Raw genomic sequence first — 72089 nt, 5'->3', positions numbered from 1 at the left:
ACATATCAAGCAACAACTGTCACCATTGAATCTAGACTTGCAACTAATTATTTTGCTCACACTTTTTCATTTGTTTTCTTGTTTAATGAAATCAATAAATACTGTTCAATATTTACTTATGAATAGCAAGCGAAAGTTCATGTCATCTTACAGAATGTTATGATTCTTAATTTAGAGCTAGTATATTTTCCTAAGTTTCTATATTCTTTCCGTAAAGTGAAACGGAAGTTTTCAGTACAGAAAGAAATATATTGTGCGTCGTTGCCTTGTAAATTAGGGGTCCCAGGTTCGATACCAGGTGGAGGCACATAGTTGTTGGGATACCACTTTGAACTGTAGGTCGAGTCTCGATTGGCTTTACTGTTCATAAAACAGACTTTAAAACACCAAATCAATCAATATACTGTAAAATCAATAAATGTAAATCATATTCTTAGTTCTTAAATTCTTATTTATATTTTATTGCTCGAACAAATTAACATTGCTCAAACAATTACATTACATTTACATGTAAATGTAACGTAATCGTCTATTTCGGGTGTTATTGTCGATTTTTAGTACCTGAAAAGTTTCAAAAGATGAACAGAATAGTGTGTTAACTAACTGCTACGATCCTAGCTGTAGTTCAATACCAATTCAGGATAACAAAACTGTTGGAAAACAAACTTTGTATCGAAACTTTCCAGGATTTATCCATGCTCTTAAGCCGCGTTTACACCGGGGTTGCTCACACATGTTACCAGCAAATGTCGTTAATATTTCGAAGAACGCTTGTGAATTTCTTATCAACATCTCATGTTTTCAACAGATTTCCCGTGTTGGAAACAGAAATGTTGTTATCCACTAGAAGTCGCTACAGATCAAAGGGCACTTCCCCTACAATTAGCTCCTGTCCGCAGTGAAGGTCTCACCCAGAATCTTCGGTCTTATCTGTTTCGACAAAATGACACATGCTGCCACAGAGAGTACAACGTCCTCCACGGTCGGCATCTGGCAGCCAAAATGTTAACAGAAGTTATTAACAAAAGTAAAGTGAAAGTAGTGTTATGGCTACCAACATTTTGACAACATCTGTTGTTAACCGTGTTGGTAACAAAGAGTTCATAACGTTTGCAGGGAACATTCGGTGTAAATGCGGCCTTATCCATCCCGTCCCCCTTACTTCGTAACGGTAGCCATGTGTCAGGCACTCTTTATTCCTCGAACCCCTACGCATGCAGGATCTTCTGTGGCTAAAATTTATACACGCACGTTGCATAACTGCACTATCGTGGTTTTTGAGAAAGGATTGTTGTAGAAAGGACGTTAAAATTCCCGTGATGAGAGTATTGATCGAGGCAGAAACTGTAGTTGAACCTGATACGCTTTGTTATGGTTAGGCCTAGTGGCCGTAGCGGTTAAAAAGTTGGGTGATTTGTTAATTACAAAGAAAAAATGTTTTTCCTACTTTTGTAAAGCGCCGAGATCATGCTTTTTTACTAGAAAATGTCTGTGTTCCTTGTAACTATTCCTTTCTATTCAAACTTACGTAGTTGTGGAGCAAAAAACTGTGCATGATGACTAATTGCGACTTAAATATAGGGAGAAATGCAGAGCTCATCCTCATATTCGCGATTAGTCAAAAGTGACAGAAAAGAAAAGTGAACTACACCAAAAAATCAATAATGTCCAATTACCATCCTTTTCTTCGTTATTTAGTTAACGATACGATACGCAGTCTCAAGGTCATGTTTAATGATGCCGGGGAAAATATATTCAGCTTCTGAAATGTCACTTAAACACGTGGGTGATAGAATTCAAAACTATACGCTCCCCTATCCCTTCCCCTCACACACATATGCAAGCGCAGACTAATTTATTTGGGAGTGTTAAGGAGTGTTTCAGTAGCCTATCTGGACAATGTTACCTTAATTGTCATACGTTCATTTCCCCCTTTCACAGAAACCATTTTACCTTGTGGTTTATGGGTATGCATAATCACCTTAGCACAGGTTATTATTGCTATTATTGTGACGGTATTTATACTATTTATATGTGCCGCCACTGAAAATCGAGTCCGAGGCATCTTGATTACGGTGACTGCTATATCAGTTTTGCAACCCCCCCCACCACCCCTCGCTGAGGAACTCATTAATGAGGCTATATATAAAACCAGTAGCGTAATTTCTCGTGCAGTTTGTAGTACGCTAAATATTTACACATAAAGAAATCTAATTAGAATTCAGTAACACAATTGTTATGCAAGAAAAGCTGCATGCTATGTCGAATAAATTGAATAAGAAGAATATACAGTCGAAATTATCTTGTACTTCGCCAAAATGTATGTCTTGGAGTCTGACCCTGAACTGTATTTATCAGACTAACGAGTGTCTGGTGCCTTGGTTGTGTCGTCCATATAGGTTTGTGATTGTCACTTCATCAATCTGATCGTATTACCATTCACCCTCATCTTCGCAATTATCGGCAATGAATATTTGAAAGAAGCGCTGATCCAGAAACTGTCTGTTTTCATTTCTTCAGCTTTGGTTTCAAGTTTGGTCCTGAAAATTGGTTAACTCGGATTTGCGACCAGCCAAAGGGATGGCCTTTTTCCTCTGGCCCATTTCTTTCAAGAACTTTAATAAATAGTCGGGCTGTTTGCTTTGCTTTATATCCAGTGTAAGCTTTATATCCAGTGTAAACTTACTTTTCTCGGGGGCCACATATCTTCGCTTACCTAGGAACCTTTGAATCCTTTATTAAATCTGTTTACAATTTTAAATCTCCTCTCCTTGCCTTCTTTCGTTTATATTTGAATTAAACTTTTAAAATAGTTTGAGACCCTCAACATTGACCCATGTACGCAATTGGATCTCCGACGCTGTTTTTTCTTGCTTGTGGGCTAGGGGACGTCAAGGAAGGGGAGGGAGTGGGTGACGCCGTTTTTGGCTGATTCCAGGGTTGTCGCTTGAAAGTACGGAAAGGGGGGAGACTATGCCATTCCTGTTTTCTCTGTGTTGGTACTATTTGAGGGCAATTGACCTGAAAGGGAATGATTGTCTACAGTCGGATTAAACATTATGGAAACTCGAGTTTGAGCTCCAATCAAAACATTAACCAGTAGAGCTACGTATTTAAATTTCGTCACAATTGGACCACAAGTTTTTTTAATTACAGAATCTCAAAGAGAGTGTAGTTTGGAAAACACCAAAAAAGCGGCATTTTATTTGGTTCTCACGAGGATAAGAAATTGAAGGCATAATTGAAAAAAATAGTTATTATAGCTTAATTCACAATTCAATAACTTAACTGGCTAATTTTTAATTCGAGAGCAAACTCGAGTAGCCATAATTTTGAATTGGACGGTAGTTCGGCGGAATCTTTCTTTATTGTTTCATTTATCACGCAGTGTTTGTGCAGGAGATCGTGATGATTAGATATAATGAGATATCGCTGTTCGGGAACAGCACATGTTAACGGCATGTAAAGCAATCGCCTGTTCTCTGTTCCCTTAGCACATTTTAAGTCTTAGCGCCTTTCAACTCATTCAGCAAAGTGTCATGATGTTTTAACTTGATATATAAATAGAAGATATTAACATACTAATTAGTTTAATAATTTAAATGAATAATAGAAATATGGGTACACATAACAAGTACGCAAAATTAAAAAGTATTTAACAAATTGTGTTTCAAATCGGAGAAACTTGAATTCAATTTATCATCATAATTATTTTCTTTCTTTCACTTTCCGATCTCGGAATGTAGTCTTGAGGCTTAGGCCCCCTTCTTTCGCAGTGCGGTGTGTGCGAAGTCACCTATACCACTAACACTGCGTATATTTTTCGGGCGAAGAGAGACAGCATAGAATTGTTGCAGTAATCAGGTCATCTTATCATATTATGCCCTATAACTCCACAGTCCACACTCCCGTGATATTCAGTCATGGCGCAATGCACAGAGAACAGCTGTACTTTACTGCATAGACAGGTCCCTAGCTTCCCCCTTCCCTGCATTGAGGGAGCTGCTGCTATGCCACTGGTCACCTCTGAAACCTACTTTGTTCTTTTTTATGTCTTATATTTTGTTCAGTTATAAGCCCACGAAATGATTCCCTGTTCAAAAGGGACGTGGGGGGGGGGGGAGTTATGGACTGTTAGGTTAATTTGTGCAGTTATGGACAGTACGAAGCTTTGTCGTTGGCCAGGCCACTGTTTTTTAGAAGTCATTTGTATTTGATATTTATTATTTATTTTACGTCTCTTTTCTTCAATTTTTGGCAATTCACGACGATGAATCTTGATTATGTTAAATGGATGAAGAGAGACTCGCAAAACAGCCTCGTCCAGGCTGACGGGACTCGACTTGAGTGTACGATCACCCAACGCACTCAACAACAGAGTCGAACTTTTATAAATGGGGGAATTCATCTTTTCGCACCATATTTCTCAGGAAATTACGTTACGACTATGCGTCAATCAGTGAGTGAAAATATGAATATATGTTAATAATAAGTTCAGATAGGATTATTTGTGTGTAAAATATTTGTGTTGACGTAAGAAAGTGAAGAGAAAAAGCTGTATAGTTTGATCGGGTGAACAGGCTCTTTCGTTGCAGCTGTAAGGGATTAAGGGATTAGCGAGCTACCGATAAGTAGGTCAGTGGTACAAACATTGTTCGAACGTCGATCTCTCCTTCTCAGGACGAAGCAGCTGAAATAGGCTGGAATAAAATACTTGAGTGATGCGGCAATGAACTTTCTTATGAGGGAGCAATAGAATGTAGTTGTTTTTTTTTTATGTGGTACCATATAGGCAAAATTAGAATAAAAAATTTGACATGTTGTATCATAATGTGGAGGAAAGTAAACGAACCATGAAAGAAATGAGCGTCCGGCTGGAAGATAAATTGGATAAGTTAGAAATTAAAGTATATTAATTGAAAGAGTAATGTAGTTTAATGTACAAAGATAGGTCCAATGTTCCATTTGTAACATTTTGACTATCTACTCCGTCCGCAGTCAACCACCGGTCACAGGTCTTCTTGTACTGCATTTGACATGTTTAACTCAATGTAGTTCGGCGAAAAGAAAAAAAGAAGCAAGCACTTCTTATCGCTATCTTGCAGGAGGGCGAGGGACAGAGCAGAAACGTTTTTAATCAGCTTCTTACAGAAGGCCTGATTTTCCTGCATTTACTTGGGCCTCTCCGATGGCGCAATGGTAGCGTGGTCGCCTTGTAATCAAGGGGCCCCGAGTTCGATACCGGATGGAGACACACAGTATTTCGGGTTTAAACTTTAGGTCCAGTCCCGATTTGCTTTACTGTGCATAAAGTGGACTTAAAACACCAAATCAATCAATCCTGCATTTACTTGAAAGGCAAAAACGTATCAGCAACAAAGGAAGTGAATTATCCGATGTATGATTAGACGTCGAACTCCACCTAAAAGAAGTAGATATAATGATTTTGATTTTGATGTTAGAGCTTGAGCAAGATGAGAAATTCACTGGCGCTGTTGCAAAATTGTCAACTGTAAGGGAGTTGCCAGAGCCTGCTTGACGCAATGAGCTCTTTACCATGTAATCCTGCCTCTGCGTTGCCAAAATGTTCAGCATTTTTCAACGGATGGTCGTCACCTTTATTCAGTACTAAACAGTATAATCATGAAGCTTACGCATCGAAAGTAGAGATGTGATATTTATCGTTGTTGAAGCCTTTGTCGACGAAACATTGATGGAAACTGGCGACGTCTCGATACTCGGGTGAAGGCTGTACGGAAGGGAGGAAAAAAACAATTGACTGTCAGTAACAGACATATTTTGGATCCATCGCAAAACATTACTTAATGTGCCTTCAATGTAAAACACACGTAATTGTGAACTGAAATGCAAAACTTTTGCTGCTACTAAGTTTCTTCACTGTATGTATGTTGTTTGTGTGTGATTTGATTTTGTTATTTTGCATCGCTTTGCTATCACTTTTGGCTAATCGCAACGATGAAGATGAGTGATGATACGATGAAATTACGAAATTGATGCAGGAACACTCACAAAGAAAACATATGTCGTTACCATTGGCGTCGTAAACTCTCCTAACCACTCCGTACGGAGGTCGGCATATCAGTGGATCTTTTTTACGTAAGTTTTTAAGTCCACTTTTATGCACAGATAGGTTAAACGGGACTGGACCTACAATTTTAAAATAAAATCCGAACCACTGTGTCCCTTTACCGGATATCGAACATGGTATGTATATACCTATAGAGAGGAAAGTAGAATTGTAAAGGTAGAGTTTTGCAAAATAATGTGCAGATGGAACTTTCCATAAGTCACTTACGACAGATGTTTAAATATACAATTCAGCTGGAAATGGTGGACCAATAACTGGTTCATAATATTTCTACATTTGCGCACTTTTAATTTCAATTTGTCAAGTTTTGGGCTGGGTATGCAGTTCTGGTTTTGTTGTATCCACGGGATTTTCGTCCTTTGCTCCGCCTGTCTGTCACAATTACAAGTATTATACATTCATTGGACAAACCATTCGTTATATTAATACTATGCACGTTCTCTCCAATAACCAAGTACGAAAGTTAACTTTTGCATTTCAAACCCCCTCAACCTTTGGCTCAGGGCGGTTAACAATTTGAAATAAGACATTCTTACTTTTGTTTGTTTGCTTGTCCTTGTAAATACAAGATTTAAAAAAAATATTTGTAAAATAATAATAAATTTAAAAAAAACTGGGAACGAAATGTTCGATCACAGGCCAGTTTCATAAGTAAAGCGTCAAAGAAAGGCAAACGCTGTCTGGTAGCTATTGTCTTTGTTTTGATTCATAGTTCTTTACTTTGCTATCTCATTGTTGTTAACTTTAGCGAAAGGGAAAACTATTTCACTTTGCAAAAGAGCAATTCATAAATAATCTCTAATAATAATCGTCATGTTATATCGCATGACTAATTATTTTGTTAGACCTTGCTTGTAGCCTGGAGCGAAAATTAGATACCGGTCAAAATAATTCTTACGCACTACTCTGGCAGCCCGATGAGTGGAAGAAGGGGAACGACTTGACGATTACTGCAGCAGATAACACTCACTTGTGCAAGCAGTAGAAGAACTCTGCCGTTGAAACCATTTGTACAGTCACTGGCACTTCTGGGTTGTAATTATCCAACTGAAAGTCAATGAAATCGTTACAACCCAGAACTGTTAGTGACTTGTCACGATGCAACAAAAGACAAGTACAAAGGCATGCTTTTCTAGGATTCGAACCCTGAAACGTTACCCTTGCGTTCTACACGTAAACAAAGACGGACTAGAAGTAAAATCTAGATCTAGCATTTTTGTTTTTCAGACTGTCCAGTATTTGACGAAGAGAAACATTCCTGTTTTAATTTTTTATTGAAGTTTGTTATGAGGAGAGCGTATAAGCAGCAGATCTTTGGCTGCGACTAATGCTAATTCCGTGTTAAAGAAAGGAACATGCTAGTATTAAATTCTGTGAAGTTAGGTATTTTTCTCGTGTTAGTGTAGTATTTTTTTTGTCCCTAAGTAACTTGGAGTTATGAATTATAATTTGGCTGTTATATCTGTAGGGCCTCCCCGATGGTGTAGGAGGAACGTCCTTGCCTTGTAATCAAGTGTCCTGTGTTCGATGGAGACACATTGTGTTATGATTTAACTTTAAATTGTAGGTCCACAATGACTAGCCTATTTATATATAAAGTGGGTTTGAAATAAAGCTCAAGTCAATTTAACTCACCTGATTCATCTAACCTATTAAGCACAAAACATTAACAACATTTAGGACAGCTGTATTATTCGTAAATTCTCGTAACTTCTTCTTCTCTTAAATTTTACAATTATTTTACACTTCTTCTTACAATCCAGTAATATAGTATTTTTCCCAGTGCTGACATTTTTCTGTACATATATTAATAGTGGACTAAGAACGGTGCCATTATATAATCAAGCTTTGTAAGCAAGTGGTCTCAGATTGGATGTCAGGTGGAGGCACATAGTCCGGATCCCATCCAGTCCCGATTAGTTTATCTGTTTAAAAAGCGGACTTGCAACAAATCTTTAGCTCTTTACCTGAGCAGTAAGTTGTTGATCTGAAATAATTCTACACACGTTTATGTAATGTATTTATTTGTATTAACATCATTAGAATTAAATGCAAAATTAACATTAAAAGTTTTCCTTCTAAATGCTTTGAATTCAAAGCTTTATTCTTCCATAGCATTTGAGCTTCAGAGGGAAGCAGGCGTGAGAAGAACGCTTGGCACCTCGAAGTCTGGACAAGACTCCCCGAAGATTAGGGATGAACAAGCGAAAATAACTAACAATTATACCAACACAAAATTAGATTTATTCAATTACTTTAATTTTGTTACTTCCAGTTTCCAAATGCAGCAGTAGGCAAGTTGTCCATCATTGTGAATATTATGCACATTGTTGTATGCAACAAAAAACGAGGATTGAAAGAAAAGCTCTAAGAAAACCGAACACAATATCAGAATGTCAAATAACAGGCACACAGTAGTGATAAGAGAGATGGGAGAAGATAATGTAACGCAACGTGCACACGTCGCGAAAATTGGCTGCTAAGGCCTAAGAGCCTTAAACTTGCCCTCCTAACCTAACAACGTAGGCAGTATTAGAATTATAATTGTGAAAAATATATACCTGCTAGTTACTTAGGAGTGTTAAGTTTGATGCAGTAAGCAAATTTTATCATCACTTGATCCCGAGCGGCGTTCACCGACAAGAAAACATAGACCAGATCTATTTAGTGCCCACATCAGTGAATTTCGAGTTCAAATTTTGTCAATGTTGACGTGCATTTTGTCTATTTCGTATTTTTTTAAAAAAAAAACCGACACTGTATAAAATCTCAGGAGCTTAGAGACCACCATCGCGGGGGCGGCTGCTATGCCACTGTCATAAAGGAAAGAAATCGCTATCTTCAACTCAAGGTTTTTTCCTTCCCCAAAGTTTCCTGGTGGGGACCATTACCAAAGGTACATTCATTGTTCTCTCTGTTGTCTTGTAATAGGAAAATGTATTATACGCATATACGAGTATCAATGCTAATATCCCTGCGTAAGTATTTGTATGTTGTTTCTTTATATTTTTACTTTGAATGCACACATTTAAACAGAAAGTTCGGCAAAAGAAAACGAGTTTTGGGCGCGGCCTTGCCAGATGGAGCTGGAATACTGTGACCAAGGATTATAGAGTATTATAGAAAGAGCATTCCGATACACAGCGGTCTCTCATTGGCCAGGAGCAGCTACAAGCTCTGACGTGAACAAGAGGCGTGCGAGTCTTAATCGTACATATCTTGGTTCTATCAACCATTTACAGTAGGTTATTAAGCAAAAAGCAAGGAATAAGACCTAGGCAATAATATGAAGAAGTTTACGGCACGTAATAACAATAAATTGCGTTATACAAATCAAGCAAAAATAATCATGACTATCATCAAGTATCAAATATCAAAAAGTAATCACGCTACATTGAAATCTAAAGTTGCTTGTGGGAAAATAAATGCAATTTTACGTATGAAATATTTCGCTACGCCACCAACACTTATTATCCTTCATACCTTCAAATTTCCACAGATGTTCGTTATTTATAATGGCGTGTTCATAATAATTTATATATGTCTAGTATATGTAGGATGCAGCTGTTGATATTTGACGTCGCTTTCTACGTCTTTATGGTAACCGCAACATTAAAAATGAATGATGAAATGATAAATTTGATGGGACCGTAGGCAAGATGAGTGTGGACACTATGTTCAAATCAACATTTCCCACGTAATTCACTGTCCACAAACTATGGGAAAACTGTAGAAATATTCTACCTGAAGTGATTTGTGTTTAGAAAACCGTAACTCAGATATATTTTATTTTTGAAAAATTGAAATATGTCTTCTAGACATTGTAAAAGGATAGAATCTAATGTCGTGGGAAAACGTAATCCATCAATAAAAGATTAACTTCCTCCTCCCTTTGTGGATGAATTACAAAGAAACTCGTGCCAGCTCGATGGCCAATGTTGTCAAGTGCGTTAAGTGTTTGATTTTGGATCCCGTCATTAACCTCTTCAGACCCAGTAGTAGAAAAATTGAGTTTTCTTCTGTATTTTGAACATTATTGGGTTAATATTGATTAGTTAATTGACAAAATAAAAAAAATAAAAAATTTGTTTCAAATAGTTTTTGGAAAATGAGTGTGTCATATACGACACACCGGGTTTTAAGGGTTGCGATATTCTAAAGTGAAGAATTCAAAGAACTAAGTATTTTCATGATTTATTTGTACTCAATAATACAAAATAAATTGCAAATAAACTTACAAGGAATTTACAAAAGCATAATTGCATATTATAGGTTGCAAATAAAGTTACAGAACATAATTACATATTATAACTTGCAACTAAACTGACAAAAAGCTTCATTACTTGATTTAATTTGTAAATAATCTGACAAAAACATCATTTCATGTTATGGTATGCTTTGAAACAATTTCTGTTTGCCACTAAACAGAGATGTATTTTGCATGCTGTGCAAAACACCCTTGCTCTCACACTTTTGCAGCCTGGGAACCTGCAACGGTGGGTTTTTCCATCCACTATATCAGGCATATGTCTGGCCTCATGCTTCCTTTTTGCCTGGCTAGGAAGGGGTGTGATGCTTTGTCTTCTTTTATTAGTTATTCCTCTTCTTCTTTTTGTTCCTTCTCTTCTTTTTCTTCCTCTTCCTCTTCCTGAAGGTTTGAACCATCTGAGTGCAGAAGCCACTCTGAGATCTCAAGTTTAAACTGAAGATAGTCAAAAATTTCTTTTCGTTTTTTCTTCAATGCCCCACAATCTCTTCTGTACTCAATCCATGCAGCAGCACAGACAAAATCAAGAAAGTGAAGTATTAACCTCACTGTCCACTTTTTGGTCTTTGCACTCTGCCTATATGCTGCAATGATATACGTCGCATCTTCATCATCGCTTGACAGCCCTTCAAACTCGGATATATCTCCATTAAAATTGGCCTCCAAAGCTTCCAAAATCTGAACTTTTAACACTGCAACAAATTTAAAAAAAACTATTTGTTAATTGCTTAGGGTATAAGAGCATTAAAAATATTAAACAAACTATTTCTGTAGCAATATTTATCGAAGAAACAGAATTAATTCAAATTTAGAACAACAAACTCGGATATATCTCCATCAAAATCGGCCAAAAAAAGGTTCCAAAACTGAACTTTCAACACTGTAACAAATTTTAAAAAACTATATCTTAATTGTTTAGGACATAAGAGCATTAAAAATATCAAACAAACTGTTTCTGTAGCAATATTTATCGAAGAAACAGAATTCATTCAAATTTAGAACTAAAGCAACATAGAGAACCACAGTGTCGTTTACGACACCTGTGAAAAGAATACAGCAAAACGTGGACTAATATTACCAATAATTTACCAGTAAAGCATTCAGACCATCAGTCACACATTCAAATTTCCACACCAACAGTACAAAGTTCGCACAAGGTGTAATAATGAAGAAAAACTATTACTTACATGATCCCGCCATAACTACGTCTTTGTCTGAGTGCAGCTGCTGATAATCCAAGTCACCGCTCATCAACAACGACAACTGGCGCGCTGGAATAAATTTTATTAGACACCTATGACATCTAGCGGCCACCAGACGCACTAATAAGAAAAGTATCGCCAATGGCACATCTCGTTCGAAGCAGTCAACCAACGTTAAATTTGTGTGTCGTTTACGACACCCAGGGTCCGAAGAGGTTAAAGTTCCCGAGTTTGAGTCACTCGTGGGCATGGATATTCTTTGTGACTGCCCTTTCATCAATTTCATGTGATCATCACTCATCGCCGCGATTAACCAAAAGTGGTTAATCGCTTGTCGCCTGTTACGTGTCGTTTGTCGCTTCAGTGTGAAATTTCCCTTACAAAGCGAGAAGCTGGACAGGCGACAAGCGATATGGAGAATTCACACAGAAGCTGTAAGCGACAAGCGACACCATGGACGGTATTGAGAAAACGGGCCAGTTTGAGCGACACACAAGTTTCAAGCGGCACGTGCGGTTTGTTCTGTCGCTTCTGTTGGAAAGGTTCACTTGATTACTGGGGGTTCGTTTCCAAGCGACTCGTGTCGCTTGTCGTCTGTCGTTTGTCACAAGGTGTGAAATCTCTCTAAAACTAAACATTCACTGCGAACAACGGACTGAGACAACAGGATTATAAAAGCCCAATTCGAGCAATACGCGAACGACAAGCGACACAGGCAGCTTCTCTTATCGCGTGTTTCTTTCCTCTCGAAGCTACGTTAAGCTATTATTGTATTGTCTTCACCTAAGGAAAGGAAGAAAATGCTTACGCAAAGGCAGTATCCGCAGAACTTTTGCAAAGCCACTCACTACATATTTTCTGTGCACACTCAGTGTGCACTATAATCTACTGAAGCGACCCTAAAAAATATTGCTGAAACTAAGTTTTCACCTTTTTCAACGTTCTGAAATGTCAGTCACAATACAGCTTTTAAGATCCTTGCGCCCTGGGCGTGATCAGATTTAGGATACCCTTCAGTCAACTACAATAGATTGATTGATTGATTTGCTTTATTTTACTTCGCCTTTTGTACCACTTTTGGCTACTTTGCGAAGATGGAGATGAGTGATGACATGATGAAATTAATGAATGGACATTCACAAACATCATGCCCAGGCCGGGATTAGAACCCAAGACCCCCGGCGTCGTAGCGCGATGTGATTGATTGATTGATTTAGTTTATTTTACTACGCGTTTTGTGCCTCTTGGCTAATTTGAAAAAATGGAGATGAGTGACGATATGATGAAATTGATGAATGGACATTCACAAACAACCAAGCCCGAGTGGGATTCCAACCCTGGACCCTTGGCATCGCAGCGCGATGTGATAACCACTTCCCCACTTAACTAAAATTTTACCTCTGTTGGAATTATTTGCTTGGGGGAGGAGGAGGTCGCATCACGTGGCTTTTGCGAATATACTATATTTCAACAAAGAGAGCGAAGGACAAAGTCACTTATTTCATTCCTTTTTAAAATGACCATAGTGTTAATTTTAGAAGGCCGCGGTGGCTCAGTCGGTAACGCGTCTGACTACCATGCTCAAGATCCCGGGTTCGATCCCCGGCCGGTTCAAATCCGGGAACTTTTCTAACGTTGGAAGCGGCCCCGGCGCCCACCCAGCGTCGAATAACAGGGGACAGGGGCATGATGCTGATCACATCACCCGCACTCACGACCGGATCAAGAAAGTGTCGGGCGTTACCCTCACACCCCCCTATACGCCTTCATGGCGTGGTGCTAAGCACAGGGGAGCACTTTACCTTTTGATAGTGTTAATTTCTCAGAGAACCAGTACAGTAAATTTACAAGAATAAAATCGTGTCTCTTAATGGAAATGTCAATAGAATCTTTCATCTCAAACAAATTCAATATTAATTGAATAGTGCATAATTGAATAAATATTTAATTGAAAGTAGAGAGTATGAACTTGATGTGAAGTTTACAGAAATGTTTGTTTCGCGAGTAGAGCGAAGAAGAAAACGTTTTCTAAATCTCATCCTTTGTAACCACCCAATCACCATAACTGTTGGTCACCTGACCTCTACTTCCACGTCATCCAAGAAATCTGCTGGTGCTTCTTTGCGTCCAAGTTCATAGACAATTAGCCTTTCGTTTTTGCGCCTTTTTTTACCGGACTCCCCTCCTTTCTTATTTCGGGATTTGTCCCTGCAGTGAAGCACGAGAAATACGAGTTCCACCTGCGCCAAAAGCAAGCATACAGTCACGTTTAAATATCGTGTGTGGATGTCGATACCCTGTTTCAAACGCGGGATACAATAAAGAACCCTTATTACCACCTTGTTGCCTCGAAACACTTCATCCTTGCGATAGGCAACCGCAGGGAGCAGGCAAGGTTGAATGAATGAATGATTTGATTTATTTTACTTCGCTTCTTGTGCCACTTCTGGCTAATTTGCGAAGATGGGGATGAGTGATGATATGATGAAATTGATTAATGAACACTCACAAATATCCATGCCCAGGCCAGGATTCGAACCCGGGAACCCTGGCGTTGTAGCGCGATGTGCTAACCACTCCGCCACGGGGCAGCGCAGGCAAGGTTGAGACCAACCTCTTCTCAGCCTTTCATATACAAGATTATGAAACTTCGAGTGACGTTATGAGGTAGTGACATTGCACCAATGTTGTTTCTGTGTCCACTGCGTCACTGTGTTGATTCAGTGACATTTTTCTTTGGAATCTCTGCCTGTCAGCATCTCATTGTAAAATACGAGTGTATTTGTTCTGACAGACAGTTGTTACTCGTGTACACTAAAATATATAAAATATTCCTTTATTCTTCCTAGCTTACTAGAAACATACTTTGTACATTTTTCAAACTTTACAAAATATTTCCTCTTTAATATGCTGTTGCAACTTACATTTGAAACTTCTTTCGTGTAATATTAATTTTGTTGCAGCCCACCTCCCCCGTGGCGGAGTGGTTAGAACATCGCGCTACGACGGCAGGGGACCCGGGCTTGAATCCCGGCCTGGGTATGGATATTTGTGAATGTCCGTTCAATCCTCCGTACTTTCACGTGTCGCCAAAATAGAAAAACGCAAATACAATCTATACTTGGACTCCCTTTTCGGTTGCCGTGTTCTTGTGGATCCCTCGCTGTTCTTTTGTTTTCAATCCAGCGCGTCGTTAGGTAGTAATATACAGGTGGTCCATTATACTTGTTTCGGCGATTTGAAGTGTGACGTCAGCAGGAGTAGGTTATTACGTACTTTTGAATATCAAATTCAATTAACGGTTTCACCTTATTAATGTTGTGTTATATATTTAATATTATTTTCTAATTTTTTTTTTTTTTATTTTCTACCTATTAAAAAGAAATTGTATCGATAATGATGCATGATTTTTATATGAAGTTCACTCACAAATGAACCAACATGTCCTGATCAAGACTCGAACCTTTAAACTACAATTTTGCCCGACCCTGTGGCCGAGTGGTTAGCACATCGCGCTGTGACGCCAAGGGTCCCGGGTTCGAATCCCGGTCGGGCTTGGTTGTTTGTGAATGTCCATCATCAATTTCATCATTTCATCACTCATCCCCATCTTCGCAAATTAGCCAAGAGGCACAAAACGCGAAGTAAAATAAACTAAATCAATCAATCAGTTTAAATTACAATTTCGAAATCGCGAGTCGACCACTCAACCAACCGAAGCGACTGCCAGAGGCAGTGGCGGCGATTGGGTTCCAAAATTTGGGGACAAGGTGTAAAAAGTGGGGGTGGGGGCAAGGACAATTTACTTTCCCTTGGTACATAAGATTTAGCATAGTGCGGGGACAAAAGTTGGAAAAAGTGGGTGGGGGCAACTACACCCCTCGACCCCCTAATCGACGCCACTGGTCAGAGGCTTTTTCGAGTCCCTTACCTCTACCTCATAGCGCTGATGGAACCAGTCGGCTGTTGGCTCAAACATGGCCTAAAGGAATACGTAGAAAGGTAAACTGAAGTGACATCCATCCCAGTCACTAATGATTCCGTCCATGATATCTGAAATCGTATCCAAGTTAAACGATTTATGCTGAGCCCTGAATGTCTATGGTACAGTGATTCGGACCCCATTTTCAACTCTATATCCAGTCCCAATTAACCCCGATTAGTGGCTCTAATCGGTTTGGCGTCTGACTGCCACACGGGATACAAGAGTTCTATTCCCGGTGTGGGTGATCTAAATTAGGATTTTTTTCCGGCCTTGTCACCGAATTAAGCGGCTCTGGGGGCTATCCAGCTTCAAATCAGTGTGTACCTGGAGGCAAACCTACAGGTTAAAGACGGCGCTGGTACTGATCACAACACCTCCAAAATGGCCGAGATCGAGAATGTGTGGAACCCTAACCCAGTTCCCCTGAATGTGGCACGGTGCAGTATGCACGGGGAAGTTACCTTTACGTTACCAAATCCTTTCAACTAGACAGAGATACGAACAGAGGGTCTGTTAAAAAGGTTGTTATGTATTATTACAATATAACTTAATTCCAGTCGGGAAGGACGCGGACGCCTTGTAAAAAATGAGTACCAGGTACGATTCCTGGCGAGACAGATTGAACCGTGATTTGAATCCGACATTTGAGAATAAAGTGAATTTGAAACCAATTTGGCTAATCAGAAAGACTAATCCCAGAATCACGTAAAGATTTCTCAAAATTGTAAGGGCAATTACGCTGTAAATGTATGGGAATTACAAATCTATTTATTAATTCTATAATATAACACATGGGGGAAAAATATAAGGACAGATAGAATAGAGAGAAAGAAGGGTGGAGCAGAGAACACTGGAAGCTACGCATCGTGATTCCGTGGCGCCGTCTTGTCCGAATCGAATAACCGTTGCAAGTGGCTTAACGATTTGAGAGATGGTTTGATAAGGTACCATTTGCTGCAGCCTGACTAAGCTTTTCTGTTGTTTGGTGTAGTCACTTCAGGCCACTGGCGTACGCACAAGCAGGGGGGGGCTAAATGGGCTACAGCCCCCTATATTTTTATAAAATAAACAAATGAAAGCAAAAAAGTCGGGAACCCCCCATTAAAGTAATCCCCGATAACCATTGTTGTCTTTCAATAACTTTTAAAACGAAGGTTTAAAATCGTATTTGGAGCTCATATCTGATAAAAAAAAGGGACATTATCGAAATTGACTTACAGCGATGTAGCTTATTCTATGATCCAAGAAAGATATAATCTCTGAACCAGCGTTCACATTCAGCTGTAGATATTGGAACAATTTTGATATAATTCACATAAACTTTGAGTGACGTGGCAATGTGTTGTGGAGTTTCTTTGTAGGTGCGAAGATTTTTAACTATTGACGCACACATCCTTTCGCTTACAAAGTTTGCCTGACATCTCACACACCTTCACAATTATCTAAATACCATGTATGTGCATTTTATGGGACTGTATGCGAAAATATACCTGAGTCTTCAAACCGGCTATTCATATTATTCACCAAAGAAGAAAATGCTTTGGAACGTGGTTATCCTTTACTCCGAAACTATCGTCCTTCAAAGTGAATCAATTGTTTTCGATGCTTAAAGTGTAGCCATGTCTAAATATCTAAGAAACTGAACTGACGAGACGGAACTGAACGCTTCCAGATAATCACGAACCGGAAGCCGTTCCGGTCGGCTACGGTCCATTTCGAGCACTGACCTCACCTTATGCTTCGTCTGTGTTTGTAAAATAACAAACTACGTGTAAATATTTTGTGCCAAACTTCCTTTGTTTTCGTTTTTGTAATCGGTGTAAAATGGGCGCACAGTACTGTAGGTACTAGGTAAATAAACAAATAAGGTGGTGTTCTGAACTACGTTATTTGGGTTAAAGGTATTTTACCAGTATTGTATGAAAGACGGAATTGTCCATTTCCTTCATGAAACTGTGCGCAAGGGCAGGAAACAATAAACTGAGAAAAGAAGAGCGCGTCCAACAGCAAGGCGCCTTGAATTCCAGAGGTTAGGTTACGATGAACAGAAATGTATAGCTTACACTACGTACAACACGGGTTAAAATATTGAAATAATATATATTAGTATTTTAAACGATAGTTTTGTAAGACAGTAAATAAATTCTCAAGTCCGACTTCGCCACCCACCAAACACCCCCTCGGGTCCCAGCTGTGAGTCGCGCCCCATAGGTTGAGAAACGATGCGATCCAATGCCTTATTCCCCTTAGCATTTGAGTCGGACAGAAACAAGTTTGGGAAGAATGCTTCTGCAAGCTGTGTCCGTGCATGGCTCCTGGAAGTCTGGAGAACGGTCGGCGAACAGTAGGAATCAAGGAAGGAGAAAGATAACGCTTGCTTCCACAAATTAAACTTGCAGTCAGTGGCGTGCCCAAGGGGGTGGGGGATTAGTGGCGGTTATAACCCCCTTGTTTGGCCCAGCATTCCTAAAAGAAAAATGTCAAAGGTAGGAAAATATGACAAAATGAGGGCAGACTGCCAAGACAAAGTATACGCAACCCCTCATTTTGTAAACTCCTGGGCACGCCACTGCTTGTAGTAGCATACTTTTATTTGCATTCTCTTATTTTAAGTTTGCAGGCAAGTTGTCCTTCACTATGTTTATAACTATGCCATATGCAATACAAAATTTAAGGATTGAAAGAAAATCGCTAAGGAGACCTAGGACAACGGCAGAATATAAAATTGCACGGCGTACTTCGGCGATAACATAAAGGGGATAAGTTCTATACAACCTCTCACCTCACTTAAAGCAATAAACGATCTTTCAAACCCATATATTTTATCTTCATATGTTTTTATGGGTATCACTGTAGTTGAGCCTGTGACATTTTGTAAGCTAAGCCTAATGGCGGCAAGCGACTAAAAAGTTGGGAGTTGTGTTAATCACGGAGGAAAAAAAAGTTTCTCGTACATTTTTAAAGCGCACACATCGCGCTCTTTTACTAGCAGATATCTGCATTTCTTATCGCTTTTATTTTCTATTTAAACTCATGTAGTTGTGGAAGAAGGGTTTCCTTTAAATAACAGTGCGTGATGACTAATTCGACTAAAATATCGGGATAAAACTAGAGTTCAACTTCATCTTCGCGATTTGCCAAAAGTGGAAGAAAAGTTAAGTAAAATCAAATCAATTAATCAATTAGTAGTGTGTCATTACCGGTCGAGCATCCTTTTCTCCGTCGTTATTTAGATAACGATACGATACGCAGTCTCAGTCATGCATCATGATGCCGGGGAATAGAGTGCCACACACGTAAATTTGCCGTTGCGTAGAAACGTATTTTCGTTTCGTCTCCCTCTCTCTTAGCATCACGTGTTCTACCCTGCTCGAAAACCTTCGCTATTGTTGCCATATTGTCATTCCATTCCTGGACACACTCGCGCAAACTTCATTGAAAACAATTGAACAGCGCTCCAGCTCGCGGTTCCCACCGCTCAGCAGGGACGGCAATGTGGCAATATAGCACGGCGTAGTCGTTGCTTCTTTTATGCAGTGCATGTTCATTGGCTAGCTAGTAACTAGTGTTGCCAACTGTAATAATGAAGCACTATTTCTGTCACGGAAGGGGAAAGCAGGTAAAGTGCGGTGAGTTTTGTTGGATTGGAAGCACCATATTTTTATTTTATACTAAGTATTTGACCGGTTTGACGTTGTGTGCGTGTATTGCGTGTGTTTATGTAAAAGTGTGTGTTTGCTGATGAACGTTAAATTCCATAATGCCTCCAGTTCTGTCGAAGTTGAAATCAAAAACCTTGCATAGCCAAGCTCGGGAAATTCTAAGCAACGTGCACGAGTTCATGAAGGAGGAAGCCAGTCATGGTGTTAGCATCCCAATAAAGCATTTTGGCTAGAGAGCAGCGAACAGCAGCAACAAATTGTTCATATTTCATAATTTTGGAATTATTCAAAATAAATAAATTATGTGGCTCCAACATCATTTCAACTCTGGCTCCGGCACGTGTTCTTGTAGAAATTGCATAGAGGAGGCTGTCATTTTTGCTGCTTAATGCGATACATATTGTTTTCTGTGTTAAAATTGCCATGCTTTGATGGGTGACCAAGTTCATAGCAGGGCCGGCGGAAGGGGAGGGCGAACCGTCCCATCGCCCAGAGCGGCAAAATTTGAAGAGAAGAAAAAAATAAGCCTATTGAAAACTGTGATCGAGCGAGATATTCTTTTGCGCTGAATAGTATTGAAATAGCATAAGAAGTCTCATTATTTATTTTATATTTTGATGTTTTAGTTAGGAATATATTGATTTTCAATTTTCCGTTGCTGCGTAATGACCGGGGGGGTCGAAATAGAGCGGCATCTGCCGCCACCTCCCAGAGAGGCAAAATGACTAGCGCCGGCCCTGGTTCATAACAAAAGAAAAAGCCGCGCAGCTTATCGTCTAGTGGCAGTATATGTACTTGTTATTGTTGTGGAAGCCGGCATCCTTTGTAAATGTACAACAAAGGCAACCGACTGTCGCCGATCTCAGAGAGGAAATAATAATACTGCTTCAGGAGGAGTGTTATGGTGCAATTGTAGCGGTTTAACACGTTGGCATGTTATTATCTGCCGTTGCAGTTCCATACCAGTGTATACGGGTTTTGGGAGTGAAAAGTTAGAACGCCACCAGTGCATTAATGCAATGAAAAATAATATATATATTTTTTTATTTTGTTTGAAATCACTCAAATAAGGAATCGTATGAAGAAGTCTTCTTTGCAGCATTTTTGGTAATTTTACTTATGTGTTAGTTCATATTTTGCGAATTTTTAGTCCATATGTATGTAGCTACATACATAGTCACTTGTTAGTACATATTAATCCTAGTCCTGGTATAATGCATGACGTTTAAAACTCAACGTTAGATAGACCTGAATTCTCTAATTTTATTGTTGTACGTAACAGCTGTGCATCGGCGCACCGCAGCGATTTTTCTATCTGCTCCATTAGCAACACTGCTTCTTTAGTTCTGTCGCGCATTGCACGGCAGAATTATCTGCGCTGGACTCTACATATTCAGCTTCTGGAAATGTCACTTATACATTTGGTTAATGAATTTTTCAAATATACGCTCTCCTTTCTCTCTCCTCCCCTACACATGCGCACGTGCAGACTAATTCATATGGGAGTGCCTAAAGGGGTGTTTCAGTTGACTATCTGGACAATGTTAGCCTATTTGTCACAAGCTAATTTTCACCTTTCACAGAAACCATAAGATGTGTGAAGATGAAATTTTAACTTATGGTTTATGAGTATGCGTTTTCACATTAGCACACGTTTTCTTATTATAGTGAAGATATTTACGTTATTTACACATAAATAAATCTAATTAGAATTCAGTAACTCAACTGACATGCAAGAAAAACTGTATGCCATGGCTAGTAAATGGAATAATAATAATGAGAATATTGATCTATTTTACCTACTTTGTGATGAATACTATAAATGTTGTGAGGTTGAAAAGTTTGTACTTCGCTAAAACACGGTACGTTAGAGATTTTATTGCCACAGCCAATTCCTGACGCGCACTTCTTCTCTGTGGAGGCAATGGAAACTGTTTGAGGAAATCTAATAAAACAGGGGAAAGTCAAAATTCTACAAATAACTAAGTTGGTACTTTCTTCAGCATTCCTTGGCACTTTCTATTTCTTTTCAACCGATAGCTGCACTGAGTTCACTATTCGAAGAGAAATGTACAAGAACCAGATAATTATTTATTATTACCCACACAGATTGATTTGATGGCACCCAACAAATGTCAAACATTTCGCTAATTTCCATCATTGTTGTTTCTACTGCTTGACCACTCTAGAACAGATCCTATTATTTTTTTCTGAAAATAAAATAAAGTGCATCCATAAAATATTTAGGGTACAATGACTATCTTTCTTAAAAACATCTTGAAGAGCAAGCTCGAAATTATGACTCAAACAGTGTCATTCCATTCAAAGTACACGTTCAGAGGGGGACATTTTCTTCCCATGGTTGGGAATGAAAATATAAATGTAGAAGAGAGCATGGGAAAAATAGAGGGGGGAAATTCCCCGGTTCACCCCTTCATTCGAATACTGCTTCATCCATCCGATCCTATTATCATTCACCTTCATCTTCGTGATTAGCCAAAAGTAGAAGAAATGCGACGTCAAAAAAATCAAATCAATCGGACTCTACTTCAAACCCTGTTTTCTCTAACGTAGACTGTTGCACTACAAACATCGCACTGATTACGTAGATCATTTTGCAAACTATTGTGGGTATTGTTAGCATTGTATTATTATTGTTTTGTCAAAATAGTTTGCTTGACACTCGTTAAGCAATCAAGGATTTCCTCTTATCACTGGTGAATCCCGAACGAAGGGTCATCTTTCTAGGCGGATTCCAGCTTTGGCTGCAAGTCGTTTCACTCTTCTGTCTTTAACTTTAGAAAGATCCGACCATTAAAATTCAAATCTCGAGACAGCAGAGGAGACATTATTTTCATTGTTATAATGGTACTTTCTACATTCTTAATTTTTTGAGGACGCATTTTGAGGTGTTCATGCACCACTGGCAACCACCGTGCGCACTCCTATGCCCTCACATATCAATTTTAATTTGCTTCATATGTACAAGACGTTGTTTGAAAGTGTGTTAATATCGGGTGTTTCATAGACGAAAAAGTATATATATATATATATATATATATATATATATATATATATATATATTGGTTACTGGGACTCCCTGTTGGCGTAGTAGTAAACGTCGTCGCCTTGTAATCAAGGAGTCCCGTGTTCGATAACCAGTTGAGACATAAAATGGTTTGTATCCCAGTTTAAACTGTACGTCTAGTCCCGATTAACCATACTGTATGTAAAATGGACTTAAAACACGAACTCGATCAATCTATCAATTTGTTTACTGAAAGGTGCTATTCGGAAATGAGCAAAGCGTTTTCGTTACTTAAAAAAAAATATCCAACATTAACCAACAAAATTGTAATCGAAACGTTGCTTTATATATCTCGGCTATGACTGCCTGGAAAAGTTAAAGGACGCCACGATTGTTAAATGTCCGTCAACTCATTATATTAGCACACTAAATTCTCGGTTCGAATTCCTATGTCAGTTTCATCTGTCTATGTGGCAAATAAATAATCAATTAGAACCAGAGATATACGTATATAAAGAGACAGTAAACATATAATTTTGGGGGGAGGGGTACTGACTGCATTTACGCACAGCATCGGCAGTATTAAAAACAAGGTCGTAATTGCTTTGATAATATATCAAAAGGTAAATAAAAGCAAACGTTGTTATTCACTTTGTTGATTTCTGGTTAAATATTTTTTTTACTATTTCATTATCGGAAGAAAAAATTCTTACACTCTACAGAAGAGAAATCATGTATTAATTTCCGAATAATAGTAACCATTTTATATCATATGCATATCATTAACATTATTCTGTTAAGGCTTGCATGTATCCTGCAGCGAAATAGGACACCTGCCAAAATACTTCATCGCAACCAAAGGAGTGACTCAAAGGCCAAGACAGTAGAAATGCATGTTCCAACGAACGTCAGTGGCTTAACCGTTATCTGTTTCACGGCGCCTGGAGTTGTCTCGCTGAGAGCTCGAGTTTCGGTTTCGCTTGTAAGTGAGTGAACACTTATATACACAAGCAACAGTGGCGTGTGCATGGGGGCAATTAGTTGGGAATACAGTACTCCCAATATGATTCAAGTTCGCTGTATTATTAACTTCAACTGCAAATAAAGATGGCGAAAAAGTGTGAATGTTTTCTGCTATCGCAATTGTCCCCAATGGCGTAGTGGTAACGGTATCACATTTAATGGTGCGGTTAGGCGTTTGATCACCATTAGAACCTCAGCGGCTGTTTCCATTGGATGATATTCAGCCAACAACTTCCCCGAAAATTGTTTGCGCGAAATCACACCCATTGCAATGATTACGGCAAACGTTTCGGAGCGTGTTGCAAACACTTTATAGGCATTGCACCTTCAGTGATTGTGGCAGTGATTGAAAGTGCAAATATAACGATTATATTCTAAATGTAGTCCTGCATTTTGTTTAGTCTCTCAACAATGACAAGACTATCTATTAGACTAGATAAAACGATGTGTAGGGCCTCCCACATTCCTCAATCGCGGCTAATTTTAAGGTGCTGTGATGTGAACAAGAAAAAGCATTGATTCAATATTAACATATTATTTTGAGGTTTAGAGAATGATAAAATATGACGTGTGTAACACTCGTGAAATAATTCGTTCCCTATTTATTAATGATGATAATTTTGCAATTATTTGCAACAAAAGAAGAAATTATTCATTAAAAAATTGCTTCTTGAATTTTAATGTTAAAAAGTATCAATATCCATTCATGTTACTGATTGGGAATGATCTACCAAAAGCGCGGATTTTCATAAATGACTAGCATGTGAGTCAATATGAGAAAACAACCGTCTCCTCGAATTAATAGCACGGAGTTAGTGTAGAAACTAGAGCCCCTGGTAGCAGCAGATTTTTCATTTATCCTTTATTAAAGTTCAAGTTGCTGCTTCTCATATAGTACATGCATGCGAAATATTGAGGACAGAGTGCTGAAAACAATTCTACCCTCTTTCTTTGTTGCTACTAGCATTTCTAGTTTTAGATGAGAGTATTTACGTTTTGAACGAGTTTCCCCCCTTCCCTTGAAGCAACAATGCGGCGAATTCAGCAGTCTTTCAACAACCACCCCTTCGCCCTCTGTGATGTCCCCAACTTAAAATATATATTAGCTTCAAGTACATTAACTTGACATGACATTTGTGTTAAAATGTAAAACAATTTACCAATTGATTTTAGGCGAGTTTAACCACAAATATTTAATTTTCGATAGTTATAACTGCGAAAGTCAGTTAACAAAGCAACACCTTAAATCCACAATCATGCAATTATAATTTATTTTATTTTAACGGTTATCCCATTTTTCATATGTCCCTGGTCATTAACACTGTGTTACACATACATATCTGTAAGTTGGACGGCAGAAATACAACAACTTGAAGTATGGGGGCATACATACTATTCACCTTGAAACCACATCAAGTTGAGGTATTGATACCGATATGGTTGAATGCTCGGCGGAGACCTGAAGGCGCCAATGCAAGTCCTATTCATCTTGCCACTTTTATCGTGTGCGTCTCGAGAATCACTCCTGCAAGCACAAAGTATTTCAGGTCGGCTCTGTGGCTGAATGGTTAGCGTAGCGTGCAACAAAACTCGGTGTCCTAGGTTCGCATCCTGGAAAACCTGGACATGAAATTATTTTTGTTCCAACAATCTGTTTCATCATTCATCCTAACCTTCATGTTATATGGGATATCTGCGAGAGGAATCCTCAATTTGAGGAAGACACAGCCATTTGCTGGTGTTATATAGAGATTAATTCGACTAATATTACTTCTCGCTTTTGTCTCTTTTGGTCAATCGCTAAGATTAGGATGGAATTGATGCGAGGGCAATAACAAGAATGTATGGGCAGTACGCAACAAACAGACTGAATCTGAGTCTAGACGCGAAAGCACCGATTGTCTGTAAAATGTAGCCCATCCAGAGCGGGATATATAGAATTTGGACTATCCTTTATTTTGGGCACTGTAGACATTTTTATTAATAATTTGTTCTCATGGTACTTAATTTTCACTAACTGCATCATGCTCTGTACTAATAACACTTGTAAAGTTCAAAACATTGATACATCTGATTAAAAATTACTCATTAAACTTCGTTTTCCTTTGAAACAGCCACTTTCAATATATATTTCGCCAGACAACACTAATACCGCACACGCACTAAAGGAAAACGAATCAACACTACCTTATGGTAGCCACACTGCACGCGAACCGGTAAATCGGTAAACAATGATGTTGATTTTGGTCGCCAATATCCCCCAATTGACTTTTTTTTGTTGGCATTCAAAATGTTTACATTAGTTTTTTTCGAGGAACAATTACTTATATTCGAACAATAGAGTTGTACATACTCTTTGTATGATCTAGGTGACGTTTGAAAATAGGCCATGGTGAAATAACTTATTTAATTGCTAGATAGTCCTTCGTTAACGAAATAAGCAAGTAAAAGGATTTGGCATGTTTCAATTTGCCATGGTTTTCACTTCTGCCCCTTCAGCATCTCATTTTTGTCTGGCCCTAGGTTATAGCCTAGGATAGCCTAACGGCAACCCCCTTCCTCCCTGAGTCCAGGACGTGGAAGAGAGGTTGACATTTAGGCTCTTGCAGGAAAGCCATGCATTACACCCCGCTTCTGTTATCGTTATTTAAGGAACCCTCTCCATTTTATTTGCGGGCAGTATTCCCCACGCTTTCAGTGACGTACTCACAAATGCAGTAAAGGGATGTGAACATAAGGTGGTTATAAAGGAGTCCCGGGTTCGAATCCCGGTGGAAGCACATGTGGTTCGGATTCCACTTTAAACTGTAGGTCCAGTCCCGATTAGCCTTACTGTGCATAAAGTGGACTTCAAACAACAAATCAAATCAAATCAAATCATAAGGGGTTATCAGATATTTCTTACCACTCCTAGATCATGCCATATTTTCCTAAATTTTATTTTTATTTTATTTTAAGGAAAGTTGAGCAAAAATAAGACTACCTAGTTCTAAAACTCCTTCTAAATACGCCACTGTTCTTAACTTTACAGCTGACATATCATAACACCCATCTATCACCCAGTAACAGAATTCACCTCCGATTAGCGTGAAACACAATAATATCATGTTTTGTTAATATTTTCTCGCCAATCTTATATAAAATTAATCATCTCCATAACAGCTACGATGAAAAAATTCCGTGGCGAAACTGCCATGAATAACAAAGGCCTCTTAAGTGGTTTCCTTATAAGTTGACACGTGGTCAGCACATCGAATCCCTTTGCCTCTGTTATCTTTATCCTCTATTTAACGTAGCTCCCAAATTACCTTCAAGAAACCGAAATGTTCGGTAATGGAATTGAGTTCTAAGTCTACTTTATGCAAAGATGGGCTAATCGGTGCTGACCTATAATTAAAAGTGGTATGCGAACCACAACGTGCATAAGTCCAACAGTAAGGGAGCGGTCGGAGCGTGGGTGACGCAAGCAGCTCTTTACAATGTCATGCTACCCCTGCGTTGTCAAAATGTTAAGCATTCTTGAACAGATGGTCGTCGCCTTTATTCAGTGCTAAGCATTTGTATCATCATGAACCTTAGACATCGAAAGAAGAGATGTAATATTTTTTTTTTGAAGCTTTTGACAACGTAGCAATGAAGGAAACTGGCAACAAGGCGGCACTCGGCTAAAAGCGATGTGGAGAGGAGAAAACAAATGACTGTCAGTGACGAATCTACATATTTTTGGCCCATCGCAAAGCATTATTTAAGTTGCCTTGAATGTAAAACAAACACACTTGTGAAAGGAAATGATAAAACATTTCCTCCTGTTCAGTTTCTTCTATTTATGTATGTTGTTTGCGTGTGTCTGCAAAGATTTGATTTTGTTATTTAGCATTGCTTTTATACCACTTTGGCTAATCGCGACGATGAGGATGAGTGATGATAGGATGAAATTAGGAAATTGATGCAGAAACACTTACAAAGTACACCCACGTCCAGGGGGAGATGCGAACCGTAACCATTGGCTTCATAAGCACTGTGCTAAGCAGTCCGTGCGGAAATCGGAGTTTTTTAAATGTATAGTTTTAAGTTCACTTTTTTGCACAGATCGGTTAAATGGGACAGGACCTATAGTTTTAAAATGATATCTAACATGGTATACCTCTGTAGAGGGAGGTAGAATTGGAGAGGTACTGTTTGGCAAAATCATGTGCAGATGAAACTTTCGATAAGTCACTTGTGACAGATGTTTAAGGATACAATTCAGCTGGGAATGATGGACCAATATCTATTGCATAATATTTCTACATTTGCTCGCTGTTACTTTTAATTTGTCGAGATTTGGGTTGGGTATGCAGCGGTTGTTAGGTAACTAAATCACGTTTGATGGTTCCCAATGTAAATAGTACTTTCGTTCTATCCACGGGATTTTCATTAATTGAACATTCATTGAACAAACCATTCGTTAACTTAATATTAAGCACGTTCTCTCCAAGAACCAAATACTAAAGTTAACTGTTGCATTTCGAAGTCCCTCCCGCCTTTCGTTTCACGCTACGGCGTTAAGAATTTCAAATAAGACGTCCTTATGTTTCTTTGTTTGATTTTCCTTGTAGATACAAGATTTAAAGAAGAATAATATGATATATAATAACGAAATATTGGATCACAGGTCTGTTTCCTAACTAAATCGTCAAAGAAAAGCAAACGCTGTTATTAATTTCGTTGATTCATAGTTCATTCTTTGCTATCTTCTTTATGTTAATTTTAGCGAAAGAGAAAACTATTTCACTAATTAATCTTTAATAATAATAATAATAATAATAATAATAATCGCCATGTTATAACACATGAGGTATAATTTTGTTACACAATGCTTGCAGCCAGCAGCGAAAATTACATACCAGTCAAAATAATTGAAAGCACTACTCTCGCAGCCTGGCAGGTGGAACAAGGGAGTGTAGATTACTGAAGCAGATAACATCCACTCCTGCAAGCAGCAGAAGAGCTCTGAAGTTGAATTATATCGAGCTGAGGCATTTGTACATCTTATCATGATGCAAGAAAGGACAAGTGCAAAAACATGCTTTTCTGGGTTTCAAACACTAAAACTTTAACTTTTCGCGCTACACGTAAACAAAGACGGACTGCAAATAGAGAAACGCTCGTTTTTTTTTAAAAAAAATTTTTTAGTTGATCTTTGTTATGAGGGAAAGGGTATATGCAGCAGATCTTTGGAAACACTCATATAGTTTGCAGGTAATGATAATTCCGTGTTAAAGTAGTATATTCTGTGAAGTAAGGTATTTTTTGGGGGATCAGTGTAGTATTTTTTTGTCACCAAGTAACTTGAAGTTCTAAATTATAATTTGACTGGTACAGTCCGGCCAAGGGAAACGAAACTAGCTGGAAAGTACGATTCCAAACGCAAGAAGGGAAGCAGGTAGAACACCACCCTGTGGCTCTTGCTTGCTATAGTAAAACCACAAGCAAAAAAATCTGCTCAGACCAGCAAAGCCTGTGCACCGTACTCCTGCGAGGAGAGGAGGGGGAGAGTGGACCAGGCTTCCTTATGGCACGAGCTGAACGCTGGGACATTTCGTCCATGGTTTTTTTCCTTGTGGTCGCTCTGTATGGTCCGCTTGCTGTGTTTATTACTGCTTTCTGTGTTGTGTTTGTGATGTCTCTTACAATTCGTAACAAACCGTTTCGAAGTGGAACAAAGAAAACAAAGACGTATTGGTCCCTGTTGCACATTCTACAAAACACCCTTGATATAATACACAATGCCACAAACCAATCAGTTACTACATGTTCTTTACTGTATTTATAATAGTTTGCATAATAATACTGTTGATACTATTCTGATTACTGCTGTGTACATTTGTGCTAATTATACGATTTAATAAGGATACCAATTTAATTGAATGACCGAAAATGAAGTTGCATGTTTACAAACAAGTTTATCTACTAATGTGACGTAATGAATACTTTCCTGATATGTTCCGTTTGCTTATATAGTATATGGATGGTTATTTCTTTCATTCTGTACCCTTACATAATTCGTAAACATCTATACGTATTTTGTCGGCGATGTTACTACGTTTGAAACTTCATTGTTTTTTAAACAGCTGACGATTTTCACGAAACCCGCTTCCTGAACAAAGTGCCCCTATTTTGCCAATGCGCACTTTCGTCCATGGTCTCAGCTAAGGTAGCCAGACAGTATGTCTGTAGGGCCACCCCGATGGTGGCAATCTCGGTGCCTTGTAAGCAAGGGGTCCTGTGTTCGATGGAGGCACGTAGTGTTATAATTCAACATTAAACTCTAGGTCCACCATGACTAACCTATTTGTACATAAAGTGGATTTATAATAAAACCTTAAATCAATTTAACTGATTCTTCTAAGCTTTTAGGCCCAAAACATTAACAAAATATAGGATATATATTATTCGTAACTCCTTTTCGCTCTTAAATTTTACAGTGATTTTATACTTCTTTTTTTTAAATCCTGCAATATTGTATATTTCCCACTATTGAAATTTTTCTATACATATATTAATGCTTGACTAAGAACGCCTCAATTTCCAATCAAGCTTTGTAATCAAGGGGTCCCGGATTCGATGTCTAGTAGACACACATATTGGTTCGGATCCCATTCAGTCCCGATTAGTCTATCTGTTCACAAATCAGACTTGCAACAATCCATTATCTCTTTACCTATCCAGGAACAATAACTTTTCGATCTGAATTCTAATTTGCTAATTCTTCACATGTTTACCAACACGAGTCTGCGAGGAGTAGCGATCGACAAGCGAAAATAACAATTTTACCAATACAAAATTAGATTATAGCAGTATACATTGACTTGCATTTTGTTACTTCCAGTTTGCAAATGCAGCAGTAGTCACGTTGTCATTGTGCACATATTTTGATTGAAAGAAAAGCTATAAGAAAACCGAGGACAATGTCAGAATGTCAAAGAACACGGCACACAGTAGTGGCAAGAGAGAGGGGTGAAGGTACACGTCGCGAAAATTGGTTGCTATTGCTAAGACCCTTCATTCATTTCTGACATTCACTTGCAACCTCGCAATTAGCCAGAAGTGGTAGAAATGAGACGTCAAATAAACTAAGTAAACTAACAATAAGTATAAAACAATTGCAAAAAACATGCATGACGCTTCGAAATATGGATTTTTGAATTTAGTAATCCTCTCTCAACAGTGGCGTAGCAACATATAGCGAAGCCCTGGATGAGATTAGAATGCGAGGCCCCCATCCAATGGTGGAAATTAAATGGAAGTGGGGGTGAGCAGTCGCTCCCCTCTTTTTTCAGAACTGTGCTAAACCTTATCTGCCAAGGGAAACTAAACTGACCTTGTATTTTTTGTTTTCTAATCATTGATGCGTGTTTACAAGACATTCCAATTTAGTCGGAACAGTCTATTCTTTCAAATCCCTGTCCCAATTTCTTTCAAACTCAAGTCGTAATTTGACTAAATGTTTCGAGGTTTTATTTTGGAGGCGTTAACCCCCATATAAACATGTTCTTCATTTTAATAATGATTCCTAATTATTAATAATAATTAATTAATAATTATTTCTTCCCGATACTTTGGACCTTAACATTGCAAGTCTACAATTTTACAATTAGGAAAGATAATAGTAGGCAAATTGTTCACCACCATTTTAATTCTCTCATTACTCTTTAGTGTTGCCCATGGGACGAGACGGGACAGGCTTTTAAAAATTCGAGACGAGACGAGCTTGACCATGTGTCATAAAACAAACGAATATTTTCGAGACGAGACAGCATTTCCACGAGACTCCACGAGACGAGACAGGCCAAAGTCTCGTCTCGTGGTCAACACTACTCTACATCCTGTGTTCTTCTAAGGGGTCATTCATTCTTTTGATGCGAAGCTTATGTTGACTGCGTTTCTATTTCAACCCATTATCATGACACTGTGGAAAACAGACTGAATGAAAATACAGTGGAGATGGACATATTGCTTTTACCGTTGGGTGTACACTTAGCACTATACGAGCTACGAGCTAGCACTAGCTCGTACAATAATACTACCGAAACTTTGGTGGTCACATCCAGTACTCCCAACAGCATTTCACCGACCAGGGTCGACCACCTGGTTAGCACAACGCGCTACGACGCTGTGGGTTCCGGGTTCGAATCCAGGGTTGGGCATGGACGTTCTTTGTGAGTGTTGCGTGATCAATTTTCATCATATCATCACTCATCCTCATCATCGCGATCAGCCAAAAGTGTCAGAAAATCGACGTAAAATAACCTAACTCAACAAATCCAATAGCATTTCGGATGTTCTCTTTTGTTCCACATTTTCGTATCTGTCTCCAAACTCCTCAAACAAATTCTGGGTACGGGCCTGTTCTAGGAAGGAATAAAACAACGCAAGCGTTTAAATGTCTCGCGCTTGCTTCGTGCCAGTTAGAGGTGTTTGTTGTTAACTTACTAAAATAGGGAGTACAAGGTCAAGAGAATGAAGAGAATACAAGACAAAGGACGTTCTATTCAATGAAAGAATAAATGTGTAAAAATGTCTAAGCAAGTTTTCGTAAATTTTTCCTAACTGTTTCACATGAGATATACGACGATCATTTTTTACTTCTTTCGTGCCCCTTAGACTTAAGACCTGCCTGCCTGTATGTTATGCCTCTGATTGGACGTATTCATTCAAATTATAACGTTTAACTAGAATTTAAAACCAGATAAATACAGAATGTTTTAATATTACTGCCCACAATAAAATAGCATTTTCCATGTCCCCCCCACTTCTATTTATAACATTTTTCGTATCAAGCTCCTTTAAGCTCGAAGTCCCGTGCGGTCGCGCACTTCTTCCACCCCTTGCTACACCCTTGCCTCTCAATGCCTTGGATTGCCTCGAACGTGAATATTCTTTACGTTGCTAAACTAACATTTCCCCCCTAGGATAGTGAAATGATGCACATTAATGAAGCGACTGAAGAATGCGACGTATGTTTACGTTAATTTTAAGCGTTTTTCTACGTCGTAGGTTAATCGTTAATGAGCATTAATGGTGGAATCAGAATGAACACGATGATATATTCATTCCTCACCCAGGATTCAAAAGTAGGGCTTCTGGCTTCGTAGCCACTTCTTCATGGAGGCTGGAAGGTAAGTAATGAATACATTTGATTAGATGATTTTTAGCGTCGCTTTTTTCATTTTTGGCTAATCCAAACGACGAGGATGAGTAATAATATGATGAAATTGATGAAGGCCACCGTCAAGGGAACACCATGCCATGTTCCTCCACCGCGTGTCGAACCCGCGACCCCTAGATACATCAGAGCGTTGTGTGTATCATTCATGTATCCTTCACTACGGCAGAGATCGAGAATGTGTGGAGCCATATCGTATGCTCGAATGGTGTCACGGCAGACTGCCATACACAGGGGAGAACTTTACCTTTTGTAGCAGTCGCCACATATATTTTGATGGCATAAAATCTTCGCTGTCCCTTCAAGTACAGTTGCTTCTGTAACTTTGTAAATATTGTTATATAAAGACCACACTGAGGGAAGGAATACGCTATCTTTCACTAAACCTGAATACTGTGTGACCATTTACTTCATTGCATTATTAATTATAAAATTCAATCAAATACACGGCTATAAATTATCAGGTTTAGAAACGGGAAGAGTATTTATGTCGTTTACATTTTATTTTGCCATCTAGAAAGTAATGTTTACTACAGTGGATTTAATATTTTCGTTAAGGTCATAGAAGGCAAATATGTTGTTTTCAGGCATTATATAAAAAATTAAATCGATGTCTTCAACTCGAGCTTTTTCCCTCAAAGTTTTCTGGTGGGGAACATTATCAAATGTACATGTCATTGTTCTCTCGGTTGTTTTATGCATAAGATGGCGCAGTGGTAGCGTCGTTGCCTTGTAATCAAGGGATCCCGGGTTCGATAACCGGTGGAAGCTCATAGTGGTTCGGATCCCACTTTAAACTGTGGGTCCAGTCCCGATTAGCCTTATTGTGCATAAAGTGGACTTAAAACACCAAATCAATCAATCAATTATGTATAAGCAAATGCGTTATACGCATATAATAATGCGAATATCTCTGCGTAAGCATTTGTATGTTATCTTTTTACATTTGAACTATGAAGAAACACACGCAAACCGAAGTGACGAGCAGGACACAGTTCCTACTTTGTGAAAATAACGCAATGGAGAGATCAAGCGTAAGATACCGTGACAACAGACACAGGGGGAAAATGCGCGGTGAACTTACTACAAGCAAGGAATCGATTGTTTTGCCCCTGCGACGTTGTCGGGTGAAGACTTTCCCCTCTCGTTTAGTCGCACGTTAAACAGAGCGAGCGAGTACAGAAGACGTCAAATACGTGTAGCATGCAACGTCGCAAAAAGACATCACAGCTCTCTGTCCACGGTTTCGGCGCGGCTGCAGAGGCGAGAGTGAAAACTTCGCTTCACTTATCAGTGTTGCCAAACACGACTGTTAAAAAAAGAACTGCATTGAAATTAAATGTAGTTAAGGATTGCAATCAAGCCGTTAACTTTGAGAAGTATAAACGTTTGTCTTCGTGTTCTACGAATAGGGATCCTATGTTCGAATACCGTACGAGTCTTGGGATGCTTTCAGACCGAAGCGAGAAGCGACACGTGTCACTTGGAAACAAACACTCAATAATATATGCTATGCTGCACGGGTAGTGTTACTTCAGTGAGAAACCCCTCGTTGCTCGTCGCTTCGTCCCAATGGAACTTTCGTAACGAAGCGATAAATGGCTTTGGAAACAAAAATTCTTAAATAAATAAAACTTTCTAACAAATGTGATTTGACAAACTACACGTGCCACTTGCATGTTTCACGCACTGGGGATGTTATCGTGTTGCTTCGGTCTGGTGGTCATGCCTACGCATTGAATGCTTTCTTGCCGAGAGATTTTAAACCGAAACGACAGGCAACAAGTAGCAAACGACGGCTGCAAATGACACTGAAGTTCATACCGAAGTGACAAGCGAAAAGAAAGACAAGCCACTTCAGTCTTCAAGTAAGCATTCACTGTTAAAGCCCGAACACCAGACCTAGGCGACCCAATTCAGGATATTGACAAACGGAAGTAACAGGCGAGACTTGCTTCTTCGTTTCGAAACGTGTTGCTTCTCGGCTTCCGCTTCTGAAAGTCATGGATGTCATGCAGCGTGTCGCCTTGGTCTGTTAGAGCATTTGAGAAGAACGCTTGCTTGTAGACAGAGGTATCGTGTCACTTGTCACTTCGATATGAACACCCCCCCCCCCCCTTTTGCTGGATCGCTTGTCGCCTTGGTCAGAAATCTCCATTCTTATCCTCATCATGGCCGAAAGGAGACAAGTAACGAGTTTCTACTGATAACATCGTTTCCTGGTAATGGAAGAAAATGAGCTTTACAAATGGATTTCTGTTACCAGTATTATAGTAAAACCCAACTAATAATTTGTGATAGGCACATATAGAAGGGTCACATTTGGAGGAATAAATTCTATTGTAGCATTTTGTTTGATTGCAGGATTAAAGCCGACCCCCGTGGTGGAGTGGTTAACACATCGCGCTACGACACCAGGGTTCCCGAGTTCGAATCCCGGTCTGGGCATGGATGTTGTGGGAGTCGATTCATCAATTTCATGATATCATCAGTCATCCCCATCTTCGCAAATTAGCCATCAGTGGTACAAAAAGCGAAGTAAAACAAAACAAATCAATTACAATTACACTTGGAGGGTTAGAAGATAATAGAAAAACAGATCTGGTTCCAAAGTTTTAAGTTGGCAACATTGACAGCTCGGAAGCAACAAGACGGCCAGGCGAGAGGGGAACCCCGTCGGCATTTGCACGTACCTTTCCTCGCCTCTCAACCCCCTGGGATGTTCGGTACCAATACATGCGAAATAGATCCCAGATTTTACACACCCACACTTCCTGGTCCCAAGAGATGCGATTAAACCCCACACTTTTGCACAGACGTGAAGCTTCCAGAGCTGGCAGAGTTTAACACACACGTTAACACACAAATCGAACAAATAGCGACTTTTTGGTACCTTCGAAATACTTCGCGTACATGTCGAAAGGGGTCTCAGGAGTCTCGCAATGGCCTTCTCGCTGTTGGGACCGGCAAAAAGTCCCAACAATTTTTTTGGTCCCATTAAAAAAGGTGTTTAAACATACGCTGGTTCCCACAAGAATATATCTGCGTACTCACCCACACCCACCCACCCACACACACACACACACACACCCACACCCACCCACACCCACACACACACACACACACACACACACACCCACACCCACACACACACCCTCACATACGTGTAAACGTGGTCTTATAAGGCCCGAGTGAGTGTACATATGTTGTTGGAACCACTATAATTTGATAAATTAGCAAAATCAAATTCATTTTAAAATGTCAAGACCATGCATGTGATTACAAATACCACCGTGGTTTTTGAAAATTATCATTTATGCAGTTTTCCTGACGAAAAAATGGTTACTATTCTTGTTGGAACCTGGTACCAATATCACCTGTCTAATTTACGTGTTGTAATTTTAATACAATTGCATCCGTTGTGGGTACCATTCAATATTGCAAAACCCGTCCAACCAATCACAATTCTTGTAGGTCACATGATTTCTTCCTGTGTGTAAGCAGCTACGTACCATACCGAATTGGGCAAAAAGTTGTGAAACGCGCTTTACGGCGTCAATTGAGAGCGCGTAGCTTGTCTGTCTCGGCGCAGAGCACTCGGAAGGGGAGGGGGAAAAAAAGAAGAGTTCCTCTCGCGGCGGAGTTAGGAAGGGATTAACTGCGGCGCAGTCAGTGGCGTACTTAAGGAGTTTTTGCCCCACTGTGGAATTGAGAAAATAATCACATTTACCTTAATCGCTGACTCTTAATTTTTACTTTGCATACTTTTATGTGTTGTTTGAAGATTTCAGAAATCAAAGCAGGCTTGTGTGGCCTATCATGCCGCAACTGTGTGAAAAGAAGCTCTTTATTGGAACGCTACCAAGCGAAACGCAATAGGTAACAAGCGACAAGAGATACGTATCGCTTGGAATTGAACCCTCAGTAATCAATTCCACCTTTCGCATTGATGCGACAGGGCAAGCTGCACATGTCGCTTTCGGCTCGGTGCATTAGGTTTTTCGCGCATGAGCGGTGAATTTCTTGCTTTAGATCGAAGTCGCCAGTGTTCATGGGAGTCTGTAAGGGGGGGCAAGGGGGACCCGTGCCCCCTTTGGAAAATGAAAGTCAACCAAAAATTATATATTTCACACATATAATTCCATTTCAGCCACAATAATATGTGTTAATTAATGCACGAACATGATAAATTCAAATGTAAGCAATGTTTTTTTGAAGGAACATTGGGTAAAATGTGGCTTATTTGCTCCCCCTGGAAAAAAAATACCTTCCTTGCCCTTCCCTGGAAAAAAATCCCTGCTGACGTCCATGCCAGTGTTGTCTGTCGATTGTCGCCTGCCACTTGTCGCTTCGATCTGAAGTCTCCTTGAAGGGGTCAGGGGAAGAATTCTGACGGAGGCGTCAAGCGACAGTGTGCTTCAACATCGACAAGAGACACGGGTCCCTTTTGTCTTGTAGACTAAAACATTCACCGCCCGTGCACGACAAGTGGAGGCATCACGATGCACAACATTGATAAAGTAGCCAGTTTGAGTGACACAACCAAGCGACATGCAATATTTGCAGCTTACCGTGCTGCATCATTCGAAACGTTGCAATGATTACCGAGGCTTGTCGCTTGTCGCGTTACGCTTCGGTCTGGAATCTGCTTAAACGGCATAAACGGCAGGCGACTAGCGACATGGAGATTTTATACCAAAGCGACAAGCGACATTAGACCATTCAATATAAGGCAAAGCATTCACCGCGCATGCGCGAACAAAAGTACGAAGCGACATGATGCACGGTATTAACAAAACTGGCCACGCAAGCTACAAGCGACACCTGCATCTTGTCGTGTCGCTTCTGTTCGAAAGGTTCAATTCATTACTGCTGGTTCGCTTCCAAGGGACATGTGTTGGTTGGCGCTTTCGTGTGTAATCTCTCTTACAAGGCAAGAAAGCTGCAAACGACAGACGACAAGTGACAGGCGACAAGCGACACGGAGAATTCACACAGAAGCTGCAAGCGGCAAGCGACACTAGCACAGTTAGTCTAAATCCAAACATTCACCGCACATGAGCTAACAAGAGCACTAGGTGACAGGATGCACGGTATTGAGAAAACGGCCTAATCGGAGCTAGACGTGCAGCTTGACCTGTCTTGATACGAAAGGTTGCATTTATTTCTGAATGCTGGTTTGCAAGTTAAGCGTGTCACGTGCCGCTCCCCTTTGAAAGCTACCCCAAGTCATTGTTTTATTCAATTCTCCTCAGGAAAGGAAGAGAATGCTTATACAAATACAGTCTCCGTAGATCATTTGCGAAGCCACTCATTATATTTGAAACTCTACTTTATGTGCACACTCAGCGTGCACTATAATCAACTGAAGCGGCCCTAACAAATTATTCGCTGGAACTAGGATCTCACTTTCCTCATCGTTGTGAAGGGTCACTCGCAATAGAATTGTTACCATTTTATCTCTCTGGTTGAGATCAGAATTTGGAGACTATAGTCGACAAAAAAGTTATTTCTCTTGGAGTTATTAGATTGGGGGAGGAGGGTGGTGCTTCAGATAGCTGTTCCATGTAGACTGTACATTTGAACAAAAGGAGCAAAGGAAAAGTAACTTATTTAATTTCTTTGTAAAATGAATTAAGTGTTAATTTACCAGAAGTCCAGTACAGCAAAACTATCCAAGTTTATAATGGTGTGAGTCTTAATGGACATTTTAATTAAACCTTTCTTAACAAACTGATTCAATATTGAATAGGGTAGTGGTTCCCTAAGGGTGCGCCGCGGCGCCCTGGGGTGCCGCGAAATGTTCCGGAATTTTAACTGAAATGCCACTTACTTGTTAGTCTACACAGGGTTTTAGATATGATTGTTCCAAACATGTGCTTATTTAGTACTTCTTACATAAACAATGTTTCTGAATTTGAAATATGTGCTTATTTTTTAACATAAGGCAAGCAACCTAACAACACTAACTTAGCGTTGCAAGTTTTAGATAGGCCTATGCCTATATTCTGACTTGGGCACCGCGGAAAACTTTTGAAACTACAAAGTTTGGGATCCCCTGAAATAGGGCATAAATGTAATAATGAATGATTGACGTATAAACTTGATGTGAATCGTAGAGAAATGTTTGTTTCGCGAATGGAGCGAACAAGAAAATGTTTTATAAATCTAATTCCTTGCAACCACCCAATCACAGTAACTGTTGATCACCTGACCTCTACTTCCACGTCACCCATGAAGCCTGCTGGTGCTTCTTTGCGTCCTAGCACCTGGACCACAAGCATTTCGTTTTCGCGCCTTTTTTACCGGACGCCCGGTCCTTTCTTATTTCGGTAGTTCTTCTCGCAGTCAAGTAGGAGGGGTACGAGTTCCACTTAAAGCCTCCCCGATGGCCCTGTCGACCTCCGTGACGGTGTGGTTATCACAGAGCGCTACGACGTCAGGGGTTCCGGGTGCGAGTCCCGGGTAAGGCACGGGTATTTGTTTGTCCAAATGAGAAAAACTGAAAATTGAGAATAACCGAGAAATGAAAATCTTGATAATATAGTGAAAAACGGGGGATACTTCCGGTTAGGGGTATTCCTTAAAAAAATGGCGTATTGGTTGCTTCGTCGCCTTGTAATCAAAGGGTCCCGGGTTCGATACCGGTGGAGGCACTTTGTGGGTTGGATTCCACTTTAAACTGTAGATCCCTTCCCAATAAGCCTTACTGTGCATAAAGCGGACTTAACCAAGCACAATATGTACTATTTTGCGAATGTGGGAGTTGTTGAAAGGTTCCCAATATAGCTATTTTGTTCTTTGATTATTGGGCTGGTTTAAATAGAATTAGTGAAGGCAACGAGAGCAAGTGAAATATTCATTCGAGAATTAGACTGCAAGAATCACTAGCAGAGTTGTCTGTTTCCATCCGAATCGTGGCGCGCCAAAAGCAAGTTCCGAGCGACCCAGCTGGCCGCTGGCGCCAAAGTGTCTGGAATCGTCTCAAGCAGACGGACCTGCAGTGAGCGCACAGGCAATGAATTCGGTTTCTGGTGAAGTGACACTTATATATATACAAGACCAGGAACGTGACCGGGGATGGAGGGTTGGGACAAGATATACTTTGTTAAATTTGGACCAAGTTATCTGTTTTTACCATGTATTTAGTAACTCTATAGTCCAACAGCCTTTTGAAGACCAGAGCTTATCAAATGGGTTCTTTGTTGATCGCATTCAGTCCCATCGACGCTGTTATCAGACTTTCTCAATAGGAGCCAGTTCGTCCTTATTAAAAAAAAAAAAAGTGAAGGGAAAGTGATCCCCTGTGCAATGCACCACGCCATGAAGGCGTATAGGGAGCGTGGGGTTAGGGCCTCACACTTTCTTGATTACGGCCGAAGGTGGGGGTGACGTGATCAGCACCACGTCCCTTGCCGCCTTTACCCCCAGAGTTTCCTCCAGGTACCCACTTTATACGACGATGGGTGGACGCCGGAGCTGCCTGAACAGGTGGAAAAATTTCCGGTTCTCCCCCGCCTGGAGAACCTTATTAAGTCTTTGAATTATATTAATTGTGTTGCGTCATCACCCAAATTTTGGAGCTCTCATCTAAGTTCGAACCCGGGACCGCAGATAATACGCAGGAGACCTTTTCATGGTAAGAGTATGATAATTACAATGGAATGAGAACCCAGGAGCTAGATATTTGGCACCCTAGTAGTAGAGTGCCCATAATATTTTGACCCCAAAACGGGACATCCCAAGGAGATCAGTGTACCTCCTCCCCTCCTGAAAAATCAGTTAGGCCTAATTATAAATTTATTGTTATAATTAAAGTATTATTATTATTTTATTATTTGAAATATGATCTCTCGTTGTCAAAAGCTATTATTTATTATAATCTCGGTGTGACTTACACAGTATTTCTGGTTCCTTCTGATCAACCTTTGATGTTAGCCCTACGCAGAAGTTGGGGAGTGCCAGAAGTATGTATCAGAACAATCAATCTTCTTGAGAGCGGCTTTATTTTTCACCAACCGTTTGTAAATCTCCTCAAAAACCTTACCCCACACATCGGACGCGTGATTTCCCACTTCAGTTTGTGGTTTGTCCCAAGTTCATATTGAAACTGCATATACGTTTCTTGGCCATACTTATGCACTCTCTACAAATAACGGAACACACGCAAAACAATACAACTTTTTTTTTTAGCATGAAATGTCTCAACTTTATACTTGGTTTTCAAGCTAACCCCTAGGCTTTTCTAAAACGGTACAAATAGTGTTTTTAAATAATATCGAAGGGACGACCGGGACACGCCTCTCAAACAGGACTGTCTCGTTCAAAACGGGACGTACGGTCACCCTATATAAATGACAACATAACTAAGGACCTAATGAGTGAACTGTTAGAAGGCACACCAATATCAGCGTTTCCACTTCCATGTAATACGCCTCAGAAACTACGTTCTTGAAGGACATTGATGCTAAGTCCATAGTTAGTACATATTCTGCTAGGTTGTTAGTTATTCTGCGATTTGTCCATTAAGTATCGACGCTCCTCCACAGCCAGTTCTTACTGTTGCCTTAAAACTATAGTAGCTATTATTTTCTTCCTCTGTAACTGAATCATCACGTTATCGTATTTACGGCTGGAACAGAAGGGGGAGGGGGTGTTCCTTGGCTCCCTAAATCACTCGCTCGCTCCTTCTGAATTCCAGAGATTTCAAACCATCAACATGCGCATGTAATTTGATATGATCGAACAGTGACGTGAAGAAAAAGGGTGGCCAATATTCCGACTGTGCTGCAGCGTTTCTATGTGGAAAGACTCGCGCACTTTTGGCGTGGCCATTGGCCACGACTTGTACGCTCGCATGCTTGACCTTCGGCCACGTTGTGGGCCCAATGATGTTATAGCTGGGGTTCCTCAGTGATCTTAATGATTTTGAAGATGCGTGCATGTTGTATTGGATGAAGGGAAACAAGTGTATAAGTTCGCTTGCGTGTGTATATGCTCTAATATTTTACAAATATTTAACACATATTATTGTCTAGTTTCATTATAATAAACTGGGTACATATGGTCCGTTTCAAAATATTTAGATATTTCATATAAACGAATTAAATAGCGACATGTCTCGTGCGCTCGCCGACGTGGCTCCCTTATTTGAAAAGTTTTGAACATAACGTTATGTGTGTTCGGCCTCTTGTTTACTTTCTTAATAATAAGCTGGGTAAGTAAAAACAGTTTCAAGATAGTTAGTTGGATGTTTTCTGTAAACGGATTCAATAGGGACACTAAATTGGAAAAGCAATATTTACGTATTTTGTGATTTTCACAATTTAAAACGTAATTGAAAAATAATTGTTTTCCGTCATTCCCCTCGAATTCCTCTGTAATAAATTATGAGGCTCATATTTTGAAATTCGAACAGTCTAGCATAATTCACTTAGTAGTTTCTGGGGTGAAAATGAAGTTCCCTAGCAACGTCTGTTGCCATGGTCAACAACAAGCAAGTTAAGCTCTGATATCATAGTAAAAAGCCTGGAATATGAGCAACTTCAAAAGAATTCCATTTCAACAACAACACAACTAAACACCTGGCTAAACAACAACAAGCTTTCCCTGAATGTTAATAAAACAGTTCTAATAAATTTTAATCCAGCAAAACAAATAAAAAACTTAAGAAGTCGTCAAAGAATGCAATGCAATAAAATTCTTAGGAGTATTGACAGACACAAACCTGTCTTGGGACATGCAAATTACTAATTTAACTCAAAAGTTAAGCAGGCTCTGCTACATGATGAGAATTTTGAGAAATGTTTTAACTTTGAATGTTTTAAGAACAGTATATTTTTGGACAGATTCAAACTGTACTTACATATGGTATCTCTTTCTGGGGCAGCTCACCCAAAATGCAGAAAATTTTTATTTGGCAAAAACGCAAAACGCATATTAAACATTATGAAGAATGTATCCCTCTCAAACCCAACAAAACAAATTTTCAATGAATTTCAAATATTACCTCTTCCATGTTTGTACATATTAGAAACGTTGTACTTTATTCATACAAATTCTAGAATCTTCTCAAAAAATCTGGACATACACAAGTACAGCACTCGTATGCATAACTCCCTCCACCTTTCTACTGTCCGCACATCCAAAACACATAGTGGTCTACGATTTCAAGGTGTAAAACTCTATAACAAGCTGCCAGAGGAATTCAAGAATCATAATCCAACCAAATTTAAAATAACAGTAAAAAGCTTGCTTATGAAGTATTTGTTTTATAGCACAGAGGAGTACTTAGATCATATTTTTCATTAATAGACATAACCTTTGATTTTCTTCCATTTTTATGTTCACTAATACCCATAACCTTTGATTTTTCTTCTATTTTTTAAGTTATTCCATACTCTTTTATACTTTTGATATGCATAAGTATGTGTTAATTCCTTTCTACTCAAAATTACACATGTAATTGACCTATCTCATATCATAGTGCTATTTGTACTCATATGATCAAGTGGATGGAAATAAATCTTATCTTATCTTATCTTAAGAATTGTTTGTCATTATACCTCCAAACATTTAGTTAAAACAAGCACGATGTAGATATTATCGCATTGAGTATACCAATATCTAATTGTATCTGGACTGAAACATCTTCTTATATAATAATAGCACTTGTATAGTTTAAGATACATCTGATTAAAAATATTCATTAAACTTCGTTGTCCTTTAAAACTGCCACTTTCAATATGTATTTCGCCATATAACACAAATACCGCAAACGCACTAAAGGAAAACAATAGCCACACTGGACGCGAACCAAGAAACAAGGATGTTGATTTCAGCCTTCAATATCTCTCCACTTGACTTTTAATTGTTGGCATTCAAAATGTTTACATTCGTTCATTTCGAGGAACAATTGTTTATATTCGAGCAATAAAATTGTACACATTGTTTGTATCACGTGACCTTTGAAAATATGGTCATGATGTAAGAACTTATTTAAGCGCTAGATACTCCTTCGTTCATGAAATAAGCAAGAAAAAGGATTTGACATGTTCTATTCTGCTATTATAACAACGTTCAGAAATGTTAATAGTCCATGGTCTTCTTCACTTCTGCTCCTTCAGCTTCTCATTTTTGTGCGGCCCTAGGTATACTAGTACGAACCCCCCGCCCCCCTTCCTTGAGTCCATCGTGTCAAACCTAAAAGAGACGTTGTCATTTAGGCGCTTGAAGGAAAGTCATCCCTTACACCCCGCTCCTGTTTGTGTGTAATATTCCCACCCTTTCAGTGGCTTGCCTATAAATGTAGTAAAGGGATGTGAGCATAAGGAGATTATGAGTTATTTCTTACCACTCCTGGATCATGCAATTTTTCCTAAATTTGACGTTTTCTTAAAAGGAAAGTTGCTCTAAAACCCCTTGTACGAGTAGATAGGCAGCTGTTCCATAGCTTTCCAGCTGGCATATCATAACCAAGTGACAGAATTCGTCTCTGTTTAGCGTGAAACACAATACAAGCTGACGTAGTGGTTAGGATAACAGACTGATTCTTCAATATTTTCCCGCTCATCTTATCAATTAATCATCTATATAACAGTCACCATGAATAAACTCCGTGGCGAAACTGCCCTTGAATAACAAACGCCTGTTGATTGGTTGACACGTGATCAGAACATCGAATCGCATTGCCGCTGTTATCTGGTTTTCTCGATCGGATCCCACTAATTCACGTAGCTTCCCAACTTGCTTCAAGAGCCAGAAATGTTCGAGCTCCCACCGGTAAATAAATCTGTTATCACGCTAACTTGATTTCTTAGTTTACTTTATGCTAAGATGAGCTAATCAAGACTGGACCTACAGTTTCAAGTTGTATCCGAACCACTGTGTGTCTCCCCCGGGTATCGAACCCGGATCTCCTTGATTACAGGCCGAAGAAATTACCACAACTACATAGGGCTGGCCGTATATGTTAGGCAATAACCGTTCGACTGCTTCAAAGCACTTTGAAAATCGTGGGTTGAGTACGGAAATAATATTGATAAAGCAAACACAGTTACAGTAATCTTTGCAGTAATGAATTACCAGTAAATCTTTTGAACAAACCAAAGAAAAGTTTCGCAAAGATACTCCGTAACACCGTCTTTCAGCCCTGAAAGATGGGTCAAACGTTCCTTTTGTAGCATTTTGACTATCTATTCCGTCCGCACCACCTGACACAGGTCTTCTTGTACTGCATGTACAATGTAGTTTGGCGAAAGGAAAAAGAAAAAGCACGCAGTTCTTATCGCTTTCTTGCAGGAAGGGAAAGTGACAGAGCAGAAACGTTTTTCATCCTCTTAGCTTCTTATTTCTTACACAAGCCATGATTTTTCCTGCATTTACTTGGGTCTCACCGATGGCGCAGTTGTAGCGTCGTCGCCTTGTAATGAGAGGTCCCGGGTTCGATACCCGGTGGAGGCACACAGTGGTTTGGATCCCACTTTAAACTGTAGGTCCAGTCCCGATTAGCAGAAAGTGCTATTCAAACACCAGATCAATCAATCCTGCATTTACTTGAAAGGTGAAAACGTATCAGCTGCAAAGGACGGAATTAGCCGAAGAATGATTGAAAGTCGAACTTCAGCTAAGAAAAATAGAGAGAATGAATTTGATGTTTAAGCTTGACGAAGATGAGAAAAATCCACTGGCCCTGTTATTTAATTTTCAACAGTAAGGGAGCGGTCGGAGAGTGGTGACGCAATGAGCTCTTTACCATGTGATCCTGCCCCTGCGTTGCCAAAATGTTCAGCATTCTTCAACAGATGGTCGTCACGTTTATTCAGTGCTAAACATTATCATTATGAACGTCACACATTGAAAGTAGAGATGTAATATTTATCGTTGTTGAAGCTTTTGATAACGAAGGAGTGAAGGAAACTGGCAACACGGCGGTACTCGGGTAAATGCGGAAGAGAGAGGAGAAAACAAATGACTGCCAGTGACGGATCTACATATTTTGGGCCCATGGCAAGCATCACTTAAGGCCCCTTCAATGTAAAATACAGAAGTATGTGAAAGGAAATGTCAAAACCTTTCTGCTATTCCGTTTCTTCAATGTATGTATATATTGTTCGTGCGTGCGGGCCCATGGAAAAATTTGATTTTGTTATTTAGCGTCGCCTACAGAGTGTGTCTAATCGCGACGATGAGGATGAGTGATGATAGGATGAAATTACGGAGTGGATGCAGCAACACTCGCAAAGAACAGCCATGCCCAGCAGAGATGCGAACCCGTTACCACTGGCGTCGTAAACTCTGTGCTAACCACTTCGTACGGAGGTCGGTATATCTCTGGATTTTTTACGGATAGTTTTAAGTCCATTTTTATGCACAGGTAGGCTAAATGGGACTGGACCTAACGTTTTAAAATGAGATCCGAACCACTATGTGCCTCCACCGGGTATCGAACAAGGTATACCTCTGAAGAGGAAGGTGGAATTGGAAAGGTAGAGTTTTGCAAAATCATGGACAGATGAAACTTTTGATAAGTCACTTATGAGAGATGTCTAAAGATAAAACTCAGCTGGGAATGATGGACCAATAACTGTTTCTTAATACATTTCATTCTACATTTGCTCGTTATTACTTTTAATTTGTCAAGCTTTGGGCTGGGTATGCAGTAGTGTTTAGGTAAGCAAATCATGTTTTGATGGTTCCCAATGTAAATAGTAATTTCGTTCTATCCACGGGATTTTCGTCCCTTGCTCCGCCTGTCTGTTGCAATTATTACTCATTCATTGGACAAACCATTCGTAATGTTAATACTATGAAGGTTCTCTCCAAGAACCAAGTACGAAGGTTAACTTTTGCATTCCGAACTCAGTCTCCCTTTGTCTCGGGGGATTAACAATTTCAAATAAGGTATTCTTACTTTTCTTTGATTGTCGTTGTAAATACAAGATTTAGAAAAATAATAAAATAATAATATTACATTTAGAAAAACTGGGAATGAAACGTTCGACCACAGGTGAGTTTCCTAAGTAAACTGTCACAGAAAAACCAACGCTGTTATTCATTACGTTAATCCATAGTTCATAACTTTGCTATCCCGTTGTTGTTAGTTATTGCGAAAGAGAAAAGTATTTCACTCCGCAAAAGGGCAATCATAATTAATCTCTAATAATAATCGTCATGTTATATGTGGCATTAGGTATAATTTTGTTACACCTTGTTACCCGACCCTGTGGCCGAGTGGTGGGCGGCCCCTGTGGCGGAGTGGTTAGCACATCGCACTACGACGCCAGGGGTCCCGGGTTCGATTTCCGGCTCGGCCATGGATGTTTGTGATTGTCTGTCCTGAAAAGTCTTGAAATTGAAATATGAATGAAATGATATGAGTGAATGAAGTGTGATGGGGGAAGCTTCCGCATAGGGGCTTTCCTTTATGAAAAAAAGAAGAAAAAAAAGTGGTGCTGCGACGCCAAGGGTCCCGGGTTCGAATCCCGGTCGGGTTTGGTTGTTTGTAAATGTCCATTCATCAATTTCATAATTTCATCACTCATCCCCATCTTCGCAAATTAGCCAAGAGGCACAAAACGCGAAGTAAAATAAACTAAATCAATCAATCATGTTACACCTTGCTTGTAGCCCGCAGCGAAAATTAGATACCAGTCAAAATAATTCTTACGCACTACTCTCGCAGCCAAACATGTGGGAGAAGGGGAACGACTGTAGATTACGGCAGCAGATAACACCCACTTGCGCAAGCAGTAGAAGCACTCTGCCGTTGAAATATAGAATTGGGACGTTAGTACAGTCACTGACACTACTGGTTTGTAATTGTCCAATTGAAAGTCAATGAAATCGTTACAACCCAGAACTGTTCGTGACTGTACAGCTTGTCATGATGCAAGAAAGGACAAGTACAAAGCATGCTTTTCTGGGATTCGAAACCTGAAACGTTACCCTTGCGCGCTGCACGTAAATAAAGACGGACTGGAAGTAAAATTTAGATCTGACATTTTTGTTAATCAGGTTCACCAGAATATGACGAAGAGAAACACTCGTGTTTTAATTCTTAGTTGAAGTTTGTTGTGAAGGAGAGAGTATAAGCAACATATCTTTGGTCTTTGGAAACACTCATGTAGTCTGCAGGTCATATAATTTCGTGTTAAAGAAAGGAACATACTAGGATTACATTTTCGGGTTAGTGTAGTATTTTTCTTATTTGTCCCTAAGTAATTTGGAGTTCTCGATTATAATTTGGCTGGTGTGTCTTTAGAGGCTCTCCCCGATGGTGTAGTGGCAACTTCGTTGTCTTGTAATAAAGATGTCCTGTGTTCGATGGAGACACATAGTGTTATGATTCAACTTTAAACTGTAGGTCCACCATGACTAGCCTATTTCTACACAAAGTTGATTTATAATAAAAGCTCAAGTCAATTTAAATCACCTGGTTCGTCTAACCTATTATGCACAAAACATCAACAAAACATAGGACAGCTCTATTATTCAGAAATCCTGGTAACGACGAATTGTCCATCGGCAGAGGTGGCAAGGGGGGCACTTCCTCCCTTTTTTTGCAACTTTTATGCTAAACCTTATATACGAAGGGAAACTGAACTGTCCTTGCCACCTTCCCCCCAGTTTTGGCATCTTCCCCTCCCCCCTCCCATTTTGGCACCTTGCACAGCAGTTTTGGCACCTTGCACCCCAGTTTTGGCGCCCGATTGCCGCCACTATCCATCACCATTTTCATTCAGTCTGTATTACACAGTGTGATAATAATAAATTGAAATAATGACATCAATAAGCAGAGGCCATTGCCCGCTTCGAACTAACGTAGTTTACTCCTAAAAACAACATAGGATGTACAATAGAATGAAAATGTAATGAAAATAGCGTTGGGCAATTTTCCTACCACTATCTTTGCCGTTGACTGTGCCTTGGAAGTGTCAATCCCAGAATAAAATGCGTAGGACAGCCAGTTATGGATTTTAGATACCAGGTTTCGGTGTATCGAAATACAGGTCACATCGAAGATGCAGAACATATTTGTTTGATGCCAATACTTGGGGGTCTGCTATATTGATATTTCCAGCAGCCGTAATAAGTATCACGTTTCTTACAAGTTGTATTTATATTGCAATCAGACAACGTCCTGCATTTCTGCACTTCTGTGGGTCCAGTTCCGATTAGCTTATCTACGCATAAAGTGGCCTTAAAATACAAACTCAAAACTAAAAATATATGGGGGGTGAACGTGCGTTCGTTTTTTTTTTTTTTACTAAATTGGGAATCAACGCAAAAGGGATAAGCTTTATGAAAATAATGCAACTTTAGACAAATTAAGTATTACTTCTATTTATACTAAGTAATTTTATGGCACTTTTGTTTGTATTGGGTTAACCGTGACGATCTTATATACTTCTAAACTGTGAATAATGTGAGTAATGTTTTACTAATATATTAGTTTAAGCGTATCCTTCTCTCACTGACATTCGCCAGAATGCACAGTCAAACAGCTAAACCATAGGAAGGGGGACAGGGGCGTGACTTTTCGTGATAGGCAAACGACGGGTCAATTTTCCATTTCGGCTAATTTTAACACACATAATACGTAACGTCGTTAACTTGTAATGAAAGGGTTCGATACTAGGTCGAGGCGTAGCCATTTCCCACTTTAAACTGTGGCCCAATCCAAATTAGCCTTTTTGTGGTACTTAAAAAGTGGAATTAAAACAAATTCAACAAGAACCACCACATAATATTGTTTGTTACTGAGACACTTTTAACTGATTGTTGAAAATTTTCCCGTTTTTCTTACTTCATTTGGTTATGCATAGTTCAGGGCACGGTCTTTCATAATGCACCACCTCCAACATTTCGGTAGGAGTTCCTCAACTGAATGAAAAAAGATCCCTAATCGGGTACTTACCTGCACCACTGCAAATCGGTGGCTCGTCTGGTTTGTCATCCATGGCGGTCATTTTCAATATAGACCCTACTTTCACTCGAGATAGCAGAAGCACCACACGAAAGAACAGAATGACACAGGACGATGGCCACAGTAAAGAAAACACGTGTCCGCAGCAGCCACGCTACGCTACCAAATAGCACCCTCTTCCTCACCCTATTTGCAATGTTACATACGCTCTATATTTCGGAGTTACTGATCACATGCAGGATATGCTCAAGTATTGGTTGGTGATTTTACTTATAATAATATACCATACGGCCATTGATCATTGACTAACTTCATATGGTAATTTGTTGATTACTGAAAAGTTTCACACACGCATAATCGTACCGAGTTAGCTGGTTCCACGGATGCATGTAAAATTCTGGAATTTAGAACACTTTTGGGCAGCGTAGACGAGTTCTTTTCAACACCCTTGCCAAGGACAAACGAGGGCCTGGAATCGCTTGCTTTCGACTTTTTATTTAGCGTGAAGGGGGACGGACAGTGACCATGCAAGAACTGCATAAAGCATGACGTCCACTGAGACGCGGAGAAACTCAGCAAATGAACACGACAGACCCGTTTCCAGCGTCTCAGTGGGAGATAATCTGTAACATAACCTGCCAAAATTTTCGTGCTTCGGTTTCGCGCGTTTCACTGTAGTGGGCGTTACACCATTTGATTTAAGTAGAAGCAGACAGCAGATCTGTTGCCGGACATTTCCATGTTTCGCCGCGTCTCAGTGGGCGTCAAGCTTCGGTCTCTTCCTTTTAACGCGATCAGCTAACCCGCGTGGCTGAGCGAGCCGGTTTATGTTTGCAGGGAATACGACTGCAAATAGGAGAACTGAAATGTCTGCACATGTAAATATGTTGTAGAAATTAATTCCATTCTAAGGTGTTAAATGCATTGAGAGACATGAACTTAAGATACAAAAATGTTTAAAAAAACAAACGCAAGTGGTGCTTGCTCCGTTTCCTTTACCGCACGCTTCTGAAAAAAAGGGGGGGATGTTTTCCCAGTGCGTCTCGGTCATCAGCTGTGGCTCTTTCTACACAACTGAATCGCCCTTCTGCTAGCTCGCTGCCTGTTGGGGCAAAGAATATATACAAACCATAATAATATTAATAGTGATAATAATAAAATCGTCTTTACTAGAGCGGGCGTTTTTCACCCGTTTCTAGCCCGACCCTGTGGCCGAGTGGTTAGCGCGCTGCGACGCCAAGGGTCCCGGGTTCGAATCCCGGTCGTGCTTGATTGTTTGTGAATGTCCATTCATCAATTTCATCATTTCATCACTCATCCCCATCTTCGCAAATTAGCCAAGAGGCACAAAACGCGAAGTAAAATAAACTAAATCAACTCAAATCAAATCAAATCAAATCATCCGTTTCTATCATAAATATAACAATGAGTCGAAGTGGTTGGTAGATGAGAGCAAATAAATTCAGACGCGCACAAATATTCTCGTATGGCCTAACGTTAGTGCCTCTACTACTCAACCTTACAAGATATAAATGAATGTCAACATTAAAGAGAGTACTTTATGTTGGTTACCGAAGATACCGAAAATGTCGGTTCTCAGTATATCGATATTTAGAGGTCATATTTTCGAGTACAGATAACGGATATCGATGGTTTCAGCAACCGGCCTCCGTGGCGGAGTGGCTAGCACAGCGCGATACGAAGCCAGGGGTCCCTGGTTCGAACCCTGGCCAGAAATTGGCTGTTTGTGCGAGTCTCTTCATCAATTTCATTAGGTTATATGATCACTGGTCCTCAACTCAATTAACCGTAGGTGGCAGAAAGCGAAGTAAAATAAACCAAATCAATCAATAGTTTTAACAGCACTAAATATACCCCGTTATGTGACCATTTCAGGATATTTTTTTAAATTTTGCCTGCTTTACGGTGCACTATATACACCAGCAAGTTAAAAACAAGGAAATGAAGTAATTAGCTCACGAAGCGGATTACATAAAAAATAACTCCATCGTAGATTCCAGCCGAGGCCACTCCCTAAATATCGTGCCACAGTAACCATCAGCCATGGAATCACTTCTTGGTGAACAAGGGCAATTACATTAACATATTATTATTAATAATATTAACTAGAATAGGATTATACACAGTGGCGGCGATTATGGGGGCGTGGGTGTAGTTGCCTCCCCTCAAATTTTGGCACTTCTTGTCCTCTCAACTGCGTCCTCTAACGAAATTTCCTGACACTCCACGCATCTCCACTTCAAAAGCAATGGAAAAAAGAAATAAGTAAGTTAAGAATGGATGACCATAATTAGAGGCAAACCAAAAGAGTGATCAGCTGAGAAGTCGACCCCATCCTTGAAATAATTTGATTTCGATCAGTCAAGTATGAGTTTTTAAACATTTAACAACGTTTTATATGAAAATCTTTATATTACATGAATGCGTGCGTTTCGTTGGTTCTCTTCCTACCGCGCCCATTTGCCATTGCTTTCTCTGCAACGTAAAGGTTGGTTCCGTTACTTCGTAACCCCATATTTTTGTACCATCAAAACCTCATTTGCCAAATTTTGTACTATTTTTGTACTACTCAAAAATGCTAAAAATAATTTTTGTACCACTCAATTTACCGTCGAAAAAAAATAATCAAATTTGGGGTTACAGAGTAACGTCTCAACCTCATCATCGGTTTCGGCAATGTTTTCCACATCAAAATATTGTACTATTTATGTACCATTTTGTACCACAATTTAAAAATTTTGTACCCATCAGAAACAGCCAGAAAAAAGGCGGGAAATCTTTTACATTGCAACCATAGATTTTTGTATCGTCTCGAGTTGCTTCGAAGTTAATTATGCTATTTTTGTACTAATTTCTTTTAAATTAAACTTTATTAACACTACTTTGCAATAAGTGGATATCCGATTTTTATACCGTTCTTAGAAAACCCTCAAAATTTTGAAATTTGTATTTATTTCTTAGAGGCAGCAATTCACGGAAAAATGTTGGACAAACTTTTATCGAATACGTGAGGTTTTTGTCTGCGTAATGTTTGAATAAAATGTCTAGAATGACTACTTTCCAATAAGCACCTCCATTATTTTTGTAACGTTACGGAAAACCCGAAAATAATTTTCTATTTTGGGATTTTTCATATCAATGTACTAATTCATATGAATAAATGGACAAAATATTACTACAATGGTGAGTTTAGAGCTCCAAAATTCATCAATACAATTTTATAGACATGTACTTTATATCAAGTCCCTTTTCAAGTCTTCGCAAAGTCACGAAAAACCCGGGAAACATTTTATAAATTTCATAATCCTCTCAAAGACACGCACTTTACAACAAAATATGGACCAAATATTAACGAATATCAGATGTTTATATCTGTTTAACGTAATAGACCAAGTAATATCAAGTGTGTGAGGTTTGTATATAAGTAATGTTTAAATTATATCTCCTATATTGTTATTTTCTATTAAGCCCGTTATCGATTTTTATACCGTCACGGAAAACCCGGGAAATATTTTTGGATTCTTATTCTTCGCTGAGACACGAAGTTTACATGAAACTATAGACCAAGTAATATCAAGTGTGTGAGGTTTGTATATAAGTAATGTTTAAATTATATCTCCTATATTGTTACTTTCTATTAAGCCCGTTATCGATTTTTGTACCGTCACGGAAAACCCGGGAAATATTTTTGAATTCTTACTTCTTCGCTGAGAGACGAAGTTTACAAGAAACTATAGACCAAGTAACATTAAGTGTGTGAGGTTTGTATATAAGTAATGTTTAAATTATATCTCCTATATTGTTACTTTCTATTAAGCCCGTTATCGATTTTTGTACCGTCACGGAAAACCCTGGAAATATTTTTGGATTCTTACTTCTTCGCTGAGACAGGAAGTTTAAAAGAAACTATAGACCAAGTAATTTCAAGTGTGTGAGGTTTGTATATAAGTAATGTTTAAATTATATCTCCTATATTGTTACTTTCTGTTAAGCCCCTTATCGATTTTTGTACCGTCACGGAAAACCCGGGAAATATTTTTGAATTCTTACTTCTTCGCTGATACACGAAGTTTACAAGAAACTATAGACCAAGTAATTTCTAGTGTGAGAGGTATGTATATAAGTAATGCTTAAATTATATCTCCCATATTGTTACTTTCTATTAAGCCCGTTATCGATTTTTTTACCGTCACGGAAAACCCGGGAAATATTTTTGGATTCTTATTCTTTGCTGAGACACGAAGTTTACATGAAACTATAGACCAAGTAATATCAAGTGTGTGAGGTTTGTATATAAGTAATGTTTAAATTATATCTCCTATATTGTTACTTTCTATTAAGCCCGTTATCGATTTTTGTACCGTCACGGAAAACCCGGGAAATATTTTTGAATTCTTACTTCTTCGCTGAGACACGAAGTTTACAAGAAACTATAGACCAAGAAATATCAAGTGTGTGAGGTTTGTATATAAGTAAAGTTTAAATTATATCTCCTATATTGTTACTTTCTATTAAGCCCGTTATCGATTTTTGTACCGTCACGAAAAACCCGGGAAATATTTTTGAATTCTTACTTCTTCGATGAGACAGGTAGTTTAAAAGAAACTATAGACCTAGTAATTTCAAGTGTGTGAGGTTTGTATATAAGTAATGTTTAAATTATATCTCCTATATTGTTACTTTCTATTAAGCCCGTTATCGATTTTTGTACCGTCACGGAAAACCCGGGAAATATTTTTGAATTCTTACTTCTACGCTGAGACACTAAGTTTACATGAAACTATAGACCAAGTAATTTCAAGTGTGTGAGGTTTGTATATAAGTAATGTTTAAATTATATCTCCTATATTGTTACTTTCTATTAAGCCCGTTATCGATTTTTGTACCGTCACGGAAAACCCGGGAAATATTTTTCAATTCTTACTTCTTCGCTGAGACACGAAGTTTACAAGAAACTATAGACCAAGAAATTTCAAGTGTGTAAGGTATGTATATAAGTAATGCTTAAATTATATCTCCCATATTGTTACTTTCTATTACGCCCGTTAACGATTTTTGTACCGTCACGGAAAACCCGGGAAATATTTTTGGATTCTTATTCTTCGCTGAGACACGAAGTTTACATGAAACTATAGACCAAGTAATATGAAGTGTGTGAGGTTTGTATATAAGTAATGTTTAAATTATATCTCCTATATTGTTACTTTCTATTAAGCCCGTTATCGATTTTTGTACCGTCACGGAAAACCCGGGAAATATTTTTGAATTCTTACTTCTTCGCTGAGACACGAAGTTTACAAGAAACTATAGACCAAGAAATTTCAAGTGTGTAAGGTATGTATATAAGTAATGCTTAAATTATATCTCTCTTATTGTTACTTTCTATTAAGCCCGTTATCGATTTTTGTACCGTCACGGAAAACCCGGGAAATATTTTTGGATTCTTATTCTTCGCTGAGACACGAAGTTTACATGAAACTATAGACCAAGTAATATCAAGTGTGTGAGGTTTGTATATAAGTAATGTTTAAATTATATCTCCTACATTGTTACTTTCTATTAAGCCCGTTATCGATTTTTGTACCGTCACGGAAAACCCGGGAAATATTTTTGGATTCTTATTCTTCGCTGAGACACGAAGTTTACATGAAACATAAGACCAAGTAATATCAAGTGTGTGAGGTTTGTATATAAGTAATGTTTAAATTATATCTCCTATATTGTCACTTTCTATTAAGCCCGTTATCGATTTTTGTACCGTCACGGAAAACCCGGGAAATATTTCTGGATTCTTACTTCTTCGCTGAGACACGAAGTTTACAAGAAACTATAGACCAAGTAATTTCAAGTGTGTGAGGTATGTATATAAGTAATGCTTAAATTATATCTCCCATATTGTTACTTTCTATTAAGCCCGTTATCGATTTTTGTACCGTTACGGAAAACCCGGGAAATATTTTTGGATTCTTATTCTTCGCTGAGACACGAAGTTTACATGAAACTATAAACCAAGTAATATCAAGTGTGTGAGGTTTGTATATAAGTAATGTTTAAATTATATCTCCTATATTGTTACTTTCTATTAAGCCCGTTATCGATTTTTGTACCGTCGCGGAAAACCCGGGAAATATTTTTGGATTCTTATTCTTCGCTGAGACACGAAGTTTACATGAAACTATAGACCAAGTAATATCAAGTGTGTGAGGTTTGTATATAAGTAATGTTTAGATTATAGCTCCTATATTGTCACTTTCTATTAAGCCCGTTATCGATTTTTGTACCGTCACGGAAAACCCGGGAAATATTTCTGGATTCTTATTCTTCGCTGAGACACGAAGTTTACATGAAACTATAGACCAAGTAATATCAAGTGTGTGAGGTTTGTATATAAGTAATGTTTAAATTATATCTCCTATATTGTTACTTTCTATTAAGCCGGTTATCGATTATTGTACCGTCACGGAAAACCCGGGAAATATTTTTGAATTCTTACTTCTTCGCTGAGACAGGAAGTTTAAAAGAAACTAAAGACCTAGTAATTTCAAGTGTGTGAGGTTTGTATATAAGTAATGTTTAAATTATATCTCCTATATTGTTACTTTCTATTAAGCCCGTTATCGATTTTTATACCGTCACGGAAAACCCGGGAAATATTTTTGGATTCTTATTCTTCGCTGAGACACGAAGTTTACATGAAACTATAGACCAAGTAATTTCAAGTGTGTGAGGTTTGTATATAAGTAATGTTTAAATTATATCTCCTATATTGTTACTTTCTGTTAAGCCCCTTATCGATTTTTGTACCGTCACGGAAAACCCGGGAAATATTTTTGAATTCTTACTTCTTCGCTGATACACGAAGTTTACAAGAAACTATAGACCAAGTAATTTCAAGTGTGAGAGGTATGTATATAAGTAATGCTTAAATTATATCTCCCATATTGTTACTTTCTATTAAGCCCGTTATCGATTTTTTTACCGTCACGGAAAACCCGGGAAATATTTTTGGATTCTTATTCTTTGCTGAGACACGAAGTTTACATGAAACTATAGACCAAGTAATATCAAGTGTGTGAGGTTTGTATATAAGTAATGTTTAAATTATAGCACCTATATTGTTACTTTCTATTAAGCCCGTTATCGATTTTTGTACCGTCACGGAAAACCCGGGAAATATTTTTGGATTCTTATTCTTTGCTGAGACACGAAGTTTACATGAAACTATAGACCAATTAATATCAAGTGTGTGAGGTTTGTATATAAGTAAAGTTTAAATTATATCTCCTATATTGTTACTTTCTATTAAGCCCGTTATCGATTTTTGTACCGTCACGGATAACCCGGGAAATATTTTTGAATTCTTATTCTTCGCTGAGACACGAAGTTTACAAGAAACTATAGACCAAGTAACATTAAGTGTGTGAGGTCTGTATATAAGTAATGTTTAAATTATATTTCCTATATTGTTACTTTCTATTAAGCCCCTTATCGATTTTTGTACCGTCACGGAAAACCCGGGAAATATTTTGGATTCTTATTCTTCGCCGAGACACGAAGTTTACATGAAACTATAGACCAAGTAATATCAAGTGTGTGAGGTTTGTATATAAGTAATGTTTAAATTATATCTTCTATATTGTTACTTTCTATTAAGCCCGTTATCGATTTTTGTACCGTCACGGAAAACCCGGGAAATATTTTTGAATTCTTACTTCTTCGATGAGACAGGTAGTTTAAAAGAAACTATAGACCTAGTAATTTCAAGTGTGTGAGGTTTGTATATAAGTAATGTTTAAATTATATCTCCTATATTGTTACTTTCTATTAAGCCCGTTATCGATTTTTGTACCGTCACGGAAAACCCGGGAAATATTTTTGAATTGTTACTTCTACGCTGAGACACGAAGTTTACATGAAACTATAGACCAAGTAATTTCAAGTGTGTGAGGTTTGTATATAAGTAATGTTTAAATTATATCTCCTATATTGTTACTTTCTGTTAAGCCCGTTATCGATTTTTGTACCGTCACGAAAAACCCGGGAAATATTTTTGAATTCTTACTTCTTCGCTGAGACACGAAGTTTACAAGAAACTATAGACCAAGTAATTTCAAGTGTGTGAGGTATGTATATAAGTAATGCTTAAATTATATCTCCCATATTGTTACTTTCTATTACGCCCGTTAACGATTTTTGTACCGTCACGGAAAACCCGGGAAATATTTTTGGATTCTTATTCTTCGCTGAGACACGAAGTTTACATGAAACTATAGACAAAGTAATATGAAGTGTGTGAGGTTTGTATATAAGTAATGTTTAAATTATATCTCCTATATTGTTACTTTCTATTAAGCCCGTTATCGATTTTTGTACCGTCACGGAAAACCCGGGAAATATTTTTGAATTCTTACTTCTTCGCTGAGACACGAAGATTACAAGAAACTATAGACCAAGTAATTTCAAGTGTGTGAGGTATGTATATAAGTAATGCTTAAATTATATCTCTCTTATTGTTACTTTCTATTAAGCCCGTTATCGATTTTTGTACCGTCACGGAAAACCCGGGAAATATTTTTGGATTCTTATTCTTCGCTGAGACACGAAGTTTACATGAAACTATAGACCAAGTAATTTCAAGTGTGTGAGGTTTGTATATAAGTAATGTTTAAATTATATCTCCTATATTGTTACTTTCTTTTAAGCCCCTTATCGATTTTTGTACCGTCACGGAAAACCCGGGAAATATTTTTGAATTCTTACTTCTTCGCTGATACACGAAGTTTACAAGAAACTATAGACCAAGTAATTTCAAGTGTGAGAGGTATGTATATAAGTAATGCTTAAATTATATCTCCCATATTGTTACTTTCTATTAAGCCCGTTATCGATTTTTTTACCGTCACGGAAAACCCGGGAAATATTTTTGGATTCTTATTCTTTGCTGAGACACGAAGTTTACATGAAACTATAGACCAAGTAATATCAAGTGTGTGAGGTTTGTATATAAGTAATGTTTAAATTATATCTCCTATATTGTTACTTTCTATTAAGCCCGTTATCGATTTTTGTACCGTCACGGAAAACCCGGGAAATATTTTTGGATTCTTATTCTTTGCTGAGACACGAAGTTTACATGAAACTATAGACCAATTAATATCAAGTGTGTGAGGTTTGTATATAAGTAAAGTTTAAATTATATATCCTATATTGTTACTTTCTATTAAGCCCGTTATCGATTTTTGTACCGTCACGGAAAACCCGGGAAATATTTTTGAATTCTTACTTCTTCGATGAGACAGGTAGTTTAAAAGAAACTATAGACCTAGTAATTTCAAGTGTGTGAGGTTTGTATATAAGTAATGTTTAAATTATATCTCCTATATTGTTACTTTCTATTAAGCCCGTTATCGATTTTTGTACCGTCACGGAAAACCCGGGAAATATTTTTGAATTCTTACTTCTACGCTGAGACACGAAGTTTACATGAAACTATAGACCAAGTAATTTCAAGTGTGTGAGGTTTGTATATAAGTAATGTTTAAATTATATCTCCTATATTGTTACTTTCTGTTAAGCCCGTTATCGATTTTTGTACCGTCACGAAAAACCCGGGAAATATTTTTGAATTCTTACTTCTTCGCTGAGACACGAAGTTTACAAGAAACTATAGACCAAGTAATTTCAAGTGTGTGAGGTATGTATATAAGTAATGCTTAAATTATATCTCCCATATTGTTACTTTCTATTACGCCCGTTAACGATTTTTGTACCGTCACGGAAAACCCGGGAAATATTTTTGGATTCTTATTCTTCGCTGAGACACGAAGTTTACATGAAACTATAGACAAAGTAATATGAAGTGTGTGAGGTTTGTATATAAGTAATGTTTAAATTATATCTCCTATATTGTTACTTTCTATTAAGCCCGTTATCGATTTTTGTACCGTCACGGAAAACCCGGGAAATATTTTTGAATTCTTACTTCTTCGCTGAGACACGAAGTTTACAAGAAACTATAGACCAAGTAATTTCAAGTGTGTGAGGTATGTATATAAGTAATGCTTAAATTATATCTCTCTTATTGTTACTTTCTATTAAGCCCGTTATCGATTTTTGTACCGTCACGGAAAACCCGGGAAATATTTTTGGATTCTTATTCTTCGCTGAGACACGAAGTTTACATGAAACTATAGACCAAGTAATATCAAGTGTGTGAGGTTTGTATATAAGTAATGTTTAAATTATATCTCCTACATTGTTACTTTCTATTAAGCCCGTTATCGATTTTTGTACCGTCACGGAAAACCCGGGAAATATTTCTGGATTCTTACTTCTTCGCTGAGACACGAAGTTTACAAGAAACTATAGACCAAGTAATTTCAAGTGTGTGAGGTATGTATATAAGTAATGCTTAAATTATATCTCCCATATTGTTACTTTCTATTAAGCCCGTTATCGATTTTTGTATCGTTACGGAAAACCCGGGAAATATTTTTGGATTCTTATTCTTCGCTGAGACACGAAGTTTACATGAAACTATAGACCAAGTAATATCAAGTGTGTGAGGTTTGTATATAAGTAATGTTTAAATTATAGCTCCTATATTGTCACTTTCTATTAAGCCCGTTATCGATTTTTGTACCGTAACGGAAAACCCGGGAAATATTTCTGGATTCTTATTCTTTGCTGAGACACGAAGTTTACATGAAACTATAGACCAAGTAATATCAAGTGTGTGAGGTTTGTATATAAGTAATGTTTAAATTATATCTCCTATATTGTTACTTTCTATTAAGCCGGTTATCGATTATTGTACCGTCACGGAAAACCCGGGAAATATTTTTGAATTCTTACTTCTTCGCTGAGACAGGAAGTTTAAAAGAAACTAAAGACCTAGTAATTTCAAGTGTGTGAGGTTTGTATATAAGTAATGTTTAAATTATATCTCCTATATTGTTACTTTCTATTAAGCCCGTTATCGATTTTTGTACCGTCACGGAAAACCCGGGAAATATTTTTGATTTCTTACTTCTTCGCTGAGACAGGAGGTTTAAAAGAAACTATGGACCAAGTAATTTCAATTGTGTGAGTTTTGTATATAAGTAATGTTTAAATTATATCTCCTATATTGTTACTTTCTGTTAAGCCCCTTATCGATTTTTGTACTGTCACGGAAAACTTGGGAAATATTTTTTAATTCCTACTTCTTCGCTGAGACACGAAGTTTACAAGAAACTATAGACCAAGTAATTTCAAGTGTGTAAGGTATGTATATAAGTAATGCTTAAATTATATCTCCCATATTGTTACTTTCTATTAAGCCCGTTATCGATTTTTGTACCGTCACGGAAAACCCGGGAAATATTTTTGGATTCTTATTCTTCGCTGAGACACGAAGTTTACATGAAACTATAGACCAAGTAATATCACGTGTGTGAGGTTTGTATATAAGTAATGTTTAAATTATATCTCCTATATTGTTACTTTCTGTTAAGCCCGTTATCGATTTTTGTACCGTCACGGAAAACCCGGGAAATATTTTTGAATTCTTACTTCTTCGCTGATACACGAAGTTTACAAGAAACTATAGACCAAGTAATTTCAAGTGTGTGAGGTATGTATATAAGTAATGCTTAAATTATATCTCCCATATTGTTACTTTCTATTAAGCCCGTTATCGATTTTTGTACCGTCACGGAAAACCCTGGAAATATTTTTGGATTCTTATTCTTCGCTGAGACACGAAGTTTACATGAAACTATAGACCAAGTAATATCAAGTGTGTGAGGTTTGTATATAAGTAATGTTTAAATTATATCTCCTATATTGTTACTTTCTATTAAGCCCGTTATCGATTTTTGTACCGTCACGGAAAACCCGGGAAATATTTTTGGACTATTGTTCTTCGCTGAGACACGAAGTTTACAAGAAACTATAGACCAAGTAATTTCAAGTGTGTGAGGTATGTATATAAGTAATGTTTAAATTATATCTCCTATATTGTTACTTTCTATTAAGTCCGTTATCGATTTTTGTACCGTCACGGAAAACCTGGGAAACATTTTTGGATTCTTATTCTTCGCTGAGACACGAAGTTTACATGAAACTATAGACCAAGTAATATCAAGTGTGTGAGGTTTGTATATAAGTAATGTTTAAATTATATCTCCTATATTGTTACTTTCTATTAAGCCCGTTATCGATTTTTGTACCGTCACGGAAAACCCGGGAAATATTTTTGGACTATTGTTCTTCGCTGAGACACGAAGTTTACATGAAACTATAGACCAAGTAATATCAAGTGTGTGAGGTTTGTATATAAGTAATGTTTAAATTATATCTCCTATATTGTTACTTTCTATTAAGCCCGTTATCGATTTTTGTACCGTCACGGAAAACCCGGGAAATATTTTTGGATTATTATTCTTCGCTGAGACACGAAGTTTACATGAAACTATAGACCAAGTAATATCAAGTGTGTGAGGTTTGTATATTAGTAATGTTTAAATTATATCTCCTATATTGTTACATTCTATTAAGCCCGTTATCGATTTTTGTACCGTCACGGAAAACCCGGGAAATATTTTTGAATTCTTACTTCTTTGCTGAGACACGAAGTTTATTAGAAACTATAGACTAAGTAATATCAAGTGTGTTAGGTTTTTATATAAGTATTGTTTGAATTATATCTCCTAGATGCTTACTTTTTACTAAGCCCATTTTCGATTTTTGTACCGCCACGGAAAACTCGGGAAAGTTTATAAGCATAGTAGACTCTCCTGGTATTACACTACAGCTTTGGCCACACTGAACTTATCCAAGACCGAGGCTTATTACTACAAAATAGGTGGATTTGAGGCTGGTGATAAAATATTAACCAAGGGCCACACTACACTGTATTGTTCCCGATGCGCCTGTTACCTTGATTTTTCCCAGATTACAAAGACATTATGTGGAAGGGTGGTTTAAGAATCACATTTCGAAGAGCCGCCAATGATAATAATGCCTTGATGCGGTATAGTACATTAAACTGTACTGGTGCAGCTCTGCCTAATACCCTATGACGAAGGCAAATGTCTTATTCAGACTATGGAGCTAAGAATCCCGGTTGTTGAATATGAGGCCAGCTATGCTCTTAAATACAAAGCAGGTATACTAAAAATCCACAGGTACCTTTACAATTTTATACATATCAATGTGTCCAGAAACCTGCTACTAGTAGCTATTATGAATTTGATGCAACAAACTCATTCTCCAGTATACAATATGACATGCCAGATTTTGTGTTGGTGCTGTTTCAGACTGGTCGAGACAACAATCAGCAACAAAATTCAAGATAGTTCGATAGCTGTAACATAAAGAACATATATCTTAAAAATGGCCGAAACGAGGTGTTTCCTAGAGAAAATTATAATTTAGACATGACCAAATATGATTTTCTTAAATTATACGAGGCCTACACAGCATACAAAAGAGTCACTACTGGCAATACCCACATGTATTACTCACCCGATGAATTCAAAGCACAGAGATCGATGTTTGTAATCAACACCTCAAAACGCAAACAGGTTGTAGTTAATGACAGGACAAATATTAAAATAATTTGTGAATTCCATGATACACCACCTGCCAACACAATATGCAGTGTTATTCTTATAGGTCAGAAATCATATGTTTATGATATGAGAAACGAGAGAGTCACAGAGCAATTTTAGAAGACCTCTGTACAATGCATTGTTTTAGTATTAGATATATGAGTTGAGCCTGGTGCCCAATTAAAATATTTGGGTTAACATATTAATACTCTGAACAAGTATTTAAGCATATATTACAGTGTACTACTGTGTAAGCAAAAGGGCTATATTTTTAGCAGGCTTATAGACAACAGACTGACAGATGCAGCTTTTGTACACATGGCCAAATCAGCCTGTTGAGGGTTCTTCATTTGTACACTAGAATTCGGGATTCTTGGGATTTTGACAGAGTAGCACACTGTAGGCAATAGGCTCTTATGGACAACTTGATACAGTTTTAAGTGTAGCCAAATTAGTCTGTTAAGAGTTCTTCATTTGTACACTAGAATTCAGGATTCTTTGAATTTGACAGTGTATCACACTTGGGGCAATTGACTCATATGGGCATCTTGACATAGTTTTAAGTATAGCCAAATCTGTCTGTTAATCATATGAACTCTTCATTTGTACGATTTTTTGTCCTCATCCTATGGTATTTATTACTACTCATCACGAAAAATCTTGGAAACATGTTTTAATTCTTACTTCTTCGCTGATACACGAAATAACCGGAGATATTTAGCTTCTACTTGAATACAGGTATTTTCCTAACAACATGCCGATACAATGGTAGTGAGACCTAAATCCAATATAGTGTGTATTGAGTATTCATTGCCATTCACTGCTATTCAAGTACAACCTCTCACATAAGAGTTATTCTCCTAGCGAACACCTGCGATGTAAGACGCTATCGCTACTCGTGGGACATTTAATGGTCCCGGGTTAAGATCCCTGCGTTCCTACAGGAACGATACGATTATACCAAGCTGACGCTAAGTATGTTAATGTTATTTTCGGTAAGTTACGTTGAGGAAAAATTCAAAAAGACATAATATAAAGTACATGTCCATTACGTTTTGATTTGATATTTTTACACAAAAAGCTGAAGAAAAAAATTCACATTTGTTGTGAAAAAGAGCCTCTCAATGGGAAACGAAACTTATTTTAAAAAATTCTAGATGTTCCGTAACGGTTCTCAAATCAAGAGGAGTTAATATAACGCATTAGCATATAAATCGATATATAAACATTTATCAAATATAAACCTCACACTTGTGATAATATTATCACACACACCCATATTATCTTATGAACTGCGTTTGTTACAGAGGAAGAAATAATTTAAGAAATATTTCCCGTTTTTTCCCTGACAGCTCAAAAATAAAAAAGGGACTTCATACATAGATATAGTCCATGAAATATTACAGGAAGGATTAAATAGCCTTATAACTCACCAACATAATAATACTTTGTCCATGAATTCATACGAATTAATACATCGAAGCGAAAAAAAATATATTTTCAGAAAAGTCTTAGGGGTTTCCGTAACGGTACAAAAATAAAAAAAACTGGCTTAATAGAAAGTAATCACATAGAGGATTTTATATAAAGATTACTTAAAAACAAACCTCACACACTCGATAATATTTGGCCCATTGTTTCCTGTAATCTTCGTGTATCAGCGAAGAAGTAAGAATTAAAAATTACTTCCCGGATTTTCCGTGACGGTACAAATATCAAAGACGGGCTTAATAGAAAGTAATCGAAAATATATGTTTCTTTAAAGATTACTTAGATACAAAACTCACACATTCGATAATATTTGACAACAGTTTCTTGTGAATGTCGTGTCTCAGCAAAGAAATAACAATAAGAAAAAATCGGATTTCTCGAGACGGTACGGGCCTAATAGAAAGTAATCACACTGAATATTTTATTTAAAGATTACTTAGATACAAAACTCATACATTTGATAATATCTGTTTCAAAGTATGTTCTGAATTTCAAGTCTCAGCGAAGAAGTAAGAATTCTAAAATATTTCCATAGTTTACCGTGATCATAAAAAAATAAAAAACTGGCTTAATAGAAAGTAATGAGATAGAAGATTTTTTAAGATTACTTAGATTCAGAACCCACACACTGGATAATATTTGGTCCTTAGTTTCTTGTAAATTTCGTGTTTCAGCTAAGAAGAAAGAATTTTAAAAAAATCCTGGATTTTTAGTGACAATACAAAAATAAAAAATAGGCTTAATAGAAAGTAATCACATAGAAGATTTTATGTCTCAGACAGGAAGTAAGAATTCAAATATATTTCCCGTTTTGTTCGTGACGATACAAAAATAAAATAACGGGCTTAAAAGAAAGTAATAACATAGAATATTTTATATAGAGATTACTTAGATACAAACCTCACACATTCGATAATATTTGGTCGATGCTTTCTTTAAAATTTCGTGTCTCAGCGAAGAAGTAAGAATTCAAAAATATTTCCCGGGTTTCCGTGACAGTAAAAATATCAAAGGCGGGCTTAATAGAAAGTAAAAGGAAACAAATGTTTATCTAAAGATTTCTTAGATACAAAACTCACACATTTGATAATATTTGGTGAACAGTTTCTTTTGAATTTCGTGTCTCAGCGAAGAAGTAAGAATTCAAAAATATTTCCGGGTTTTCCGTGACGGTACAGAAATCGATAACGGGCTTATTAGAAAGTAACGATATAGGAGATATAATTTAAACATTACTTATATACAAACCTCACACACTTGAAATTACTTGGTCTATAGTTTCATGTAAACCTCGTCTCTGAGCGAAGAAGTAAGAATTCAAAAATATTTCCCGGGTTTTCCGTGACGGAACAAAATTCGATAACGGGCTTAATAGAATGTAACAATATAGGAGATATAATTTAAACAGTACTATATACAAACCTCACACACTTGATATTACTTTCTCTATAGTTTCTGTAAACTTCGTGTCTCAGCGAAGAATAAGACTTCAAAAAAATTTCCCGGGTTTTCCGTGACGGTACAAAAATCGATAACGGGCTTAATAGAAAGTAACAATATGGGTGATATAATTTAAGCATTACTTATATACAAACCTCACACACTTGAAATTACTTGGTCTATAGTTCGTTGTAAACTTCGTGTCTCAGCGAAGAAGTAAGAATTCAAAAATTTTTCCCTCGTATTCCGTGACGGTACAAAAATCGATAACGGGCTTAATAGAAAGTAACAATATAGGAGATATAATTTAAACATTACTTATATACAAACCTCACAAACTTGAAATTACTTGGTTTATAGTTTCTTTTAAACTTCGTGTCTCAGCGAAGAAGTAAGAATTCAAAAATATTTCCCGGGTTTTACGTGACAGTACAGAAATCGATAACGGGCTTAATAGAAAGTAACAATATAGGAGATATAATTTAAACACTACTTATATACAGACCTCACACACTTGAAATTACTTGGTCTATAGTTTGTTGTAAACTTCGTGTCTCAGCGAAGAAGTAAGAATTCAAAAATATTTCCCGGGTTTTCCGTGACGGTACAAAAATCGATAACGGGCTTAATAGAAAGTAACAATATAGGAGATATAATTTAAACATTACTTACATACAAACCTCACACACTTGACATTACTTGGTCTATAGTTTCATGTAAACTTCGTTTCTGAGCGAAGAAGAAAGAATTCAAAAATATTTCCCGGGTTTTCCTTGAACAAAAATCCATAACGGGCTTAATAGAATGTAACAATATAGGAGATATAATTTAAACAGTACTATATACAAACCTCACACACTTGATATTACTTTGTCTATAGTTTCTTGTAAACTTCGTGTCTCAGCGAAGAATAAGACTTCAAAAATATTTCCCGGGTTTTCCGTGACGGTACAAAAATCGATAACGGGCTTATTAGAAAGTAACAATATCGGAGATATAATTTAAGCATTACTTATATACAAACCTCACACACTTGAAATTACTTGGTCTATAGTTTCTTGTAAACTTCGTGTATCAGCGAAGAAGTAAGAATTCAAAAATATTTCCCGGGTTTTCCGTGACGGTACAAAAATCGATAACGAGCTTAACAGAAAGTAACAATATAGGAGATATAATTTAAACATTACTTATATACAAACCTCACACACTTGAAATTACTTGGTCTATAGTTTCTTGTAAACTTCGTGTCTCAGCGAAGAATAAGACTTCAAAAATATTTCCCGGGTTTTCCGTGACGGTACAAAAATCGATAACGGGCTTAATAGAAAGTAACAATATAGGAGATATAATTTAAACATTACTTATATACAAACCTCACACACTTGATATTACTTGGTCTACAGTTTCATGTAAACTTCGTGTCTCAGCGAAGAAGTAAGAATTCAAAAATATTTCCCGGGTTTTCCGTGACGGTACAAAAATCGATAACGGGCTTAATAGAAAGTAACAATATAGGAGATATAATTTAAACATTACTTATATACAAACCTCACACACTTGACATCACTTGGTCTATAGTTTCATGTAAACTTCGTTTCTGAGCGAAGAAGAATTCAAAAATATTTCCCGGGTTTTCCGTGACGGTACAAAAATCGATAACGGGCTTAATGGAATGTAACAATATAGGAGATATAATTTAAACAGTACTATATACAAACCTCACACCCTTGATATTACTTTGTCTATAGTTTCTTGTAAACTTCGTGTCTCAGCGAAGAATAAGACTTCAAAAATATTTCCCGGGTTTTCCGTGACGGTACAAAAATCGATAACGGGCTTAATAGAAAGTAACAATGTGGGAGATATAATTTAAGCATTACTTATATACAAACCTCACACACTTGAAATTACTTGGTCTATAGTTTCTTGTAAACTTCGTGTATCAGCGAAGAAGTAAGAATTCAAAAATATTTCCCGGGTTTTCGGTGTCGGTACAAAAATCGATAACGGGCTTAATAGAAAGTAACAATATGGGAGATATAATTTAAGCATTACTTATATACAAACCTCACACACTTGAAATTACTTGGTCTATAGTTTCTTGTAAACTTCGTGTATCAGCGAAGAAGTAAGAATTCGAAAATATTTCCCGGGTTTTCCGTGACGGTACAAAAATCGATAAGGGGCTTAACAGAAAGTAACAATATAGGAGATATAATTTAAACATTACTTATATACAAACCTCACACACTTGATATTACTTGGTCTATAGTTTCTTGTAAACTTCGTGTCTCAGCGAAGAAGTAAGAATTCAAAAATATTTCCCGGGTTTTCAGTGACGGTACAAAAATCAGAAAGGTGCCTAATAGAAATTAGGGCAATTTTTAAAACGTTAAACAGATATAAACCTCAGATATTCGTTAATATTTGGTCCATATTTTGTTGTAAAGTGCGTGTCTTTGAGACGAATGTGAAATTTATAAAATGTTTCCCGGGTTTTTCGTGACTTTGCGAAGACTTGAAAAGGGACTTGATATAAAGTACATGTCTATAAAATTGTATTGATGAATTGGGGAGCTCTAAACTCACCATTGTAATAATATTTTGTCCATTTATTCATATGAATTAGTACATTGATATGAAAAATCCAAAAATTATTTTCGGGTTTTCCGTAACGGTACAAAAATAATGGAGGTGCTTATTGGAAAGTAGTCATTCTAGACATTTTATTCAAACATTACGCAGACAAAAACCTCACGTATTCGATAAAATTTTGTCCAATATTTTTCCGTGAATTGCTGCCTCTAAGAAATAAATACAAATTTCAAAATTTTGAGGGTTTTCTAAGAACGGTATAAAAATCGGATATCCACTTATTGCAAAGTAGTGTTAATAAAGTTTAATTTAAAAGAAATTAGTACAAAAATAGCATAATATTCTTCGAAGCAACTCGAGACGGTATAAAAATATATGGTTGCAATGTAAAAGTTTTCCCGCCTTTTTTCTGGCTGTTTCTGATGGGTACAAAATTTTTAAATAGTGGTACAAAATGGTACATAAATAGTACAATATTTTGATGTGGAAAACATTGCCGAAACCGATGATGAGGTTGAGACGTTACTCTGTAACCCCAAATTTGATTATTTTTTTTCGACGGTAAATTGAGTGGTACAAAAATTATTTTTAGCATTTTTGAGTAGTACAAAAATAGTACAAAATTTGGCAAATGAGGTTTTCATGGTACAAAAATATGGGGTTACAAAGTAACGCAGCCGTAAAGGTTGGGGGTAGAGGCCTGCACAAGACCTGGAGCAGACCCGTTCGCGAGACATCGCTCCTGAAATGCCATGCAACCTGCGCAACACCCTCGCTTGAGCAGCTTGTATGCCCACCTGCACAGATCGTTCCTGGCAGACATTGTAGACCCGGCGGGTACCCGCAGTCTTACGATACCTAGTAGGTCTCAGTTCGTTCTTTCCATCAACTGCAGACCCCTCCCTCTACATGACGTAGTTGCTTCGAGTAGAAACTGCACCGGGCCCACACCGTTCTGCAGTGTTGCCAACTGCAATAGATTTTCACTACTTAAAAAAGGGAACTCGAAGCTTCGTAAGCCACATCACCAATAAAATGAGATTTACGAATGTTGCTACCCCCCCCCCCCCCCCACACACACACATTGAAATAGGTTTTCCGTGGCACAGGATCCATAAGTATATGTCGTAAACAACCAATATACGTATATATAGTGATATAGGACAGGACTGAAACATGTCACGTTCGACGCTGAGGTCGCGAGTCGAACAACACACTGTTCTACTGCGAACACCAGGGCCGTAGCCAGCCAGGGCCATTGCCGTTACCCTCGTTTGGGGGGTAGGGCCAAGTACTTGGATAAACGTGCCAACAAGAACAATCACAATAATAGTAATAAAGTAGCATGAAAGGCATTATAATCCACATAAATCACGCAAAAAGGGGGTAGAAGTCGGTTCTCACGCGCATTTGTGTTGAAACAGAGGATTAAAAATATTTTTTTTCAACACGTCAATTTCACATTAGCTAATAATGGAAAACAAGCACACAAACTGTTTTTGAAAGAAAGAAAGTGCATGATAAATGCATTCCGAATGTACAGACATATGGCATGTAAAATTTCCATCTACAATATTTTCTTTTCACATGGAGCGACGTATTACATAATCAATTCATCCAACTCGTAACAAACCAACATTAATAGCAAATAATATCACGGGCCGCCATAGCATTCTCTGTTTTAAAACTTTTCTCACTGAGATCGTTCGGCGCTCAGGGCCGACTCCCGCTACCCCTTTGCTACGGCATTGAACTTGATGAGACTGGATAATATTTTATAATATATTTCTACTTTCATAAAATTTGAAATCAAGGGGTTGCAATTACCCCTCCATTCCCCCTCTGCAGGTGCCCTTGGCCGTCTGGAAGAAAAATGCAAGAAAAATATGAAAATTAATTCCATCTTGAGTACCCTTTAGCCCTGCTACTCTTAAATTCTGCTAGTCTGTTTTTTCTTGTACTTTAATGTTTGACCCCCACCCTGACCCTTCCGCTAGACTTAATTTCCGTCCAAGGTTGTGAGCAATGCACCCTACCCCCTCTGGTTGCGCCACTGCGTGCCTGGTTAAGGCACCATGCAATGGATAGCAATTAGTTTTCAGTGAGGAGATTTTTGTTTGCTCGATCATTCATTTAAATAAATGAAGCTGTAATACTGCGTGCATTTCCTGGCAATAAGATAAAAACTGCTTACGCTGAACTGAAATCGCAAAGTATATAAATTCTCCTTGGAGGAGAGAGCTCCTCCTAGGACCTCGTAGGATTTACGAGCTACGTAAGTAGGCAACACTGGCTGAAGCTGTCCACGTGGTGATGAAACACCTGGAGCGACACGCTGCCGGAGGGCTGTTTCCTTCCAGCAGGTTTTGCAGGCGCCCGGGTCTTGTTGAATGCCCAGTTACCTTGTAAGCGCAGAGCGCCTGGAAGACGAAGAACCCGGGTAAAGACGCAAGTCGACTCGTTGCCGTGGGCAGGCTAGCAGGTATACCTGTCCTCACGGGCAAGCGGACAGTGGGTAGGTAAAATGCAGACTATGCTGGCCTCTAGTTGGGGGACGTTCATTACTAGGGCTAAAAGGGGCTAGAACATCACCCTAATTGTTGCCATCAATGGCAGAATTGGGATCCAGTCCCATGTCTTCATCTTTGCTTATGGGCGCGAGAAATCCCCCCCCCCCCTTTTCCTTTCTCTTCTCATTTCAAGTGCTGGAGAGTAAACTTATACCTTGCAAGAGTCAGTCTCAGAATATTACGAGTATAGAGTGAGTTTTAGATACCCTGGTTCAATATCTCGAACTACCGGTTACATCAAAGATGCAGAAAGTACCGGAAAATAACGAAGGTACCGTTTCGATATATCGATATTTCGTTGTTGCCAATACCTGAGATTCCGGAATTTTCAAGTAACGGTAAATCAATAACTCCACCATCTTTAAAAAGTATAACGTTTCTTATCATTCATATTTAATTTCTAATCACACACTTATACTTATGTACACATGTGGAGGTTGTGTGCCAGTGCAGTGCTTCTTTCGGAAGAAAGTATTGAGGTACTGTTTCTAAATTCGTAAGCAACACAAAAGAAAAATCCGAAGTTAATAAAGAACTATTTATACTCGGTTATTTACAGCGCGTTTAATTTAAAATTGTACCGCAGTCCGCCCATTTACGAATACCTAACGCAATGCATTTATATGTTTGTAATGGTAACACTACGGCTGCATAGTCACGTAGCTTGGTGTGGAACTTAGATTTGGTTGATTTGGTGTTTTAAGTCCACTTTATGCACAGTAAGGCTAATCGGGACTGGACCTACAGTTTAAAGTGGCATCCGAACCACTTGTACCTCCACCGGGTATCGAACCCGAGACCCCTTGATTACAAGGCGACGACGCAACCACTGCGCCATCGGGGAGGCCGGTGTGGAACTTAAAGGCAAGGAAATTGAAAAGGAAATTACTACTTACTCTCATGATGCTTTTCCGGTGGGTTCAATTTTAAATTGAACGCACTGTATATTTTACGTGGCTTTTCTTC

The sequence above is a fragment of the Lepisma saccharinum genome, chromosome 2 (assembly GCF_977018435.1).
Source record: "Lepisma saccharinum chromosome 2, izLepSacc3.1, whole genome shotgun sequence".
Classification (NCBI taxonomy): Eukaryota; Metazoa; Arthropoda; class Insecta; order Zygentoma; family Lepismatidae; genus Lepisma; species Lepisma saccharinum.
The sequence above is the reverse complement of the archived record's forward strand: the minus strand, read 5'-3'. Positions refer to the sequence as shown.